General features: G+C 41.7%; 2 non-coding genes and 1 pseudogene across 3 annotated transcripts; 2 read left to right on the top strand and 1 right to left on the bottom strand.

The window, feature by feature from the left end:
- The first annotated feature begins 13,477 nt into the window (after window positions 1-13,477).
- Window positions 13,478-15,606, top strand: LOC147271045 (Ig kappa-b4 chain C region pseudogene; annotated as a pseudogene). The gene is made up of 3 exons (XR_015116338.1): window positions 13,478-13,584; window positions 14,250-14,353; window positions 15,216-15,606. The product of XR_015116338.1 is annotated as an Ig kappa-b4 chain C region pseudogene (transcript).
- Window positions 15,607-32,799: 17,193 nt separating this feature from the next.
- trnaa-agc (transfer RNA alanine (anticodon AGC)) lies at window positions 32,800-32,871 on the bottom strand. The gene has a single exon. It is a non-coding gene; the product is annotated as a tRNA-Ala (tRNA).
- A 6,129-nt stretch (window positions 32,872-39,000) lies between these two features.
- Window positions 39,001-39,082, top strand: trnal-uag (transfer RNA leucine (anticodon UAG)). Its single transcript has one exon. It is a non-coding gene; the product is annotated as a tRNA-Leu (tRNA).
- Window positions 39,083-72,089: the final 33,007 nt, after the last annotated feature.

Below are 72,089 nucleotides of genomic sequence, written 5' to 3' on the forward strand. Positions count from 1 at the left end.
AACTCTCATTACATCACGTTAGCGTGATTTTGAAATTACTATCAACTCTCACCACATCACTGTCAGCATCATTTTGAGATTAGGATCAACTCTCACTACATCACTGTAGCATCATTTTGAGAATCGTTGCAAATCTCACTACATCACTGTAGCATCATTTTGAGGTTCGTAGCAACTCTCACCACATCACTGTAGCATGATTTCTTAGGTAAGTAGCAACTCTAATTACATAACTGTAGCACCATTTCTTAGGTTTGTAGCAACTCTCATTACATCACTGGAGCATCATTTTGAGGTTCGTAGCAACTCTCACCACATCACTGGAGCATGATTTCTTAGGTAAGTAGCAACTCTAATTACATAACTGTAGCATCATTTCTTAGGTTTGTAGCAACTCTCATTACATCACTGGAGCATCATTTTGAGGTTCGTAGCAACTCTCACCACATCACTGTAGCATGATTTCTTAGGTAAGTAGCAACTCTAATTACATAACTGTAGCACCATTTCTTAGGTTTGTAGCAACTCTCATTACATCACTGGAGCATCATTTTGAGGTTCGTAGCAACTCTCACCACATCACTGTAGCATCATTTCTTAGGTAAGTAGCAACTCTCACCACATCACTGTAGCATCATTTCTTACGTAAGTAGCAACTCTCATTACATCACTGTCGCATCATTTTGTGGTTCGTAGCAACTCTCACGACATTACTGTCTTTACACTTTAGCATTATTTTGACTCTCCCTATATCACTTTAGCATCATTTCTTAGGTTAGTACCAACTCTCATTACATTACTTTCGCATAATTTATTAGGTTTTTAGCAACTCTCATTACATCACTGTAGCATCATTTATTAGGTTTTTAGCAACTCTCATTACATCACTGTAGCATCAATTTTAGTTTTTAAGCAACTCTCACTAGATTACTGTCAGCATCATTTTGAGCATCATAGCAACTCTCACCACATCAGTGTAGCATCATTTTGAGATTCGTATCAACTCTCACTATATCACTGTAGCATCATTTCTTAGGTTAGAAGCAACTCTCATTACATCACTTTAGCATCATTTATTAGGTTTTTTGCAACTGTCAATACATCACTGTAGCATCATTTTGAGCATCATAGCAACTCTCACCACATCACTGTAAGCATCATTTTGAGATTCGTATCAACTCTCACTACATCACTGCCACCTCATTTTGAGGATAGTAGCAACTCTCACTACATCACTGTAGCACCATTTTGAGGTTAGTCGCAGCTCTCACTACATCACTGTCGCATCATTTTGAGGTTTTAAGCAACTCTCACTACATCACTGGAGCACCATTTTGAGGTTAGTCGCAGCTCTCACTACATCACTATCGCATCATTTTGAGGTTTTAAGCAACTCACCACATTACTGTCAGCATCATTTCTTAGGTTAGTACCAACTCTCATTACATCACTTTCGCATAATTTATTAGGTTTGTAGCAACTCTCATTACATCACTGTAGCATCATTTATTAGGTTTGTTGCAACTGTCATTACGTCACTGTCAGCATCATTTTGAGGTTAGTAGCAACTCTCACCACATCACTGTAGCATCATTTTGAGGTTAGTAGCAACTCTCACTACATCACTGTAGCACCATTTCCTTGGTTAGAAGCAACTATCATTACATCACTTTAGCATCATTTCTTAGGTTCGTTGCAACTCTCACCACATCACTGTAGCACCATTTCCTAGGTTAGTAGCAACTCTCATTACATCACTTTAGCATAATTTCTTGGGTTTTTTGCAACTCTCATTACATCACTTCAGCATCATTTTGAGGTGAGTAGCAACTCTCACGACATCACTGTAGCATCATTTCTTAGGTTATTAGCAACTATCATTACATCACTTTAGCATCATTTCTTAGGTTAGTAGCAACTCTTACTACATCAATGGACCATCATTTTTTTTTTTTTGGAACATTTATTAGAACAGGTTCCTTGACAGAGTCACACACATCATTCCAAAACCCTATGACAAGGTACTCAATACACAATATTCTTTGCAGGTCTAATTATGTCCACAATAGTAAGAGGGAGAAAAATAAAATAAAATAACATAAAATAAAACAAGGAATAAAAATACCATCCAGCCCAGTTAAATAGAGACAATATTCTCATCTCTCCAAATACATTATAACGGGTGCCCATTTTTCAAGATATAAGTCAGTCTGAAGTCGTAGGGTTGCTGTTATGCGTTCCATGCAGTTTACATCCTTAAGCCTTTGGTACCACTGGTCCAGGGTGGGTGGGTGGTGTTTGAGCCAATTTACTGTGATCATTTTATGTGCAATTAACAGAAGAACCCTTTGCAAAAACACCTGGTTTTTCCCTAAATCAATTATTGATGCTGTACCCAAAGTCAGTTGCTGTGGTTCAATTGGTCTATTTATTTTTAAAATCTCACTTATTTGTCGTTTCATCTCTTCCCAGAATTTTACCAATTTAGGACAGTCCCAGAAGATGTGGGAAAAGTCCCCTGTTATGCCACAACCTCTCCAGCACAGGGGGGAACACTTGCTGTCGTAACTAGCTATTATCAAAGGAGTTTTAAAATATCTTACTCTTAACTTCCAGCTGAATTCCCTCCAGGCTGGGCTGCTGTGGACCATCATTTTGAGGTTAGTAGAAACTCTCACTACATTACTGTCTGCATCATTTTTAGGTTCGTAGCAACTCTCACTACATCACTGTAGCATCATTTTGAGGTTTTAAGCAACTCTTTTCCCAACTCAACCAGACCAAGAGATGAATTCAGAGATGTGGCAGTTAGTCCAGCTGAAGAAAGGCTTTCGGCCTGTGAGGCCTAACACCCCTTTTCAAAGCCTGAATTCAAATGGCCACATGTTCTTGAACAAAGGGTTGTAAAAAGGGGTGATGATTCTGGCCACGGCCCCCACCCTCCAAGAACCTGTGAGTCAGTCTGACCGGAAGTTGCCTGTCAAAATGCTATTGGCTGAGAGCCAGTACCATCCCACGGGAAGTGACATCATCTGTCTCACACATAAAAAATTCAGTGCGGAGAAGATTCTTTCTCTTCTGTGATTTTCTTCTCTTTGGTGGTTTTCAGCGTCTTCAGAAGGTTCAACCTCTCCAGTGGTCTTCAACCTCTCCGGTTCTCCACTTGGACCTCAAGTGGGCAGTGCAGTGATGACAGAGACTCCACAAGGACACCTCTCTCCCTCCTGTCACAGCGTCCAGAGAAGCCACCGTCGAGCCACGCAATCCACGTGAACTGGTCCCTGGTGAAAGAAAGCTCATCCCAGCTTCTTCATCCTTCCCACCAGTAACTCCAGCAGACCCTGCAGGCTGCCCCGCCGCCGCTCTGCTGCCCTCCGAGTCGAGCTGAACCGCGCTCCGGAACATGGAAATCGAATCCCTTACCGCTCCACCGGGTCAAGTAAGGATTCCCTTAACTAGGCATTTTCTGGGCAGAGAAATAGCTCAGTGTGTTCTATAATGTCTATGAATGCTCTGTTGATGAGACGAAGTCCTGTAATTAGCAGAAATTACATAGAATTATATATTATTTATTGATGTTAGTTATTAATAACTGTGACCTCTCAAGAAGGTGTTACCGGTTATTAATACTGCACAAGTGTGTTAACACGTTTTTGGGTTTACCTTTGTCCTCTCTCTCTTTCTCTCTCTCTCTCTCTCTCTCTCTCTCTCTTGCTAAGCGCTACGCTGAGTTATTAACATTCCATAAGTTCTACCTCCACGGTGCTAACTAGCGGCTAGCTGGCCTCAGCTAACTAGCCTAGCTGTTAGCCTCGCTGTGACGCGACGTGGTTGCTAGGCAACCAGACTCCCCCCCCTCCCCTTCCTTACTCCCTCACACACATGTTTACACACACACACACACACACACACACACACACACATATTATCACTTGTTTCTTTTGGTTAGATAACCGTTATACCAACGTGTTGCTGATTGATGGATGCACTGTTAATAAATATATTTTTATGATAAGAGAGGAGTCGTAGTGTCTTTTGTGTACCAACTTGTGGTCACGTGTCTCAGCAATAGCAGTGCTCTGATCTCATCCTCCAACATCAGAGCTGTCCCTTGGTCGTTAATGTTACAGAATATTGACTGTTAGTAGATAAACTCTGTTAGAGACTGGTAACTGTTACAAGTTTGGTCGTATGTTAGTTTCCCTGAACTCTTCAGGGTGGTGCCCCGAATAATTAATATTAATATTATTTATTAATTTATTTATTAATTGATAATTATATTCATAATTATCAATTATCATTATTTTTGACCAATTCGCTCTTCAGCGCACAACAGAGGTCACCGTGACTCAGCCTGCAGCAGTGAGATCTGCTCCAGGAGCCTCCGTCTCCCTCCCATGTTCAACCAGTCAGGATGTTTATAGTGGGAACCGTTTATCCTGGTACCAGCAGAGAGAAGGAGAACCTCCTAAACTTCTCATTTACCTGGCAACCTCGAGAGCATCAGGGATTCCAGCTCGTTTTTCAGGCAGTGGATCAAACTCTGGCTTCACTCTGACCATCAGTGGAGTTCAGGCTGAAGATGCAGCCGTTTATCACTGTCAGAGTCTTCACAGCATCAACAGTCAGTGGGTGTTCACACTGTGAAAAACCATCGAACAAAAACCTCCCTCAGTCACACTGAAGTGAAACTGAACTGACTGCTGCAGCTGGGAGCTGCTGACACACACACACACACACACACACACACACACACACACACACACACACACACACACACAGGCTTGATTAGAAGAACTAGAACTAGAAGAACTAGGATTCAGATTTTCTGCTGATGACGTTGTGATCTTCATCCCCAATTCTTCATCCTGATTGTGGTCCTTCATCAGATTAGCAGCTTCTCTCTGATGATGTCACTCACATCAACTTTGCTTCTGCTTGGATTTTCAATGAACTTCAAGAAAAACCAGCAGCAGCAGCAGGGAGGGACAACTGGACCCTGCAGAGAGAGACTGATCAGCTCTAAAAGGGGACAGGAGGCTGAGACTTCTGCTGCTCGTCCTCACACGACTCTGCTGAGGAGACTTTTGGAGGAAACTCGTCTTCGGTCTCTCATTTCTCTCTGAGCTCAGTAACCATAGCAACCGAGAGGCATCGCTGCTGGACCGTGACAACAGACGGTTTCAGAACTAAAGATAAGAAGAAGAGAGAACTCTCCGTTACTAAGTTTCAACAGCCAAAATAAAAGCAGCTTTGGAAAGTTTGAAAAACCACCAGAATGAACACTTGTTGGTTCATCTGGTTTGGTTTCACTGAAGCCAAACACAAGATCCAGATTCTCATGATCTTTGTGTCTGCCTTGACCAACGGTGTGAGAGAGAGAGAGATTTTTAATTTTTTAAAATCCGTTTTATTTGCTGCTCTTACATATTAAAGCATTTCACTGTGTACTTGGAATGATCACATTCTCAACAAAATCACCCTTCCTTTCAATCAAAAGATCAGTTTATAGACACTCATGCTGAACGATACACACATGGACCTACACAGACATGAACGTATGTACACACACACACACACACACACACACACACACACATTTATCTTCAGCAGGTTCACCAACAACAGCTTGTCGTCTTCCACAGGACTCAGGACTCAGGACTCTCTGGTGGCACCACACATTTCTAAATGAGTCCAAATCTCCTGATATTTGATGAAAGCTGAAGTCCAGCTGGATCCTGGATCCTGGATCTGATGAGTTCCACACACAGGAACAGAACCCACCCTCCTCCTTCAGCTCACATACACCACCATCTTGGCCTGGACCAGCACAAAGAATACTTTTTACTTTTGAGAGTGAGGTTCCCATACATGGAAATCTAATATTTATTATACTGCAGTATATTTTCCAATATACTTTGATGTCTGTCTCTGACTCTGATGTCATTGGTGCTGACTGAATTCTACCCCCTGACAGACTGAAGGCTCCTATTGGTGATGTCATCATAAATACATGAAGGTCTTGTTTCAGTGTCAGGAACCAAGCAGAGCAGCCTCCTCCTGACTAAACAGCTCTACTCATCAAGCCCCTGACCCCAGACTCTTCTTGGTGAACTGATCAGAGATCAGATTAGTAGAGAAGCAGTGACACAAAGGGAAACTTCCTCATTCCCTGAACGCAGCTTCATCAAACAGAGCAATGCTAACTGTTCACCTGCAGTAGTGATGTCATCAGGACAGGAAGTTGATCAGACATGGGAACTTTGACTCAGATCAACCAGGGAGGGAGGAGTTATCAGAGTTTGATTGTGATGATGAATCATCAGAACTCTCCATCACGCCGTGGTCTCAGCGTTGACCTGAAGTCCCAGGCTTCAAGGGTTCTCCCCAAACTCTCAGGGTGGGTCTGACCACATCTGAGCAGGACACCATGAACAGGCTACATGAGGACATCTCAGTGTCAAATCTGTCATTTCCTGTTGCCAGTAGGTGGCGCTGTGGTCACTGCTGACCTGTAGATGTGTTCAGACTGGGATGTTGATCAAACCTGGAAGTTTCAAACAGATCTGACAGGTGGAGAGGATTCAGAAGAGTTGAAGCTTCATTTTAGTTGGAGCCTGAAAATGAGGTGAGACTGAGGGCTCACAGGAGTTGCAGGTAGGTGCTGCCCCCTAGTGACCCAGTGGAGAACAACATGTAATGACATGAACGTTCTCCATTTTTCCAGTTCTTGACTTCATTCATCCTCAAACTTCTTCAAGCTGGAAGAGAGTGAGATCATTTAAAGTAGAGAGTCAATAATCAGCATCTCATCACTCATTTGTTCTCTGGTGGTGACCTCACGACTCAGCAGTGTGACATCACACATTTCGCTGATGTCATCCTCAAGTGTGTCACTCAGTTCATGCAGCCTTCATTGTTTTATTTTATTATTTCCTTTCACTTTGATCTTCACAAAGACAAAGTGCGTCTGATGGAGGCACCACTGACAGAGTGGAATGTTTCCATGTTGCCATGACAACGTGAGGCCCCTCACCTCCTCTGTTCCTTCTGCCGGTCGGCGTCAGAAGAGCAAGATGGCTGCTTCTCCATCTGGGTGGATGAGCAGCTCCTCCCATCTCAGGCAGACGCTCCCTGGCTGCATGTCAGCAGCTCCTCAAAGCTCCTTCTGGTTTCTTTGCTCTCCTGATGCTGCGCTGGTGGATTTGTCCACCTCTCATTCTCCAGGGTTCTCAGCCTCATGTTCTCTCCCTCCTGTTCCAGCTCCTCCAAGTTTCCAGTGGAAGTTTGGCTTTTGTTTGCTACTTTGTCTTTTCTCCTCTGTTGGTGCTTTGAGTTCCTTTGTTGTTCTTTGTCTTTTCATCATTCAAGCCTCCTTTTGTTGAACGCTCCTCTCCCCCGTCTGTATTTGGGTCCTGTTCTCCTCCACTTTGGCCAAGAAGGCGGCCCAACAAGAGTCACCAGTGATGTCACAGCTCCTGGATGCCCCGCCCCTTCATCTGGTGCAGGTCGTGTGATGTCACTGAATCCCACTCAGACCAAACCAGTCAGAGATCAGTGTGTTTGTGTCAGTGATGTCATCGCCGCTGACATCACAGCCCTCCATCCAGACACGCCAGACTGAGGTGGAGGAGGTGATGTTGGGGTTTTCAAGGTCTTCATCATGAGTGGGAGGGGCTGAGCTGGTGAATGATCAGCTGACCAGGTCTGGGCTCAGTTCAGATGTTGAGCCACTGCTGACTGCCGTTTGCCTGAGGAAGACCCAACGTTCCCCTCAAGAAATGGAGGGCAGTTTTTAGTGCAGCGTTCATTCTGGTTGGAGTTTTCCTTTCCTTTGCCCTGCACCTCTCTGGTGGGGAGGTGCTCCCTGTTGACCAGGACTCAGTGGAGAAGACTGGACCAGGACCTTCACTGGTTCAAGGAGCACCGAGGCAAAGGGAGGCCCAGACCAGCAGCCAGGTTGACCAGTTTGAAAAGCTGCTCCTCTTCCATGCTGACTTGTTGGTGTCTCCTCTTTTATTCCTGAGTGATTTTAATCTCAGCTCTCTGAACCTGAATGGAGCAGAACCAGGAAATCATTGCAGGAAATCATGGAGGAGAAATGAATGAATGAGACTTCCAGTCAAACTGAGACAAACGTCCAGGTTTGGTCATCAAAGATATCTGACATTCATCAGTAGACTGACAAAGATGCTCATTATTATTGCAGCAGATTAAACTAGAGAATATTTTATATATATATATATAATATATATATATATATATACTCAATATTTTTTTCCAAAGTGAGACCCTCTTTATTCTCTAGTTTAATCTGCTCCTCCACCTCAGTCTGGCGTGTGTGGATGGAGGGCTGTGATGTCAGCGGCGATGACATCACTGACACAAACACACTGATCTCTGACTGGTTTGGTCTGAGTGGGATTCAGTGACATCACACCACCTGCACCAGATGAAGGGGCGGGGCATCCAGGAGCTGTGACATCACTGGTGACTCTTGTTGGGCCGCCTTCTCGGCCAAAGTGGAGGAGAACAGGACCCGAATACAGACGGGGGAGAGGAGCGTTCAACAAAAGGAGGCTTGAATGATGAAAAGACAAAGAACAACAAAGGAACTCAAAGCACCAACAGAGGAGAAAAGACAAAGTAGCAAACAAAAGCCAAACTTCCACTGGAAACTTGGAGGAGCTGGAACAGGAGGGAGAGAACATGAGGCTGAGAACCCTGGAGAATGAGAGGTGGACAAATCCACCAGCGCAGCATCAGGAGAGCAAAGAAACCAGAAGGAGCTTTGAGGAGCTGCTGACATGCAGCCAGGGAGCGTCTGCCTGAGATGGGAGGAGCTGCTCATCCACCCAGATGGAGAAGCAGCCATCTTGCTCTTCTGACGCCGACCGGCAGAAGGAACAGAGGAGGTGAGGGGCCTCACGTTGTCATGGCAACATGGAAACATTCCACTCTATCAGTCGTGCCTCCATCAGACGCACTTTGTCTTTGTGAAGATCAAAGTGAAAGGAAATAATAAAATAAAACAATGAAGGCTGCATGAACTGAGTGACACACTTGAGGATGACATCAGCGAAATGTGTGATGTCACACTGCTGAGTCGTGAGGTCACCACCAGAGAACAAATGAGTGATGAGATGCTGATTATTGACTCTCTACTTTAAATGATCTCACTCTCTTCCAGCTTGAAGAAGTTTGAGGATGAATGAAGTCAAGAACTGGAAAAATGGAGAACGTTCATGTCATTACATGTCATTCTCCACTGGGTCACTAGGGGGCAGCACCTACCTGCAACTCCTGTGAGCCCTCAGTCTCACCTCATTTTCAGGCTCCAACTAAAATGAAGCTTCAACTCTTCTGAATCCTCTCCACCTGTCAGGTCTGTTTGAAACTTCCAGGTTTGATCAACATCCCAGTCTGAACACATCTACAGGTCAGTAGCGACCACAGCGCCACCTACTGGCAGCAGGAAATGACAGATTTGACACTGAGATGTCCTCGTCACGGCGTGATGGAGAGTTCTGATGATTCATCAGCACAATCAAACTCTGAGAACTCCTCCCTGCATGGTTGATGAGGGTCAAAGTTCCCATGTGTCTCACTTCAGGTGGAGGACCAGAGATTTTAGGCTCATGTGAGTGGTTGATTCTAATGCAAGAATAACAGACCACAGACTAGTCAGTGAATAAAACTGCCGACTTCTTTATAGACAGAAAATGTCAGAAAAACAAAAACTAGTGGTACCAAACCCTTTACATCCACACACATTCAATAAAGGAGTCTCCCTCCAACCAACAGACAGAAACCAGACCTCAGGAGAATCAGGTTATTGACCTCTTTTGAGTCTTATTTGAAGTTAACCCGACTTATTTGAGTTGAGATTTAATTTGGTGGCTGGATTTCTATGATTGTTTGTTTACTTCACGGTGTCTGTTTGAGTTTCCTCAGTCTAGGTTCTCATTTGATCTTGGTTCAGCCTATTGATGAGTTTTAGTTCTACGTTCCCTCTTCCTGTTGGGTTGTTTCACCGGCTCTATCCAAGCTTGAACTCCCTTTCAACAACCCACTCATGTAACACCGATTTGGCACACAATCAGGAAACGTGAACAAAACGAAGTTATAAAAATAAAACTCAGGGCCAAAGTATTTCAATTTACAACTCAATCTCACAAATCAATAATCAGAGTCTCTCCCTTTCAGCACCAGTCTTTTCGTTCAGTCCGTTATCAGTCCAAAAGAAATTCAAGGTGTCTCTGTGAAACCTGTCAGTTCTGTCCTACCACAATCCCACCGTCAGGGTCAGTGTCACCTGGGTGGGTGAGGTTTGCAGCGCCATTTTCCACTCCGACTCTCTCTCTCCTGTGGGTGGCTCGCCATCTTTTCTCCACAGCGTCAGGTGTGTTCGCACACCAGTGATCCCGCCTACAAAACCTGGCCAAATCCTCGTTCACAACGCAATCAACACAATCCAGAATCATGGACAGCAGTTGAGTCCAGTGTCTTCTCAAAAAATGAAGGGACCAAGGAGAAAACCTCAAAAGAGTCTGCTTTGTTTACTCTTTCCTCTCTCATTCTCGAGTCGTCCGTCTGCTGTCTGTAGCGTGCTGCTCTTGCTTTCGTTATTCTCCCTCTCTACTGCAGGGGCCGCTGTAGTCACCTGACCGGCACTTATTAAAGGAGCAGTAACACAATTAATGATATGTCTCTCATCGAGGTTACACGTTTGATCAACTTCCTGTCCTGATGACATCACGACTGCAGGTGAACAGTTAGCATTGCTCTGTTTGATGAAGCTGCGTTCAGGGAATGAGGAAGTTTCCCTTTGTGTCACTGCTTCTCTACTAATCTGATCTCTGATCAGTTCACCAAGAAGAGTCTGGGGTCAGGGGCTTGATGAGTAGAGCTGTTTAGTCAGGAGGAGGCTGCTCTGATTGGTTCCTGACACTGAAACAAGGCCTTCATATATTTATGATGACATCAAAGGCACAGATTAAAGCCTCTTGTATCAAACAAGAATATAGTGGAATATATTGGAAACTACTGCAGTACATTAAATGTTATTTGTCATGAATAAAAATCAAAAACATTCTGGCAGTCATTGACCAGGTTTGTGTAGAATTACTTGCATACTAATTGATACCTCAGTGTTGAGGATCCCTTGCATCATAAATCTGGCCCATGGGGAGTGAGCGGCTTGGGCCTGCTCCTTCAAAGTAGTGACTCCCCCAAACGCCAGTTCAGAGCCACACAGTGCTGCTCTGGCCTCTTTCAGATCAGGGAGTCTAGATTTCAGTGCGGCCGTGGCAGCCTCTCAGCTCCTGAACTTCACAGGTTCATCACTGATCCAGACACAGAGGGTGCCTGGGTCCAGGACTTTGGTCTTGATATTTCTGACATGAAGCACATTGAAATCTTAACGGTTCCCCAGCTGGACGTATGAAGGGACTTTTTTAATGGACAAGAGTTCTGTGAGTTCTGGCTGCAGACCTGAACGTGCTGGGTGTTCCAAATGCTGAGTGAAGGCCTTCAACAAGGGAGAGCTGGGAGGGAGAAGGGACACTGTGTGTTGAGACAGACTAAAGGTAGAGGACGGCTGCAAGCTGGTGTGGAGGCTGTTGTATCAAGCACCTTGAAATCAGAGGTCTGCAGGTTTGCAGTGGTGAATCCTTCATGGAACTTTAGTGGTCAACACCTCTGCTTCAAATGGACCCTGGTGTCTCTGCCCAGTGTCCCTTCTGCCAAGAGCCTGAAACCATCTAACACTGATATTTGGACTGTCCCAGACTCAGGGGTTTGTTTGGTTGGTAGGATTTTATCTCTGCATGATGCAATGGGATCTGGGCTCAGACTGCTTTTATTTTAGTGAAGGTCCAAAGGAGAACAATGGGCAGAAACCTGGCAAATATTCAAGTTTGTTGCGGGAGAAGCCAAGTTGTCCATTGACAAAAGAAGAACAAACAAATGGAGAAGGTTTGGATAAAGAGCTGCTGCCAATGTTTGTGTCCGTGGTGAAGCCAGAATCAGGCTAGATTTTAGTTCTGATTCACCAGTGAACAATGTGGAAGAGTTTTTGGCTCAGTGGGGCTCACAGACGCTCTGAGAACCTCAGTGTTCTGTGGGTTCTCACTGCGTCTGTTGAAGATGGGTTCTTGTGTCATGTTGACCTCCATCTTTTCCTGTTGCAATACAAAGATGGTTTCAATTCAAAATTCTCTCCATGCTCTGTAAAATCAACTTGTCCTGACAAACAGTTTTGTTTGGTGTAGTTTAGTCCAGTCAGGGACGCCTGCTAGCAGGAGGACCAGGAAAATCTGGATCTTGTGTTTGGCTTCAGTGAAACCAAACCAGATGAACCAACAAGTGTTCATTCTGGTGGTTTTTCAAACTTTCCAAAGCTGCTTTTATTTTGGCTGTTGAAACTTAGGAACGGTGAGTTCTCTCTTCTTTTTATCTTTAGTTCTGAAACCGTCTGTTGTCACGGTCCAGCAGCGATGCCTCTCGGTTGCTATGGTTACTGAGCTCAGAGAGAAATGAGCGACCGAAGACGAGTTTCCTCCAAAAGTCTCCTCAGCAGAGTCGTGTGAGGACGAGCAGCAGAAGTCTCAGCCTCCTGTCCCTTTTAGAGCTGATCAGTCTCTCTCTGCAGGGTCCAGTCGTCCCTCCCTGCTGCTGCTGCTGGTTTTTCTTGAAGTTCATTGAAAATCCAAGCAGAAGCACAGTTGATGTGAGTGACATCATCAGAGAGAAGCTGCTAATCTGATGAAGGACCACAATCAGGATGAAGAATTGGGGATGAAGATCACAACGTCATCAGCAGAAAATCTGAATCCTAGTTCTTCTAGTTCTAGTTCTTCTCATCAAGCCTGTGTGTGTGTGTGTGTGTGTGTGTGAGTGTGTGTGTGTGTGAGTGTGTGTGTGTGTGCGTGCGTGTGTGTGTGTGTGTGTGTGTGAGTGTGTGTGTGTGTGTGTGTGTGAGTGTGTGTGTGTGTGTGTGTGTGAGTGTGTGTGTGTGTGTGTCAGCAGCTCCCAGCTGCAGCAGTCAGTTCAGTTTCACTTCAGTGTGACTGAGGGAGGTTTTTGTACGATGGTTTTTCACAGTGTGAACACCCACTGACTGTTGATGCTGTGAACTCTGACAGTGATAAACGGCTGCATCTTCAGCCTGAACTCCACTGATGGTCAGAGTGAAGCCAGAGTTTGATCCACTGCCTGAAAAACGAGCTGGAATCCCTGATGCTCTCGAGGTTGCCAGGTAAATGAGAAGTTTAGGAGGTTCTCCTTCTCTCTGCTGGTACCAGGCTAAATAGTGGCCATAACTGTCAGAGTGCACATCCTGACTGGTTGAACATGGGAGGGAGACGGAGTCTCCTGGAGCAGATCTCACTGCTGCAGGCTGAGTCACGGTGACCTGACCTCTGGACTCTGAGGAGACACACACACAACCATCAAGCAGCTTCATCTCAGAGGACCCATGTTGATGGAGGACAGCAGCTGGACCCTCTGGACTTTACCTGTCAAGCAGCAGCAGAGGAGCGTCCAGACGACGGCGGAGGTCAACGCCATGTTTCTGATGAGCAGGTTTCTGTGGCTTCTGTTGTGGTGACGGACAGCTGTCAGTCATCCAGGGTTCAAGTCTCAGGACTATAAAGTGTCCCGGAGCACTGGAGCATGGTGCTGCTCATGCAAAGTGTCTCTCTATGGAAATGTTCAGAGGGACTCAGCAGAGACGTGGACGCTCTGATGCTGCTGCTGCATCCGTCAATCAATCAATCACCTGATCAGAGTATTGATCAGGATGTGTCAGAGCTCCTTTTTTTAGCTGCTCTGACCTTCATGTGATGAGTACGGAGCCCTGGAGAGGCCAGAGAGACAGAAAACACATGTTGGAGCCAGATGTTGCTCCCACAATGGGATTCATTTGATTTTTTTGATTTTTTAATGATGAACCTCGTTCATTTGTGGTCATCAAATAGAGCCGGTTCCAAGTTCTGCATCAGAGGGAACAGGTTCTATCTCCTGGCCATGGATTGATGAACTGAGGGAACTTGTTCAAGTCTCTCTTTGGCCGCTCTGGGGCTCCGTAGCTTCCATGACTTCTCTTCATTTTCAGGTCTAATCTCTCGATTCATGACCATCTAGAATATGGAAGCAGACTTGTTGACCTGCTGCTGTGCTGGCAGGGTTCAAAGCAGCTCAGACGTTTGACTGCTGGCTTCTGACTCAAGTGGGTGTGTGTTTCCCAGTCAGAGAGTCGTGTCTCTACAGTCAGAGGTTTTTGTACGGCGCCTCAATGAGTTTGTGTCACTGTGGTGGACGTTCGGTGGAGGAACCAGACTGGATGTTGGACGTAAGTTTCTGCTCAAACTCTGAGGAAAATGTTGTCCAGTTTGGTTGGAAATTCCATCTGGGAACATTTGCAGCAGAGTTTTTGTGTGTTTTTAACAGTTTGTGTGTTGATGTGTTGAGTTCTCCTGCTTTAACGTGGAGAACAACTCCAAGAAGGTTTCTGTCCAAATTCCTGTCAGACTGAAATTGAACTCCTTGAAGTGTAGAAATGATCCAATGGGTTTCCCTTCAGTTTGAACTGTTTGATGAGTGAGGACTGAAGTCCACATCAAGAAGAACGGACGCTTCCATTTGAAAATGGCCCGGTTTTACATGGTGAATGGAACAGATTTCATTTCATTTCAATGTAATTTTCTAATTTGCCGTTTGCTTGTCACTCATTTGCAGTGTTTGATGAGTGCAGGTTGAAAATCCCCTGTAGAATCATTGGTGCTGGTTGCTTCACTCTGCTTGGAGACTGTCAGCCTCAGTGAGGTGAACCCCTCTGTTCAAGGACTCAATCTGCTACAAGTCCATTCTACCAGCAGCTGAATCAGGGAGATTGGAATGTGTGGGGTTTCTTTGTTCTTCATCTTCATGACTGAACAGAGAAGCTTCAGTTGATGGCAGTTTTCAAAGTGGAGCTGCTGCCAAAGGGGCTTTCCTCCATTGTCAGGGTCCTGCTTCTATTTGGGCGGTGAGGACTTTTTCTGAGCCGCTTCTTGAAGGGAAGTGAAACAATGTGTGAGTGAGTGACTGCTGGAGCAGAGAAACATCTGACAGAAACTCCTTCAAGAGGAAATCTGCTCTCACAGTCCTGGTGTCCAAGCAGCAGGGTTTGATTGACAGCTGCCCCGTCCTCTAATCTGAGCGGTGTCTTCTAGGTGATGTCCCTCCCTCCCTGACGGTGCTGCCCCCCTCCAGCCAGGAGCTGCAGCAGGAGAGGGTCACGCTGGTGTGTCTGGCCAACAAGGGCTTCCCTTCAGACTGGAGTCTGGCCTGGAAGGTGGACGGCAGCAGCGGCGGCGGGGAGGAGAGCAGGAGCCCCGGGGTGCTGGAGAAGGACGGCCTCTACAGCTGGAGCAGCACCCTGAGGCTCCCTGCAGACCAGTGGAGGAAGGTGGGCTCGGTGAGCTGTGAGGCCACCCAGGGCTCCCAGACTCCAGTGTCAGAGGTGCTGAGGAGAGACCAGTGTTCCCAGTCCTGACCTGACTCACTGGGACTCTGAACTCTGCAACAGTTTTCCTCTGTAAGCGTTGCCATCAGAATGTTTGCTGCTCCATTTTGATTGTTGCTCTCCTGCTTCAGCTCAATAAAAACCTCTTCATCACATCAGTCCCATGTGGAGCTGCGTTGTTCCAACAACACTGAGCTCTCAGCTCATAGCAGTTCTACAATAAAGGTTCCAACACAACGTTCCATTGATCCATGAACAAAGCAGGCAGTGAGACCATGATGATGTCACATCTGTCCACTGTCCAGATGTCAGAGCTGAAAATGATACGATGCCATGTTCCCTTCAACAACAGTCCAGCAGAAAGCCACCATGAAGACCTGAGGAGAAGCAAGGCAGCTCACCACAGTCAGGAACTCCCAGTCACCTCAACAAGGTTTCTGTCCACTCACGTTCAACCAGACCAGCAGATCACCTGCATCCCCACTGCCTCACCACCAGAGGGCAGTAGACTATCAAATCTAGAGGTTCGGTCCATTGTGTCACGATGACATCAAAGACAAAATTCTGAAATCAAAGAGTAAAAAAATATCCTGGGTTCAAAGATTTCTGAAGTCAAGTTTTGGAAGTCGATCATGAACATGAACCTCCAAGTCTGAAGCTTAAACTGGTAGCTGTGGTTTGACTGGTTTGTTGTTTAAGTTACCAGGTTTGTAAATACTTTCCCATTCAGGGCCTTGAATTTCAGGGGAATCCTTCAACCAAGTCATGTCCAAATAAGGGCATTTCTGGTTCCTTGAAGCTGCCTTCGATGCTCAGCCACAGGTAAATCCCTCCTCCTAGTAACAGGACAAAGTAAACATTGTCCCCATGGTAACAGCCTCTCCTCACTGGTCACTACACAGTAGGAACATTCCTAAAACATGGCTGCAGCTGATTTATGCTCATTGTTCACGGGGAAAGGAAAGTTTGTTTGAAGGTGAAAAGAACATTTAGATTATTTTTGATGGTAAAACCAGATTTTACCAGGAGTTTCTCCATTAAAACAGAAATGTTTGAGTTTCAGCTGATTTGACTTCCTCAACAACATTGGATTCCATTCTTCTTTCACTCACAAACCAAAAGCTTGAGACCAAATGAGGGCTGGACTGTAAACTGACTGGTCTCTGGCTCGCGCTAAGGAAGTTAGCATGTTTGTGTTCACCACCCCTTCCTAATAAGATGTTTGGAGTGTGCAGTCAACGCTGGTCTGACCTGTTCAGATTAGCCACACCCTCACTGGGACTCAGTAAAGTGAGACAGGAAGGTTCCACTTCTAATGGAACATTTGAACGTTTGGAAGGAAGCAAGAGAGCAAACTGGCTTGCAGTGTGGTTCTGGTTCCAGTGACGTGTTCCTAGTCCTCTACCATCAATCCTCTCCAGTTCAGCTCCAACCCACCACAGAGCTCCAGGCCCCCGGAAGACTTCTCTACTTTCCTCTGAACCTCCAGCTGAAACCCAGTTTGCAGTGCTGTTTGTTCCATGCAACTTACTTGACACAAACATCAGCCACACTGCACTGTCATGTCAAAGGTTGGTTTCTATTTAATCACTGAGCAAACGGAGAGCAAACCAAACCCTCCAGGACGCTGCCTCCCAAAAACAATTCCCTATGAATCATTCCATGACCTGGAAAACCACATCTGTCATGAACAGACTGGAATGTCCTGTGAGCAAAGAGTTCTGTGGAGGAAGAAGCAGACGAGGCTTCCAAGACAGACGACGGAACACAAACATGCAGTCCACCCAGGCAACATGGACTCTGAGCAGTTGGTGCAGGGCTGCCACGTTTCATTCACTAGCAAACATTCTATGATACCCAGCAGACTACAAACTACTGGGGTGTCACCATTGACTCTACTTTAAACAACTGGACTCACATCCAGTTTGAGGGTTTCTGACTTGGATCAACTTCATATTTTTATGTAACGGCCTCAAGAAATGGAAAATGTAGAACGTGCATGTCATTACATGTCGTTCTCCATTGGGTCACTAGGGGGCAGCACCTACCTGCATCACCAATATGAGCCTTCAGTCTGTCAGGTGGTAGAATTCAGTCAGGGAGCGTCTACTTGTTGTTTGTTCATTTGTGTTTGTGTCCGTGGTGAAGCCAGAATCAGGCTAGATTTTAGTTCTGATTCACCAGTGAACAATGTGGAAGAGTTTTTGGCTCAGTGGGGCTCACAGACGCTCTGAGAACCTCAGTGTTCTGTGGGTTCTCACTGCGTCTGTTGAAGATGGGTTCTTGTGTCATGTTGACCTCCATCTTTTCCTGTTGCAATAAAAAGATGGTTTCAATTCAAAATTCTCTCCACGCTCTGTAAAATCAACTTGTCCTGACAAACAGTTTTGTTTGGTGTAGTTTAGTCCAGTCAGGGACGCCTGCTAGCAGGAGGACCAGGAAAATCTGGATCTTGTGTTTGGCTTCAGTGAAACCAAACCAGATGAACCAACAAGTGTTCATTCTGGTGGTTTTTCAAACTTTCCAAAGCTGCTTTTATTTTGGCTGTTGAAACTTAGGAACGGTGAGTTCTCTCTTCTTTTTATCTTTAGTTCTGAAACCGTCTGTTGTCACGGTCCAGCAGCGATGCCTCTCGGTTGCTATGGTTACTGAGCTCAGAGAGAAATGAGCAACCGAAGACGAGTTTCCTCCAAAAGTCTCCTCAGCAGAGTCGTGTGAGGACGAGCAGCAGAAGTCTCAGCCTCCTGTCCCCTTTTAGAGCTGATCAGTCTCTCTCTGCAGGGTCCAGTCGTCCCTCCCTGCTGCTGCTGCTGGTTTTTCTTGAAGTTCATTGAAAATCCAAGCAGAAGCAAAGTTGATGTGAGTGACATCATCAGAGAGAAGCTGCTAATCTGATGAAGGACCACAATCAGGATGAAGAATTGGTGATGAAGATCACAACGTCATCAGCAGAAAATCTGAATCCTAGTTCTTCTAGTTCTAGTTCTTCTCATCAAGCCTGTGTGTGTGTGTGTGTGTGTGTGTGTGAGTGTGTGAGTGTGTGTGTGTGTGTGAGTGTGTGTGTGTGTGTGTGTGTGTGTGTGTGTGTGTGTGTGTCAGCAGCTCCCAGCTGCAGCAGTCAGTTCAGTTTCACTTCAGTGTGACTGAGGGAGGTTTTTGTACAATGGTTTTTCACAGTGTGAACACCCACTGACTGTTGATGCTGTGAAGACTCTGACAGTGATAAACGGCTGCATCTTCAGCCTGAACTCCACTGATGGTCAGAGTGAAGCCAGAGTTTGATCCACTGCCTGAAAAACGAGCTGGAGTCCCTGATGCTCTCGAGGTGGCCCAGTAAATGAGAGGTTTAGGAGGTTCTCCTTCTCTCTGCTGGTACCAGGATAAACGGTTCCCACTATAAACATCCTGACTGGTTGAACATGGGAGGGAGACGGAGGCTCCTGGAGCAGATCTCACTGCTGCAGGCTGAGTCACAGTGACCTATGTTGTGTGCTGAAGAGCGAATTGGTCAAAAATAATGATAATTGATAATTATGAATATAATTATCGATTATTAAATAAATTACTAATTAATATTAAAAATTAATTATTCGGGGCGCCACCCTGATGAGTTCAGGGAAACTAAAATACGACCAAACTTGTAACAGTTACCAGTCTCTAACAGAGTTTATCTACTAACAGTCAATATTCTGTAACATGAACAACCAAGGGACAGCTCTGATGTTGGAGGATGAGATCAAAGCACTGCTATTGATGAGACACGTGACCACAAGTTGGTACACAAAAGACACTACGACTTCTCTCTTATAATAAAAATATATTTATTAACAGTGCATCCATCAATCAGCAACACGTTGGTACAACTGTTATCTAACGAAAGACACAAGTGATAATATGTGTGTGTGTGTGTGTGTGTGTGTGTGTGTGTGTGTGTGTGTGTGTGTGTGTGTGTGTGTAAACGTGTGAGTGAGGGAGGAAGGAAGGGGAGGGGGGAGTCTGGTTGCCTCGCAACCACTTAGCGTCGCAGCAGTGCTAACAGCTAGGCTAACAGCTAGGATACCTAGCCGCTAGTTAGCACCGTGGAGGTAGAACTTATGGAATGTTAATAACTAATCGGAGCGCTTAGAGAGAGAGAGAGAGAGAGAGAGAGAGAGAGAGACAGACAGACAGACAGACAGACAGAGAGAGAGAGGACAAAGGTGAACCCAAAAATGTGTGTGTTAACACACTTGTGCAGTATTAATAACCGGTAACACCTTCTTGTGGTGTCACAGTTTTTAATAACTAACGTCAATAAATAACATATAATGCTATGTAATTTCTGCTAATTACAGGACTTCGTCACATAAACAGAGCATTCATAGACATTACACAACACACTGAGCTGTTTCTCTGCCCAGAAAAAATAGTTAAGGGAATCCTTACTTGACCCGGTGGAGCGGTAAGGGATTTAGGATTAGGGATTCAGTTTCCGTGTTCCTGAGCGCGGTTCGGCTCGACTCGGGGGGCAGCAGAGCGGCGGCGGGGCAGCCTGCAGGGTCTGCTGGAGTTACTGGTGGGAAGGCTGAAGAAGCTGGGATGAGCTTTCTTTCTTTCTTTCTAGTAAGAGTTGCGACTAACTTCAAAATAACGCAACAGTGATGTCGTAAGGACTGCTAATGAACTCAAAATGATGCTAACAGTAATGTAGTGATAGTTGCTAATAAACTCAGTGATGCTTACAGTAATGTAGTAAGAGTTGCTACTAACCTCAATAAAATTTGACAGTGATGTCGGAAGAATTGCTAATGAACTCAAAATGATTCTAACAGTAATGTAGTAAGAGTTGCTAATAACCTCAAAATAATGCTACAGTGATGTCGTGAAAATTGCTCATGATCTCCAATTGATGGAACAGTGATGCAGTAAGAATTGCTAATAAACTCAAAATGATGCTAACAGTAATGTAGTGAAAGTTTCGAATAACCTCAAAGTGATGCTGACAGTCATGTAGGATGAGTTGCTACGAACCTCAAAATAATGCGACAGTGATGGAGTAAGAATTGCTAATGAACTCAAAATGATGCTAACAGTTATGTAGTGATAGTTGCTAATAAACTCAGTGATGCTTACAGTAATGTAGTAAGAGTTTCGAACAACCTCAAAGTGATGCTGACAGTCATGTAGTAAGAGTTGCTACGAACCTCAAAATAATGCGACAGTGATGTCAGAAGAATTGCTAAAGATCTCAAAATGATGCGACAGTGATTTAGTAAGAATTGCTAATGATCTCAAAATGATGCGACAGTGATTTAGTAAGAATTGCTAATGATCTCAAAATGATGCGACAGTGATTTAGTAAGAATTGCTCATGTGCTCCTCCTGTGTCCCCTCAGGCTCTTGTTAGAACGGTTCTGATCCACCTTCCCTCCCCCTGTAGCTCCTCCTGTGTCCCCTCAGCGCTCTTGTTAGAACGGTTCTGATCCACCTTCCCTCCCCCTGTAGCTCCTCCTGTGTCCCCTCAGCGCTCTTGTTAGAACGGTTCTGATCCACCTTCCCTCCCCCTGTAGCTCCTCCTGTGTCCCCTCACATTTCCAAACTCCCTCCCACTGGCTGGTGCTGAAGGAGGGCCAGAGCTCCTCCTACAGGAGCCCATCCTGGCCTCCCCCGCTGCAGCTCCTCCACTGCCCTCCCACCAGAGAGATGAGCCCCCTGGTTCAGAGGTGACAGACCACCTCTGGGAGCAGACAACAGAGACCACATCAGGCTGGACTCCTTGCAGGTAAGGAGGCTGACGGCTGCTGAGTGAGTGAGTTTACGACGCTCCCACCACTGCTGCTGGATTGATTTAACACATCTGGAATATTTAGATTTATTCTGGGTCAACATCTGCATCTGTTGAAGTCCTCAGTCTCCATGCAGGTGGTGTTGTTCCAGATAAAAGGTCTCAATAACAGCATCACTCCAGGTGAAACCATTCCAAAGAAGGCTAAGTGGAGCTGGCATATCAGCCCCAATGGAAGCCTGCTGCTGCTGCCAAGCTCTCCATGTCATCATGGAAAAGTTGATTGTTCAACTCAATGTTTTCCCATTGGGAGGAGATTTGTTGTTCCACCATGAAGTCTTTTCTTGTGATGAGTTTGTGTGTTGTAGTAGCATGAAGATATCTTGTTATCATGATCAACTCATCTGGCCTGGTGGAAGAACGCTGCTGTGTTTGGATTCAGACGAGTCAAATCTGAACCAGGGACTTGTAGTTTTATCCTCGGTCTCCGGACTCATAAAATGGAGACCGGCCCAGTTTGACACTTTTGAACTCCTCCATGATGTTCAAATCTCATGACTGAGATTCGTGATTGGAAACATCGGCGGTTCAGGAAAGAAAACATGTACCATTGAACATCGCTCTCATCCTTCTACTCAGAACGCTGCGGTGGACTCCACCGTGTCCAGGCTTTGGGCAGATACGTCTTCATCCTCCACCACCACCAGCCGCTCCACCCCACCCACCCTGTGCAGGTCTACATTACCAGGGTCGGATCTGGCAGGGTGGAGGATCTTTGATTCATCTTAACTTTCCTGCTCCGGCTGTTTGAGAAACATTAAAATGGAGATGGTTGTTTGTGTCTTTCAGGCCACGCCAACGCCTCCTTCTGTCCCCACGCTTACGGCTGCCGAAACGTGCCGGTGTCTGAAAACCAGATCATTCTGGATGTGCCGGACCACCAGGTCCTCCTCACCTGCAGGTTCCTGCAGGCAGAGCCCTGTGGTGGTAGGTTTCCTGCTCCTCTGCTGGACTGATACCCTCTCCCTTTCCCGACACTTATCTGCTGTTTCTACTCTGTGCCTCCTTCTCCTCTGTCAGGCCTGGACTTCTTCCTTCTGTCTCTCCAGGATTACGTCCTGGTGGTGCCTGAGAGCAGCTCCAGCTCCAGCTCCCTGAACCAAGAACCACTGGAGAAATCTGACCACTTCATCAGCAACTGTGGCCTCAACAGCTTTCATGTCAAGTCGGTGTCTCCAAGCCTGAGTTGGTCCATGTTCTGTATCCCTGAATGTTCTAGAGGAACTAAACTGGGCCTGACTGGGACGCTTCTGTCTGCTCAGATTTGGGTTGTGAATGCATTCAGATGTCATTTACAAGCATTGGAACTAAAGACCTGAGCCTCAAGAATATTTAGTTCTTGATTTACTTTCTCTTGCAGGGTTTCATTTTGTGCAAATTTTCGTTTGAAGATCTTTGTTTTTTTGTTGTCCTTCCATTTAGCAAGTTTGGCTCAGAACCTTTTCCCCACTAAACTAATTTTCCTAAAATGTCTCGCTAACGTTTCCTTTTTCTCTGTTGTCCCTCCTGTCCTTCGTCTCCATTCTGTCTCAGCTCAGCTGTGTCTCTTGGGCTCTCTTCACCAACGGCGCCCTGCCTTGTGCCTGCCATGAGGTTGGAGCTGAGAGTGACACCTGCGAGCCATTTGGTGGTCGGTGCCGCTGCAGGCCCCACGTGATTGGCCGAGACTGCTCCATGTGGGCCGCGGGCTGCTGGGGATTCCCCACTGCAGACGTGAGTGTCAGATTGGATGAATGTCTGTGTAGGTTCTCATTCATCCAGGTCATCGTAGATCGAAGCGAAGTAAAATCTGGTCAACTGGACGTAAGTTTATCTTGAAGACGTTTCACCTCTCATCCGAGAGGCTTCTTCAGTTCTAGTGAAGAGTGTGGAAACTCCAGCTTATAAACCTATGTGGGAGTGGTCAGTGCTATTGTGGTGGAAACGACCCTCCCGAGACTCACCTGGCCTCCCCAAACGACAGTCGTTGTGAGGTGTCAGGGAGTTTCAGGGGTGGTCGTTAGGGAGTTTCACCGACCACTCAGATGCTAATGGGCTGTGCTGGCATCAGCCGTTCCACATGGGTCTTTCAGCTGAGCTCTTTGGGGAAGTTTTGAAAGGACTTGGTTGTAAATAGGTGAAAGGAAATGTCGCAGTCCACCTCCTCTGTTCAAAGATGGTTTCTCTATCCTGACGTGGATGGCTTCTTTAACTCCTCTTTCAAACCATCTGTCCTCTCTGTCGAGTATTTGGACATGGTCGTCCTGGAAGGAGTGGCTTTCCTCCTTGAGGTGGAGGAAAACCGCTGAGTCCTGTCCTCCAGAGTTGGCTCTTCTATGTTGGGCCATGCGCTTGTTGAGGGGCTGTTTGGTTTCCCCTATGTAGAGATCCGTGCAGGCCTCACTGCATCTGACAGCGTATACCAGATTGCTTTTCTGGCTGTGAGGGGTGGGATCTTTGGGGTGAACCAGTCTTTGTCTCAGATTGTTGTCTGGTTTAAAAGACACAGGGATGCGGTGCTTATTATAGATTCTCCTTAATTTCTCAGAAACCCCTGCCACATAGGGGATCGCTATGTTTTTTCTCCTGCCTTCTTCATCTTCCCTCCTCCTGGAGCTCTCCTCCTTTCTGGACCTGGAAGAGGATTTTACAAAGGTCCAGTCTGGGAAGCCACAAGTTTTAAGTGCTCTTTTCAGATGCTGCTGTTCTTTTTTCCGGCCTTGGACGCTGGTGGGGATGGTCTCCGCTCGGTGTTGCAGCGTCCTGATGACACCTAACTTGTGCTCCAGAGGATGGTGAGAGTCAAAAAGCAAGTATTGGTCAGTGTGGGTGGGTTTCCTGTACACATCCACCCTCAGGCTCCTGTCCTCTTGAATGTAGACGTCGCAGTCCAAAAAGGGCAGATGGTTGTCTTTCACATCCTCTCTGGTGAACTTGATGTTGACGTCGACCGAGTTGATGTGTGCTGTAAACGGTTGTACCTCCTGAACCTTGATCTTCACCCAGGTGTCATCAACGTATCGGAACCAGTGGGTGGGGGAGGGTCCACTGAAGGAAGTCAGGGCCCTCTGTTCCACCTCTTCCATGTATAGGTTGGCCACGATAGGAGATACGGGAGAACCCATGGCATTCCATTGGATGAATGATGAGTAATAAGGGCTTTTAATGATGAGTGAGAGGACGGACCAAACCAACCTGTCCAACCATCAGAGGACAGCTTGGAGCTGAACATCAAAGGACATCCACCAAAATAGTCTTTAAAAAGGCGGGGTTCTCTGAAGCCAATTCAGTGAGCAAACTAAACTGTGTGTCATGTGACTGCTGGTCAACAGCACAACAATCCCAGGAAGAAACATCAATGTTGGGCTGAGCCAGTGTTTGTCTTTCACCAGATCATTTCATTCCTGTCTGTCTCTCTCTCTCCTTCAGCCTGGAACTGTGGTACCAGGTTATGTGAACCGCTGACCGGCGACTGGATCTGTCCTCCCAGGACCCTCCGTCCTGAGTGCACCCAGTGAGCCCCAGACGTTTTGCTGCCACCCAGTGGTTGGCTGTGAGGCCTGCAACTGCTCCTGTCCTGGAATCCCTTCCCCAGACGTCAGGTGTGACGCTGTCAGTGGACAGTGCAGGTGAGGGGTGACGACTCAGGAATAGTAGTCCAGGATCAGATTTGGCTCAAGCAGACCAAGAACCAGCCCTCCCACCATGACGGTAACCAGTACAACAATGATTTTAATGTCCTCACTGTCATGGTTAAAGCTAGAATTCCCCCAAACATGCATTTGCTCTTTCAAGTGTTTTTTTTTTTACCGAGCATCCAACTGGATCAAGAAGATATTTATTCTAGACGATGGAGGACCTGGAGAGTTTGTAAATCTCTTTTATTTTGAAAGTTTTGATGTTGTAAGGCATCGTTCTCCATTGGCCTCAAGCTAAAAACATGTGAAAACCCTGCAGCTTTGAGCGCTTGTTGTGAGTGGCCTGGGTCTTTATGAAGCTCACATTACTGTTAGCATCATTTTGATGTCATTAGCAACTCTTACGACATCACTGTAGCATTATTTTGAGGTTCGTAGCAACTCTTACTACATTACTGTGTCATTATTTTAAGTTTCGTAGCAACTCTTACTACATCACTGTAGCATTATTTTTAGGTTATTCGCAACTCTAACCACATGACTGTCAGCATCAGTTTGAGGTCATTAGCAACTCTTACGACATCACTGTAGCATTATTTTGAGGTTAGTAGCAACTCTTACTACGTGACTGTCAGCATCACTTTGAGGTTGTTCGAAACACTTCACAATTCTTCCTACATCACTGTAGCATTATTTTGAGGTTTTCGCAATTCTTACGACATCACTGTCGCATCATTTTGGGGTTATTAGCAATTCTTCCGACATCGTTGTCGCATTATTTTGAGGTTAGTAGCAGCTCTTCCTAGATTACCGTCAGCATCATTTTGAGTTCATTACCAATTCTTACTACATCACTGTCACATCATTTTGAGGTTAGTCGTAACTCTTACAACATTACTGTTGCATTATTTTAAGGTTCGGAGCAAATCTTCCTGCATGACTGTCAGCATCACTTTGAGGTTATTCGAAACTTTCACTACATTACTGTTAGCATCATTTTGAGTTCATTAGCAATTCTTACGACATCACTGTAGCATTATCTTGAGCTTACTAGCAACTCTTACTACATTACTGTCAGTATCATTTTTAGGTTACTCGCAACTCTAACCACATGACTGTCAGCATCACTTTATTTGCAATTCTTACTCCATTCTGTCGCATTATTTTGAGATCATTAGCAATTCTTCCGACATCACTGTCGCATTATTTTGAGGTTCGAAGCAACTCTTACTACAGGACTGTCAGCATCACTTTGAGATTATTCAAAATTTTCACTCCATTACAGTTAGCATCATTTTGAGTTCATTAGCAAGTCTTCCGACATCACTGTCGCATCATTTTCAGATCATTAGCAATTCTTCCGACATCACTGTAGCATTATTTTGAGGTTATTAGCAACTCTTACTACATGACTGTCAGCATCATTTTTAGGTTACTCGCAACTCTAACCACATGACTGTCAACATCACTTTGAGGTTATTCGAAACTTTCACTACATTACTGTCAGCATAATTTTGAGTTCATTAGCTATTCTTACGACATCACCGTGGAATCATTTTGAGATCATTAGCAATTCTTCTGACATCACTGTCGCATTGTTTTGAGGTTCGTAGCAACTCTTACTACACGAGTGTCAGCATCACTTTGAGGTTGTTCGAAACACTTACTACATTACTGTTAGCATCATTTTGAGTTCATTAGCAACTATCACTACATTACTGTTAGCATCATTTTGAGTTTATTAGCAATTCTTCCGACATCACTGTCACATTATTTTGAGGTTATTAGCAACTCTTACTACATGACTGTCAGCATCATTTTTAGGTTACCCGCAACTCTAACCACATGACTGTCAGCATCACTTTGAGGTTATTCGAAACTTTCACTGAAGTTATTAGCAATTCTTACGACATCACTGTCGCATCATTTTGGGATTATTAGCAAGTCTTCCGACATCGCTGTCGCATTATTTTGAGGTCATTAGCAGCTCTTACTACATGACTGTCAGCATCATTTTTAGGTTATTCGAAACTTTCACGACATTACTGTTAGCATAATTTTGAGTTCATTAGCAATTCTTACGACATCACTGTCGCATTGTTTTGAGGTTCATAGCAACTCTTACTACATGAGTGTCAGCATCACTTTGAGGTTGTTCGAAACACTTACTACATTACTGTTAGCATCACTTTGAGTTTATTAGCAACTTTCAGTACATTACTGTTAGCATCATTTTGAGTTCATTAGCAACTATCACTACATTACTGTTGGCATGATTTTCAGTTTATTTGCAATTCTTACTCCATCACTCTCGCATCATTTTGAGATCATTCGCAATTCTTCCGACATCACTGTCGCATTATTTTGAGGTTATTAGCAACTCTTATTACATTACTGTCAGCATCACTTTGATTTTATTCGAAACTTTGACTACATTACTGTTCGCATCATTTTGAGTTCATTAGCAATTCTTCCTACATCACTGTCGCATTATTTTGAGGTTATTAGCAATTCTTCCGACATAACTTTCGTATTTTTTTGAGGTTCGTATCAACTCTTACTACATTACTGTTGCATTAGTTTGAGGTTACTCGCAACACTAGCATCACTTTCAGGTTGTTCGAAAGACTTACTACATTTCTGTAAGCATCACTGAGTTTATTAGCAACTATCACTACATTACTGTTGGAATCATTTTGAGTTTATTAGCAATTCTTCCGACATCACTGTCGCATTATTTCAAGGTTATTAGCAACTCTTTCTACATTACTGTCAGCATCACTTTGAGGTTATTCGAAACTTTCACTACATTCCTGTTAGCATCATTTTGAGTTCATTAGCAATTCTTCTGACATCCCTGTCGCATTATTTTGAGGTTATCAACATCTCTTACTACAATACTCTCAGCATCATTTTGAGTTCATTCGCAATTCTTACTACATCACTGTAGCATTATTTGGAGGTTCGTAGCAACTCTTACCACATGACTGTCAGCATCACTTTGAGGTTCGTAGTAACTCTTACTACATTACTGTCTGCATCATTTTTAGGTTACTCGCAACTCTAACCACATGACTGTCAGCATCACTTTGAGGTTATTCGAAACTTTCACTTTCACTGTTAGCATCATTTTGAGTTCATTAGAAATTCTTACGACATCACTGTCGCATTATTTTGAGGTTAGTAGCAACTCTTACTACATGACTGTCAGCATCACTTTGAGGTTGTTCGAAACACTTAACAATTCTTCCGACATCACTGTCGCATTATTTGGAGGTTCGTAGCAACTCTTACTACATTACTGTTGCATTATTTAAAGGTTCGTAGCAACTCTTACTACATGACTGTCAGTATCATTTTGAGGTTGTTCGAAACACTTCCTACATAACAGTCTGCATCACTTTGAGGTTATTCGAAACTTTCACTACATTACTGTTAGCATCATTTTGAGTTCATTAGCAATTCTTACAACATCACTGTAGCATTATTTTGAGTTATTAGCAACTCTTACTGCATTACTGTCTGCATCATTTTTAGGTTACTCGCAACTCTCACCACATTACTGTTGTATGATTTCTCATATATTTGTATGAGCATCATTTTGAGGTTTTTAGCAACTCTCACGACATCACTATAAGCATCATTTTGAGGTTAGTCGCAACTCTCACCACATTTCTGCTGTATGATTTCTTAAGTTAGTAGCAACTGTCATTGCATCACTGTAGCATCATTTTGAGGTTATTAGCAACTCTCACTACATCAATGTAGCATCATTTTGAGATTAGTAGCAACTCTCATTACATCACTGTAGCATCATTTTGAGGATAGTTGCAACTCTCACTACATCACTTTAGCATCATTTTGAGATAAGTAGCAACTCTCACCACATCACTGTAGCATCATTTCTTAGGTTTTTAGCAACTCTAACCACATCACTGTAGTATCATTTATTAGGTTAGTAGCAACTCTCACGACATCACTGTAGCCTATTTTGAGGTTTTTAGCAACGATCACTACATCAATGTAGCATCATTTTGAGATTAGTAGCAACTCTCATTACATCACTTTAGCATCATTTTGAGGTTAGTAGCAACTCTCACTACATCAATGTAGCATCATTTTGAGATTAGTAGCAACTCTCATTACATCACTGTAGCATCATTTTGAGGTTAGTAGCAACTCTCACTACATCACTGACAGCATCATTTTTAGGATCGTAGCAACTCTCACTACATCACTGTAGCATAATTTTGAGGTCTTTAGCAACTCTCACTACATCACTGTAGCATCATTTTGGGATTAGTAGCAACTCTCATTACATCACTTTAGCATCATTTTGAGGTCTTTAGCAACTCTCACCACATCACTGCGGCATCATTTTGAGATTCGTAGCAACTGTCATTTCATCAGTTTAGCATCATTTTGAGGTTAGTAGCAACTCTCACTACATCACTGTAGCATCATTTCTTAGTTGAGAAGAAACTCTCATTACATCACTTTAGCATCATTTTGATCTTAGTCGCAAGTCTTACTGTATTATTGACAGCATCATTTTGAGTTTTGTAGCAACTCTCACTACATCACTGGAGCATCATTTTATCCTTGAGATTGGGGACCAATAATTTTAATGTCCATTTTGGGGACATGTACTGTACACACACACACACAGATTTATGAAAGTCACTTTCAGGTGCCTGAAATTCCTTTGGGGACTAAAGTCTAGAAAAGTAATTTCAACATTTGTGTGTACTTTGTTTATTGATGATAAGATTTCCACCGACCAAGTCAGCCATATTGGCACCACAATCCAATTGGCATGTCAATAAACATCACCCAATAAACCAGGTCTTCTGTCTCAATGTATGTCACTGAAACATACTGTATTGTATTGCCTCACACTTACAGCATACAAGGATGCATGGCGTGCGTGGAACTGCCTGAATCTCTTCTGCAATGGAAGTTTGGTCAACCGTGTGGAACATTCCTGCACGATCCCCTTTGAGTGGGAAAGTAGCATCAACACAGCACCACGTGGTCCACCAGCAGCTTGGATTTCTGCTCCTTGTCTTGTAGTTCCACTTGACTTCTCCAAGGGAAGAGACTGCAAATAGTCAAGAACTCTGGGAAATTTGGTGGCTGTGGCCTCCTCAAATTCCACATTGATGTGGACACCAGTTCAAAGTTTGAAGTGCAGTTATCAACTCTGCACTGAAGTTGTTTCGTTAAAGGATAAATGATTTCCATTGTCCAATGATTATTTTACATTCCAATCCTCTAAAGTGATGGACTGATACTGTAAATATGTAGAAATTCTCTATTGTTCCAAGTACAGATTCTGTGTTTTTACATTGTTGTAGTTTTTATACTTGGAGAAACCAGAATCTAACAGGAAATCACTGTAGAAAGTTGGCTCAGTTTCATAAAGTAACAACTAAATAGCTTCAATTGACAGCGATTGACCTTAAACTTGGCTATTTTGATGGACTATGCTTGCTTTTCCACTGTCAAATGAACTTTTTAATGGGAAATTCCTGCTCATAGACTGGTTTGTTTCATAAATGAACCAGTTAGAGCCCTGAACTTAGAGAAGAACCTGAAAGGTCCTTGTTCTTCATGTGTTTTTCCATGATGGGCCTGTTTTCCTGCAGTTGAATGCACATTTATCAACACTAAATGGACTGTAATTTAATGAGTCCGGCCTGTGAAACCTGCTGTGTATTTTTACAGTTTCTTCCATGTAATTTTGTGGAACAGTTCATTACTGTAATTTGACGGTATTCGTCTGGAAACTCTGCTGCCAGACTTTTTACTGTTTTTTTTTATAGTTTTTTTTCTTGACAGTGTACACAGAGGTCTGGTGGTTGAGCCGGGGCATTTTTACAAGCTGCTACCCAAAATGAACGCATTTCTTCATTCAAAAGACAAAACGGTCCCAGAGCTGATCGACCCAGAATGGAAATGGCACCTCGCATTTTGTGTTTGTGCCCCACAACATTGTCTGGCAGACAGTTGACCTGTCAATCACACACAGAGTCCCGCCCCCACACAGCTGAGAAACGCAGCTCTGAGCAGCTGCCTCAGTCACACAGAAGATAGACGCGTTTCCTGGTTGGCGAGTGCAGACACAACTTCTCTGAGTGCAGGATTCACTTCTCTCATTGCTGTTTGTTCACTGTTGAGGTTTTATTCCTCCACCAACCTGCTTCTATCTGGAAAGAAACAAATAACTGGAGTGCTGTACATCAACAGACGTGGAGTTTGGACACGGACGAATGAAGTTTGGCTTTTTGTTTCTTCCATCAGATCAGAGCTGATAGGAAAAACAATCAGGTGGTTTTATTAAACCAGCAGTGAGCTGGACTTCAGCCCAGGTCCACAGTCCCACTGTCAGTTCACTTCAACATGAACGAACAAAATCCAACCCTCACCTGGCCTGGAAATAAATAACAATTACATAACAACTCCTTTATTTCTCTCCTGTTCAGGTCCAGTTGGACTCCATCCATCGTCATCTTCCGCTTATTCCTTACTATTAAGGGTCGCGGGGGGGGGCTGGAGCCTATCCCAGCATCTACGGGCAAGAGGCGGGGTTCACCCTGGACAGGTCGCCAGTCCCAGTTGGACTCATTCATCTCTATATGGTAGGATTTCACTTCATGAGTTCAGAAGCATCTTCACATGAGACGCTGGTTCCTCACATTGATTGATAGTTGAATTCTGTGTTTGATGTCTGAATTCTGTGTTTGATGTCAGAATTCTGTCTTTGATCTCTGAATTCTGTGTTTGATGTCTGAATTCTGTGTTTGATCTCTGAATTCTGTGTTTGATGTCTGAATTCTGTCTATGATCTCTGGGTTCTGAGCATTGATCTCCTGCTTCAGTCTTTGATCTTTGACTGATTCTAAACTCATCAAAAGATCACATCAGCATCTTGGTCCAGACTCCAGATGGTGGTTTTACCAAGTGCACCACAGTCCTTGTTGCTGTCTGCTGTTGGGTCACAGCAAAGTAAGGAAACAGCCTGACGGTCCTCAGGAGGAAATTCAACAGCCTCCAAAGATGGAGGTGAATCTAGACCCTCTCATGTTGGCCATCCTTGATGAACTTGGGCGGTACTCTGGTGCAGGGATGAGGTCATGGAGCTGATCTGGGAGCAGTCCTGATGTTAAATGCTGTGATGAAGGACAGTGTGGAGGCAAAATGGACAAAATGTGTTAACATAAAATAAAATTGTAAACCTGTTTGAAGTCTTATTTTGTGTCTGATGGCCATTTTTAAAATCACTAATGATTTTTTTGACTGAACGTCCTGGATCCTGTGGTGCCTGATGAGGAGACAACTTGAGTACAGAGTTGGAGAAGAGGGTTTTTGGAGGGGAGATGATTTTTGCAGTGCTACAAGTCAATAAAATGTCATCATGTTTCAAAATGTCCTCACTAAGATGGTTATTAATCCCTCATTCTCAGCTGCTACAGCCTTTAAAGAAAACCTTTGACTGGTGGATCTAACAAAGATCAGATGTTGTCTCCTCTAGAACATCAACAGCTTAACGTTGTGGGCAGGACTCCTACCTGAGCAGGGAGACCCCAATGGACTTCTAGTCCTGATAGGGAGAGGGAGCCTCCTGGGTCGCGGAGAGGGGAACCTGATAGGGAGTGGGACGATCCGCCCATTGTGGGTGATTGACAGGGCAGGTTTGATCTATGTTTTCATTTTCAAAAGTAATTTTGAACATTTGTGGAAAGTTCGCCCACCTTGAACATGTAGAAGATGTCCTCTGATAGTTAATCGACTGTTGTCACATTTAAGGATCACTTTAGCTGACAAGATGAAGGCTACAAAGGACCAGCTGGAGATGCCGGGGATTGAACCCAGGGCCTCATACATGCTCAGCATGCGCTCTACCACTGAGCTACACCCCCTCTGGTAGAGTCACTGTTTAACTGGTGAATGAATTTCCAGTTGATTTTAGGAAACCTAGAAGTTCCTCAGGTGCCATCAATCTTAAGTCACTCCTTCACTTTGTGTGTGGTTCAAAGTCAGTGGTTTCATCAGAGCTCAACAACAGAACAAGCTGAAGTCTTCTGGAGAATGAGGGCACCGATCCCACCACCTCTCACATGCTAAGCTAGCGCTCTACCATTGAGCTCCCTCCTCTGCTCAGCAACATAACAGATAATGCAGGTTGACCTTCAGGCTGCTGGGAGGTCAACACCTGAAATATTTCCAGGATTCTGTTGTGTTGGTAGAAACAGTTTGAGGGAAGAAAACCCTCAAACATGATGATGTCATTATTGAAGGCTTTACTGCTCCAAACCTTTGCTTGTTCTTCTGGGGTTGTGAGAGGTTCTGAGTGATGAATGGAAACTGAAGGTTTAGGCATCAGTTCAAAGTAGCAGGAGCTTAAGGGGACATTTCAGATTTGTTGAAGTTGAGTCCGACTGCCTTCTTGTTCATGACGATGGTGATGTCAGAGTTCTTGCTCAGAACGATCCATGCTGTTCCTCCTATTAGTTCTGGAAAGTTGGAGCAAAACGTCATGCAGGGTCACAAGGTCACATGTTTTGTGTTATCAGCAGATTTAATCTATAGAGTGAGTGACGTGTGGTGTGTTTGTCAGCTTAAAGACCAAAGTTGTTGACGTACAAGAGAAGTAAACACGACAAAGCTGCTTCATTTTAATGAGTGAAACTGAAAATTAAGAGAAGAGTGACAACAAAAATGGAGTCAAGAAGTCGTCTTCAAAACACACACACACACACACACACACACACACACACACACACACTCACATAGTCATATACACTCTTCTCTTTATGTTGCCCCCTGCTGGACAATCGGTTTCAGGTTCATGTGGAAAAAAAGCAGACAATAAATACGACTGAACTATTATTGAAATGTCGGCGACTTCATTCGATCTGAAAGTTCATTGTTGACCAAACAGACACTGATACAACAGGCTTAAAGTCTACCTCCATCGGCTAAAGATGCCCCTGGATCATAAAGCACAGCTCGACTGCTGGCTAACATGCAGGCGTGGGCCCATCACTGAAATCAGCAGTCATGAAAAACTGTGCTAGGCCTCCAGACCCAAGCTTGAAGAGGTTTGAAAACTGGACCCAGGAGAATTTTAACTGAAAACCCCTGCTCTAGAGGATCTGAGGGATGCATGACTGCCCTCTGTTGACCCGTTTAATACAGGAATATCTGAGAAGTACTGAGGACGGCAAAGGGTGCTGATTGGCCAGCAGCCCCACACAGGTCAAAGGTCACCCCCACGGCAGACCAGTTTATTATGATAGTCACGACACCATCCGTTACAGTTGGGTTGGGTTCAGGCTCTTCAGCGCTTCTTATTTTTCCATGAGCTCCTCCAGCTGCTGGTCCGTCTCTCCTCTTTTCTTTCTCTTCTGCTTACTTTTTTGTTTCTTTGTTCTTTAACTTTAAACAGAACTTCTCCTCTCCCCCTTTTCACGGTCACAATACTGTTGACCTCCCATGGGTCTTGAATCTCCATCCTGACCAGCGGAGAGAAGCCCCCTTGTGCCTGAGAAGAGCATCGCGAATCCCAGTGGGAGCCACGGTCGTTGAGGTGGAGGCTTGGTAGGCCGTCCCCCCACCAGTTCGTTGGAGAGGTTCCGCACATTGATGAGAACAATCCAGCTGAGAACGTAAGCAGGTCCTGTTGGTTGTCGTGCTGTCACAGTAACAAAGACCAGTGCTGCATCTGTTCAGGCCTCAACTCCTGTCTCACTGCCAGCTCCACCTGACTCCTCAGACTCTGCTCAACCTCCATTCAGGAGTTTTCTTTGTTTGGAGGTCACTGACCCTTCATCCTGAACACCTTCTCACCTGCTACCTTTGCCGTCCACTTGAGTCTCAGATAAATCTTGTGATTCATGTCTGATCCTCCATGTGCCTTCATTGCTTTACTGGTATTATTACTCTGTCTTACGTGCTTCCTTGTTTGTATTCAATCCTCTTAAAATTCCAGGAAGTGTTTCAACTGGTTTTTATATTTGTATGTAAGCCTCTGACCCTCAAAGAACTCACTGACAAGCTGGAACCTGAGACTGAGCGTTTCTCATTGGACTCTAAATCACAACCAGCGGTGCCCTGAGTAACAACTGTGTTAGCATCCTAAAGCTACATCATCACCACCAGCTGATCAAGTCACTACTCTGTACACAAGTCACTGTAACCTAGCAAAGTTGAACCTAGAGGAAAAGTACAGTTGAAGCCAGATGCAAACAGATGTTGATGTTTACTCTGTAGTCCTGGCAGCAAGTGTCCTTGGAGACGTCATTCCAGACACTCGCAGAGCTGACAGAGATGGTTTGACACAACTCATGATGTTACTGCACTGCAACAGTAACGGACCATCGATGGCATCGTGGTGATGGAGGAGGACAAAGAATTCTGTCATCAAGTTTTGTTCATATTTTGTAAATGTTCTTCTTGATCTCAGAATTTAGTCTTTGATGTCACAGTGACAGAACGGACCAAACCTGCCTGTGTCAGAGGAAGCAGAATGACATCAGCATCAGGACATTCAGAGCCTTCAGAAACGTGGTGATGGTTTCACCAAAGAGGGACCAGTTCAGTAAATGTGGTCAGGCTGCTGAGAGTCTGGGTTCAAGATGGAGTTTGGGGTTTTAGCGACTCAGAAAAACTGTTTGTGGCTCAGAAAGCAGAGGAGGGCTGATGAAGAGACCTCACAATGAGTGTCATCAAGGAGGAGGAGGTAGTAGACATCACATGGGGGGGGTAGAGCAGCAAGAAGAGAGAGAGGAGGAACAACTTGATTGAATAAAACAAAGACAAACAATCAAAGAGAGTCAGAGCAGAGGGAGCGGCCCTGAGGAACAGTTAATGGTGGAGTTTGATGATCCATCATTCATCTCCTTTAAATGCTGTCAGGGAGGGAGAGCTGTCTGCTGCTGGTGGTGTTCATTCCTCAGAGGCAGCCTCTATGGTTGATGTTCTACTGCCCTCTGGTGGTGAGGCAGTGGGGATGCAGGTGATCTGCTGGTCTGGTTGAACATGAGTGGACAGAAACCTTGTTGAGGTGACTGGGAGTTCCTGACTGTGGTGAGCTGCATTGCTTCTCCTCAGGTCTTCATGGTGGCTTTCTGCTGGACTGTTGTTGAAGGGAACATGGCATCCTATCATTTTCAGCTCTGACATCTGGACAGTGGACAGATGTGACATCATCATGGTCTCACTGCCTGCTTTGTTCATGGATCAATGGAACGTTGTGTTGGAACCTTTATTGTAGAACTGCTATGAGCTGAGAGCTCAGTGTTGTTGGAACAACGCAGCTCCACGTGGGACTGATGTGATGAAGAGGTTTTTATTGAGCTGAAGCTGGAGAGCAACAATCAAAATGGAGCAGCAAACATAATGTCTGGTCTCTCTCTCTTCTCTTCCCCACCTCTCTGTCTCCTCTCCTCCCTCACCTCCATCTCTCTCCAGCCCTTTTTAGACAGAAAATGTGCCAAATTTGCCGTCTTGTCTGTGTGAAATGGAGGCGTAATATTCCTCTTTTTGAAAAGACACCCCTTGGTGGGCATCAACACTTGATGTGATGTGCAGCTCACACAACCTCAGTCATTGACAACGCAATGACTGAGGTTGGCAGAGCGGGGCAACAACAGACTCTTGAACTGAAACCCAAGATGGAAACCATCTCGGAGCAGTTGGCCTCTCTGCGAAGAGGAGAGTGATGTTGAAGACCAGAAATTTAACTTTACAATTTGGATTGGACTGAAAGAGAAGACAGATTGGAATGTGTGCTCCTCCGCCCAAACCCACAGCTTCCTTATCGGCTGCCCCATTGTTTATCCTCCAGGAGAACTCCTTCTGCCTTGGTGACGTAAATGGCGCGTACTATCCTCCCCTCCCCTTCCCCCGTGTGTTCCTGACCCCTGCCTCTGCCCTCTCCACCTCCCTTGGGGTGGCAGCGCCGACCTTGTAGTCTGGCTGCAGGCCTCACTCTCACTTGCCTCCATTGGGACAACGGACTGTTCAAGTTCAGCGTACATACACAACAAATGTATATGTGCTGTCGTTAATTCTGAAGTGTACCATTATTACGATTAAACTGTGCATTCAGGGAACATTAAAGTGGTTTCAATCGTATTCATCAGGTTGATTTCAGTTTGTAGACGTTCATGATAAATCTTCTATACAAACCAAAGTTAAACACGGTGTTCCTCAAGGTTCAGTGCTGGGGCCGATACTCTTCACTTTATGTATGCTTCCTTTAGGTCATATTATTGGGAAACAGTCCATAAATTTCCTTTGTTACACAGATGATACTCAGTTATATTTATCAATAAAGCTGGATGAAGGCCAGCAGTTGTCTAAAACTCCATGTATGAGTTCCATCTAGGCTGGACATTTGTAATTCTTTATTATCAGGCTGCACCAACAAGTGATTAAAGACTTGACAGCTGCACATGTATTGACAGGAACCAGGAAGAGAAACCATCGGAACAATAACATACACTCATGTAAGATAGTCTGAAGACACTCAAAGATAATTCAGTGTTTGATCAGTGATCAATACGTCAATATAAAGATCAGTAAGTGGTACCACGTGGATCTTTCCATGGTGACCTCAGAGAAAATAAGATCAGCCCTCTCACCGTCATATCCAATGATGGCTCCATTATGTCAGGTTAACTGAGTTCATTTCCTGCTGCATTATCTGAAAAACGCTTTCTTAAACCAGAACCTCCAAGTTGGGTCTGAACGACCATGATAAATTGCACTATCTACTCAGTTTGAGTCACACCAACACAGAATGGACAAAGGACATTTTTCTGTTGTGTTGTTTCATGTTTTCCTGATCTGGGAAGTTTTTGCAAGACAAATGTCTCTCAAGTGTGTGTTCTCCTCATGAGTGTGTTTACATGCAGGCTTCCTCTTGTGACAACTGATGTCATTGGAAACCATCTTGAGGACATTTGGAGAAAGTTCAATCTTTTAGCTGCAGGTACAGTGACTTACAACACTGCAACAACAACAAAAACACCCCTCCACAAACACTCTTGTCCAACATTTGTGCCCAAATTTTCTCCTCATGAGGCATCAAATCACTACAAAAACTGCCATTAAGTTGATCTGGTTGGCACTGGTATTTGTTCTTGCTGCATCATCGTCCAGCCTCCAACCAGAGGTCCCTCAGTTATCATGGAGCCACAGGTGGAGTCTGGATTCTTTTCTAGAATGAGACGGCAATGACAGTCCTGCAGAGTGACATCACTGACATGAATGGATGACTTCAGTCACATGACTGGATGACTTCAGTCACATGACTGGATGACAGTGTAGATGCCAATAAAGAGGTTGGGGAAATCGTCTCTGAGAATCCAGCTTGAACCCACGCCCTCCTTGTCCTTCAAAAACCCAAACAGCAACCATCAGTCTCCCTCCAATCCTGTACTTGGTTCAATGTTGCTGTTCCATTTTGCAGCAGTAGGTGTCGCTGTGATACCAGGTTCAGTTAAAGATTCCCAACTCCAGTTCATGCTGGTGACCTCAGTGGCAGGTAAAATGGTGCTTCAGTGGATCATGTGATCAACTCATGTGTGTCCTCACTGCTCCACAGGTCTGTCAAATGTTCTGTAAAATAGTTGGACCCAGCAGAGCTGCTAGATTAGGAGTTGATGGAGTCGTTGCAGATACCAGGGTCCAGTTCCATCCTCACTACCCCTGGTGACCATGTCAAAGTGTCCTTGAGTGAGAGACTGAACCCCTAAATACTTCTGATGAGTAGGTTGGCTCCTTGCATGGCAGCCTTCAGCATCAGTGTGTGAGTGTGTGTGAATGAGAGGACATTGTTCAGCTCCTTGAGTGCTGCTGAGGTAGAAAGGCTCTGTACAAACTGAGTCCTTTTACCATTTCTTTCCTGCTTCTAGCAGCGCTGTTGTCACTTCCTGTGACCGTGGAGGGAAGGGGTCCCCCTTCAGAATAAGTTTGATATCATGATGTTACTTCCTCTTCAACATGCCTTTAGCAGACCAACTCAGAGAACAGCTCAGTGAGGTAGTGTGGCCGAGCGGTCTAAGGCGCTGGATTTAGGCTCCAGTCTCTGAGGAGGCGTGGGTTCAAATCCCACCACTGCCATCATGTCCCAGGTCACTGGAGAGGTGTGGCAGGTTTCTCACAGCCTCTCCTCTCTCTTCCACTGATGTCTTCAAACCTGTGACCAGAAGAAGAATCCTCCTGTGAGTCCACAGACCTGAGCACTGCTGCTCTGACTACCAGGTTACTTCCTGGTTATCAGAGTGAAGTCATGGTGAGGTGGTCAGTTGTTCATTTTGTTTTATGACAGAGGCCTCATTGTGAATTAAATAATTTTAATTCTTTACTTGAAGTTTCACGCTGTTTCGATTGAAAAAGACCAGTTCCTGGAGAAGATCTTCCAGGGCGTCCAGGTTAAAGCGGTGCCCCAGCTGGCACTAGGCGCTGACCCAGGTCCTGCATGGGAGATACTGTCAGTTCTGTTCTGCCCTGCTCACAACCACAGGCTGGTGTTGAGGCCTGCAGCAACCAGGGCCCCAGTCACCAAGAGTATAAAGGCTGGACATTGTGGCAGTGGGAGGAGTCAAAATGAAGACAGACCAATGAGAGCAGGACGTTACTGGAGAAGTCATCCATCCACTTTCTATTCTTATCCTTTAAGGGTCATGGGGGGGGGGGGGTGATCCCAGGTGACATTGTTCAAGAGGCAGTGTTCACCCTGGACAGGTCACCAGTCCATCCGGAGAAATGAGGTGGTCGGTATCATGCAACCTAAACTAAAACATTAGTCAGATCAAATTCAGATTAAAGCAAGAGTCTCCAGATCAAAGTCAGAATTCCTGATGATGTCATCAGGGCTTTGACAGTAGCTAGAATTCTGTCTTTGATCTAAGGAGGACATGAAAGAAACCCAATTGAGGAACGTAGAGGAGAACATTCAGCTTCATTAGAAACACTTGAACTGTTGAACAGTAGAATTTGTTTGAAACAGTTTACAACACTGAGTGACAGGTTTGAAGAGGGAAGAGTTTTCTACTTTAAATTTAATTCTAACTTCAAAGTCGTCAAGTCAATTTTATTTATTTTGTGCCAAATCCCAACAGAAGTTATCTCATGACACTTTACAAGTTTATCGAATGAGACAGGTACCCTGGAAGGTATCACCTTGGCCCCCAGCACCACCCTAAGGAACCTAGGAGTTCTCTTTGATCAGGATCTGTCCTTTCATGCCCACATTCAGCAAATTTCTAGGACTGCTTTCTTTCATTTGTGAAACATTGCTGAGATCAGACACATCCTGTCTCAAAAAGATGCAGAAGAACTAGTCCATGCCTTTGTCACTTCCAGGCTGGATTACTGCAATTCCCTCCTATCAGGCTGCACCAGGAGGTCCCTAAAGACTCTCCAGCTGGTCCAAAATGCTGCTGCCTGACTAGAACTAGTAGAAGAGACCATGTCTCTCCTGTACTGGCCTCTCTGCATGTCTCCCTGTCAAATTTAGAAGAGAATTCAAAATTCTCCTTCTACCATCCAAGTCCTCAACAGTCAGGCTCCTTCATACCTGACAGAGCTCCTAGTCCCCTATTATCCAGCTAGAACCCTTCACTCCCAGGATGCGGGGTTACTGGTGGTTCCTAGAGTTCTAAAAGTAGAATGGAGCCAGAGCCTTCAGCTATCAGGCTCCCCTCCTGTGGAACCGTCTCACAGTTTCAGTCCAGGATGCAGACACCCTCTTGACCTATAAGAGCAGACGAAAGACCTTCCTTTTTGATCAGGCTTATAGTTGGGCTGCTTAGGCTGGCCCTTAGATATGCTGCTAAAGGCTTAGACTGCTGGGGGATCTCCCATGGTGCACTGGGCTTCTCTCTCCTCCTCTCTGTCCTCCTATATTTGTCATACATAAATCATACTCATATGTATTACTAACTCGTCTCCTTCTCCAGAGCCTTCAGGCTCCCCTCATCCCAGATGTGGGTGCTGCTGGAGGAGGCTGCAGACCTGAAGAGGCTCAAGCTGCCACCCGTAGCTCCACCTGCTCACCGTCTGTTCATCAGTCTCTTCACTTCTCTCTCTCTTTATCTCTGTCCCACTCTTTCCTTCTGCATATCTGTCTTCCTCCATTATCTGTCTTTGTCTCTGCCCCGCTCTCCTGCTCTCTTTCCCTCCAACCGGTCAAAGCAGAAGGCCGTCCCCACTGATCCTGGATCTGCTCGACGTTCCTGTCTGTTAAAAGGAAGTTTTTTGTCGCCGCTGTTGCAGGATGTGCTGCTGGTGGAGAATTGTTGGGTGGAGGTTCATTGAAGGAGTTTGGTTCTAGACCTGCTCTACTAGTAAAGAGTCATGAGAGAACTTTTGTTGTGATTTGGCGCAATACAAATAAAACTGACTTGACCAGTGTTATTTGTGGTCTTTTGTTAATTGCATGCCACATGAAATTATTGTTGGTCAGTTTCCTAGCAACAGTCTCACAGTGGCAAGACAAGAACACTTCTACTTTTGATGATGACAGTTTGTTCAACACTAAACTTCATCCAGTACCATGTTGTCAAACACTGAAACCTCCACAGCACCTGAACAGGGACTTGAACCCTGGACCCTCAGATTAAAAGTCTGATGCTCTACCGTCTGAGCTCCTCAGGCTCTTTCTACAGCATTGAGACAGGAACAGAAACACCTGTGAAGGTCAAACTGATGCTTTCTTGACTTGTTCAGTCCTCCATGTTAAAGTCCACCATGCTTTTGATTGGCTCTGATTCTCTGTGGCAAAATCCAACAAGAGGCTCCAAAAATGTCCTGAATGTCACAAGAATGCACAGGACAAGATGTTAGTTTCCTTCATGTCTGCAGTTCCTCCACTGGAAAGTAAAGTCAATGCTGCTCCTCTGCTGAAACCTGGGATCGGACCAGGGACCTTTAGATCTTCAGTCTAAGGCTCTCCCAACTGAGCTGGTTCAGTTCTGAGTGAGGGCCCTGCTTCTCTCATTTGTAATCTCTTCCACTCTCACTAGAACTTAGAGAGGATTGGAGCTTCTGAAGTCCTGACACAAATCAAACCAGGGACTTTAAACTACACAGTGAAGGAGTTGATCATCAAGGTTGATGGCAGCTTATTAAGTTCTATCTTTGATCAAATATAAGAAATGTAAATGAATTCAACATTGATTGCATTTCCCTCCTTTCTTTGGTGCCCTCAGACTTTCTGAGAACTGTAGGAGGAACTGCTCTCTGTTCTGTGTTTGTTCTGCTCAATGGAGGAAGGAACCAAGGACCGGAGCTCTAAGTTTTCCAGTTCCTACATCAGTGAATGGACTTTCTGTGCTGCAAGGAGCCAAAGCTACAAAGGAGGATTACAGAGTTTGTCCTTGCAGGAGTCAGTGACTTAATAGGGTCTAACAAAGGGTTGGACCTGAATGAGACAGTCACCCTTCAACATGGGGCCATGGCAGAGTGAACCAAGAACACTACAATGGGGGTGAGAGTGGAGCCATGATGGATTCACACTTCATCACCTCCACCATCATGTGGACCACCTGATCACCTCTCCCTCAACCTCTAAATAACTCATTCCCTGACCGGGAATCGAACTCAGGCCATGGCGGTGAGAGCGCCAAATCCTAGCCACTAGACCATCAGGGACCACACTGAGCTCTCCAACAACAGAGACTATAGACAATGACTCAAGAACACAGGACTCTGTGGTCTCAGCTTGAGATGCAGAGGGTCCACCAAGACCACCAGACACCTCAGCCCCCTAAAGACAGTCCACCCCCAGGATCAGCTTCTATCACTCAGTGGTCCAGAACCATTATGGAGCCTGATCAGGAATGTGAGCAAAGCTCTTGGAACAGGCCTGCTGCCACCACAACTAAGATCCTGCAGGTCACTAGAAACTCCAGTGTCCAGCTGACAAGTGGACTTTCCTCTGATCTGTGGTGGTGCTGAGTTTAGCAAACACCTCCAACAAGAAGATGAAGGAGGCCATCAACTCCTCCAAGCTCAACATCTATACTGGCTTTACTGGGAGATCAGGAGGTCAAAGCAGACCTTCCCCCTCCACCTCAGATGGTTTCTACTCACAGAGATGAGGGACCAGTTCAAACCAGCTCCCTGGAGCTCCCTTAAGCCATTGTCCCCCTCAGCTAACATCTGGATCTGGACCTGCACCGGTGCTGACTTGTGTCTTGAGTCCCCAGAGTTTGTTGAACCAGAGAAGCTTCAACTGGTGGCGGTCGTACAACCAAGCGTGAAGGTGAGCCTGCATTGTCTGATCTGGAGCTAACAGGAATTAGCAAGTTAGCGACTGTTCTAGAGTTGCTGCTGAGTTGAATTTGAATTTATTTGTTAAAAGGTTCCAGTTTCTATGAGGTCAGGGAAGATTGGTGTGGATCTAAAGGTCCCTGGTTGGATTCCCACCTCTCACAGAGGACCTGATGCTTCACATGAGCTGTGGGATTGGTCTTTACTGCTGAGACAGAAAGAATCCTCCCACATTGGCTTCTTTTAACTGTCAACATTGGTTTGGCTCATTTGAACATTTTCAAACCCTGGTTGCTCAGATTTTACATGAATTTGATCATGACTTTAGACAAATGTTCTGTTTATTAATTAAATAATCACTTCAGTTATGAATTTAGTGAGTCAACCAGACTTGGTCAAAGATAAAAGTTAGTCTGGTTATTATTCAGTTTCCAGTCAGTAGGGACACACACACACACACACACACACACACACACACACACACACACACACACACACAGCCTGTCTTCAGTATAAAATGGTCTGTCACGTTCTCTCACGTTGGAAGATTTCTCTGACTCCATTGTGAATACAGAGATTCTTCATCTGCCACCTGAGTCTTGATCCACTGATTCCTCTGATCCACCTCTTTCTGCTCCAACAAGGCTGACATGGATCAGGTGGGTCCATGTCAGCCAATCAGGAGGTTTCTCCTCTCAGTTAATTTTCTTCATCCCAGTTTAGATTGATTCTTCTCAGCCTGATGAAGGAGCATCTGATCAGGTGTTTGGCTGCTTGTTGGTTGTAATTCCATAGATTTTAATCTCAGATGTTATAGAATTAAGAATGCAATGGCAGTCCTGCCAAGTGACATCACTGACATGACAGGATGACCCAGTCATGTGACTGAAGGAGCTGAGAGCTTCTACACATCATTGTTGATGGTGTCTTCCACTGTAGTCAGCAGCCTCAACTCCTCTATCAACACCTGTCAGAGACCTGCTGGAGGCCCCACTGAGGTTTGAACTGGGATCACTGGATTCAGAGTCCAGAGTGCTCACCATTCCACCATGGAACCATCAAAGATGAAACAAGTGAGACAAACTATGGCACTAATCATGTACGAGGGACTGCAGTGGTTTTCTGGATCTAATTTCCACAAACAAATGATGATTTGGGGAAAGGTCTGACAAAGTCTGACAAACATACCCTGATTTTTTCACAAACAAATGATGATTTTTAGACAGTAACACAGGGCTCTTATTTTGGAGGGCCATCAGGATGTGAAATATCCCAGACCTCTGAGATCAGAGTGTTCACTTTGATCTCAGGGTCCTGAATTTGGAGGTTCTTCCTTTGGTCTCCAAGTTCTAACTCCCATCTGACTGAATCCTTTTTTTAATGAGCTCCTCAGACCCTGATGATGTCAGGAAGAAATCCAGACATTCAGTTCTCATCTCAGCTGTTCTGACTGAGACGTCAAGCAGTCAGGAAAAAAGTGTTACGACCCAAAGAGGGACCTTTACAGGAACTAACAAAGTGTCTTTTTTCCTAAACTACTTGAGGAACTGGTTCAACCAGTAAAATATGCATTTCTGTGTGCAGACCAGTGGGGAGCCTGGGTGAGTGGAAGGATGTTTACCACCAACACAGAACCCAGACTTTAGTCATGTGATGAGATGGAGACTCTGATGATGAAGTTAATGGACAAAATGTGAATTGAAGGATGAACACAAATGGGTTTTTGAACCAAACACATTTCTTCAGCAGACTTTGATCCAACATTGAAGTTAGAGTTTGGTGGCTGCTCCATGTTGGAGGAAACCAGGCGATGTTGGACCATCACAGGGAAGCTCCTTTGCCTCCTCTGCTGCCAGTTCAACCACTCACTCTCCTCAGTGGAGAGCAGCTTCAACTGGGTTTGGAATTTACCACTGTGGATGCATAGGAATGTGGAGAAAATGTCCTTTGTCAGAAGTGGGATTTGAACCCACGCCTCCAGGAGAGGCTGCAACCTGAACGCAGCGCCTTAGACCGCTCGGCCATCCTGACAGAAACTTAGAAGAAGACTGAATTAATTCACTGACAAAGTAGAATTTTTGTTAACATTAAACACACAGTCTGTGTTCATGGCAGGAAGAAATGAATGTGTGTGTGTGTGTGTGTGTGTGTGTGTGTGTGTGTGTGTGTGTGTGTGTGTGTGAAGTCACAACAAAAGTTCTCTCATGACACTTTACTAGTAGAGCAGGTCCAGCACCAAACTGCTTCAATGAATCTACACCCAACAATTCTCCACCAGCAGCACATCCTGCAACAGTGGTGATGAAAACCTTCCTTTTAACAGGCAGGAACGTGGAGCAGATCCAGGATCAGTGGGGACGGCCTTCTGCTTTGACCGGTTGGGGGGAAAGAGAGCAGGAGAGCAGGGCAGAGACAAAGACAGATAAGGCTCTCCTAAAACAAGGCCTGTTCAGTCAGTGGTAGAGCAGAGTGGAGCAGAGGAAGCGTGCTGGGCCCAGAACCCAGAGGTTAACCTAACTTTCGAAAAACCTCAAAGTGATGCTGAGAGTCATGTAGTAAGTGTTGCTACGAACCTCAAAATAATGTGACAGTAATGTAGTAAAAGTTGCTACGAACCTCAAAATATTGCGACAGTGATGTCGGAAGAAATGCTAATGAACTCAAAATGATGTTAACAGCAATGGAGTGATAGTTGCTAATCAACTCAGTGATGCTTACAGTAATGTAGTAAGAGTTTCGAACAACCTCAAAGTGATGCTTACAGTCATGTAGTAAGAGTTGCTATAAACCTCAAAATAATGCGAAAGTAATGTAGTAAAAGTTGCTACGAACCTCAAAATATTGTGACAGTGATGTCGGAAGAATTGCTAATGAACTCAAGATGATGCTAACAGTAATGTAGTGATAGTTGCTAAGAAACTCAGTGATGCTTACAGTAATGTAGGAAGAGTTTCGAACAACCTCAAAGTGATGCTGACAGTAATTTAGTAAGAGTTGCTAATGAACTCAACTTAATGCTACAGTGATGTCGTGAGAATTGCTCAACAACTCAAGATGATGCTAACAGTAATGTAGTGATAGTTGCTAATAAACTCAAAGTGATGCTGACAGTAATGTAGTAAGAGTTGCTACAAACCTTAAAATAATGCAACAATAATGTAGTAAGAGTTGCTACGAACATCAAAATATTGCGACAGTGATGTCGGAAGAATTGCTAATGATCTCAAAATGATGCGACAGTGATGTAGTAAGAATTGCTAATGAACTCAAAATGATGCGAACAGTAATGGAGTGAAACTTTCGAATAACCTCAAAGTGATGCTGACAGTCATGTAGTAAGAGTTGCTAGGAACCTCAAAATATTGCGACAGTGATGTCGGAGGAATTGCTAATGAACTCAAGATGATGCTAACAGTAATGTAGTGATAGTTGCTAATCAACTCAGTGATGCTTACAGTAATGTAGTAAGTGTTTCGAATAACCTCAAAGTGATGCTTACAGTCATGTCGTAAGAGTTGCTACAAACCTCAAAATAATGCGAAAGTAATGTAGTAAAACTTGCTACGAACCTCAAAATATTGCGACAGTGATGTCGGAAGAATTGCTAATGAACTCAAGATGATGCTAACAGTAATGTAGTGATAGTTGCTAAGAAACTCAGTGATGCTTACAATAATGTAGTAAGTGTTGCTACGAACCTCAAAATATTGCGACAGTGATGTCGGAAGAACTGCTAAAGATCTCAAAATGATGTGACAGTGATGTAGTAAGAATTGCTAATGAACTTAAAATGATGCTAACAGTCATGTAGTGATAGTTTCTAAGAAACTCAGTGATGCTTACAGTAATGTAGTAAGAGTTGCTACGAACCTTAAAATAATGCAACAATAATGTAGTAAGAGTTGCTACGAACCTCAAAATATTGCGACAGTGATGTCGGAAGAATTGCTTATGATGTCAAAATGATGCGACAGTGATGTCGTAAAAGTTGCTACGAACCTCGAAATATTGCGACAGTGATGTCGGAAGAATTGCTAATGAACTCAAGATGATGCTAACAGTAATGTAGTGATAGTTGCTAAGAAACTCAGTGATGCTTACAGTAATGTAGGAAGAGTTTCGAACAACCTCAAAGTGATGCTGACAGTCATTTAGTAAGTGTTGCTAATGAACTCAATTTAATGCTACAGTGATGTCGTGAGAATTGCTCAACAACTCAAAATGATGCTAACAGTAATGTAGTGATAGTTGCTAATAAACTCAAAATGATGCTAACAGTAATGGAGTGAAACTTTCGAATAACCTCAAAGTGATGCTGACAGTCATGTAGTAAGTGTTGCTACGAACCTCAAAATATTGCAACAGTGATGTCGGAAGAATTGCTAATGAACTCAATTTAATGCTACAGTGATGTCGTGAGAATTGCTCAACAACTCAAAATGATGCTAACAGTAATGTAGTGATAGTTGCTAATAAACTCAAAGTGATGCTGACAGTAATGGAGTAAGAGTTGCTACGAACCTTAAAATAATGCAACAATAATGTAGTAAGAGTTGCTACGAACCTCAAAATATTGCGACAGTGATGTCGGAAGAATTGCTAATGATCTCAAAATGATGCGACAGTGATGTAGTAAGAATTGCTAATGAACTCAAAATGATGCTAACAGTAATGGAGTGAAACTTTCGAATAACCTCAAAGTGATGCTGACAGTCATGTAGTAAGAGTTGCTACGAACCTCAAAATAATGTGACAGTAATGGAGTAAAAGTTGCTACGAACCTCAAAATAATGCGACAGTAATGTAGTAAAAGTTGCTACGAACCTCAAAATATTGCGACAGTGATGTCGGAAGAAATGCTAATGAACTCAAAATGATGCTAACAGTAATGTAGTGATAGTTGCTAATCAACTCAGTGATGCTTACAGCAATGTAGTAAGTGTTTCGAATAACCTTAAAGTGATGCTTACAGTCATGTAGTAAGTGTTGCTACGAACCTCAAAATGTTGCAACAGTGATGTCGGAAGAATTGCTAATGAACTCAAGATGATGCTAACAGTAATGTAGTGATAGTTGCTAAGAAACTCAGTGATGCTTACAGTAATGTAGTAAGTGTTTCGAACAACCTCAAAGTGATGCTGACAGTCATTTAGTAAGAGTTGCTAATGAACTCAGTTCAGTGCTACAGTGATTTTGTGAGAATTGCTCAACAACTCAAAATGATGCTAACAGTAATGTAGTGATAGTTGCTAATAAACTCAAAGTGATGCTGACAGTAATGTAGTAAGAGTTGCTAGGAACCTTAAAATAATGCAACAATAATGTAGTAAGAGTTGCTACGAACCTCAAAATAATGTGAGTGTGATGTCGGAAGAATTGCTAATGATCTCAAAATGATGCGACAGTGATGTAGTAAGAATTGCTAATGAACTCAAAATGATGATAACAGTAATGGAGTGAAACTTTCGAATAACCGCAAAGTGATGCTAACAGTCATGTAGTAAGTGTTGCTACGAACCTCAAAATATTGCGACAGTGATGTCGGAAGAATTGCTAATGAACTCAAGATGATGCTAACAGTAATGTAGTGATAGTTGCTAAGAAACTCAGTGATGCTTACAGTAATGTAGTAAGAGTTTCGAACAACCTTAAAGTGATGCTGACAGTCATTTAGTAAGAGTTGCTACGAACCTTAAAATAATGCAACAATAATGTAGTAAGAGTTGCTACGAACCTCAAAATAATGTGACAGTGATGTCAGAAGAATTGCTAATGATGTCAAAATGATGCGACAGTGATGTAGTAAGAGTTGCTACGAACCTCAAAATATTGCGACAGTGATGTTGGAAGAACTGCTAATGATCTCAAAATGATGCTAACAGTCATGTAGTGATAGTTGCTAAGAAACACAGTGATGCTTACAGTAATGTAGTAAGAGTTGCTACGAACCTTAAAATAATGCAACAATAATGTAGTAAGAGTTGCTACGAACCTCAAAATATTGCGACAGTGATGTCAGAAGAATTGCTAATGATGTCAAAATGATGCGACAGTGATGTAGTAAAAGTTGCTACGAACCTCAAAATATTGCGACAGTGATGTCGGAAGAATTGCTAATGAACTCAAGATGATGCTAACAGTAATGGAGTGAAACTTTCGAATAACCTCAAAGTGATGCTGACAGTCATGTAGTAAGAGTTGCTACGAAACTCAAAATAATGTGACAGTGATGTCGGAAGAATTGCTAATGATGTCAAAATGATGCGACAGTGATGTAGTAAAAGTTGCTACGTACCTCAAAATATTGCAACAGTGATGTCGGAAGAATTGCTAATGAACTCAAGATGATGCTAACAGTAATGTAGTGATAGTTGCTAAGAAACTCAGTGATGCTTACAGTAATGTAGTAAGAGTTTCGAACAACCTCAAAGTGATGCTCACAGTCATTTAGTAAGAGTTTCTAATGAACTCAATTTAATGCTACAGTGATGTCGTGAGAATTGCTCATAAACTCAAAATGATGCTAACAGTAATGTAGTGATAGTTGCTAATAAACTCAAAGTGATGCTGACAATAATGTAGTAAGTGTTGCTACGAACCTCAAAATATTGCGACAGTGATGTCGGAAGAACTGCTAAAGATCTCAAAATGATGTGACAGTGATGTAGTAAGAATTGCTAATGAACTTAAAATGATGCTAACAGTAATGTAGTGATAGTTTCTAAGAAACTCAGTGATGCTTACAGTAATGTAGTAAGAGTTGCTACGAACCTTAAAATAATGCAACAATAATGTAGTAAGAGTTGCTACGAACCTCAAAATATTGCGACAGTGATGTCGGAAGAATTGCTTATGATGTCAAAATGATGCGACAGTGATGTCGTAAAAGTTGCTACGAACCTCGAAATATTGCGACAGTGATGTCGGAAGAATTGCTAATGAACTCAAGATGATGCTAACAGTAATGTAGTGATAGTTGCTAAGAAACTCAGTGATGCTTACAGTAATGTAGGAAGAGTTTCGAACAACCTCAAAGTGATGCTGACAGTCATTTAGTAAGAGTTGCTAATGAACTCAATTTAATGCTACAGTGATGTCGTGAGAAGTGCTCAACAACTCAAAATGATGCTAACAGTAATGTAGTGATAGTTGCTAATAAACTCAAAGTGATGCTGACAGTAATGGAGTAAGAGTTGCTACGAATCTTAAAATAATGTAACAATAATGTAGTAAGAGTTGCTACGAACCTCAAAATATTGTGACAGTGATGTCGGAAGAATTGCTAATGATCTCAAAATGATGCGACAGTGATGGAGTAAGAATTGCTAATGAACTCAAAATGATGCTAACAGTAATGGAGTGAAACTTTCGAATAACCTCAAAGTGATGCTGACAGTCATGTAGTAAGAGTTGCTACGAACCTCAAAATAATGTGACAGTAATGTCGTAAAAGTTGCTACGAACCTCAAAATAATGCGACAGTAATGTAGTAAAAGTTGCTACGAACCTCAAAATATTGCGACAGTGATGTCGGAAGAAATGCTAATGAACTCAAAATGATGCTAACAGTAATGTAGTGATAGTTGCTAATCAACTCAGTGATGCTTACAGAAATGTAGTAAGTGTTGCTACGAACCTCAAAATGTTGCAACAGTGATGTCGGAAGAATTGCTAATGAACTCAAGATGATGCTAACAGTAATGTAGTGATAGTTGCTAAGAAACTCAGTGATGCTTACAGTAATGTAGTAAGAGTTTCGAACAACCTCAAAGTGATGCTGAAAGTCATTTAGTAAGAGTTGCTAATGAACTCAGTTCAGTGCTACAGTGATTTTGTGAGAATTGCTCAACAACTCAAAATGATGCTAACAGTAATGTAGTGATAGTTGCTAATAAACTCAAAGTGATGCTGACAGTAATGTAGAAAGAGTTGCTAGGACCCTTAAAATAATGCAACAATAATGTAGTCAGAGTTGCTACGAACCTCAAAATAATGTGAGTGTGATGTCGGAAGAATTGCTAATGATCTCAAAATGATGCGACAGTGATGTAGTAAGAATTGCTAATGAACTCAAAATGATGATAACAGTAATGGAGTGAAACTTTCGAATAACCTCAAAGTGATGCTAACAGTCATGTAGTAAGTGTTGCTACGAACCTCAAAATATTGCGACAGTGATGTCGGAAGAATTGCTAATGAACTCAAAGTGATGCTAACAGTAATGTAGTGATAGTTGCTTATCAACTCAGTGATGCTTACAGTAATGTAGTAAGTGTTTCGAATAACCTCAAAGTGATGCTTACAGTCATGTCGTAAGAGTTGCTACAAACCTCAAAATAATGCGAAAGTAATGTAGTAAAACTTGCTACGAACCTCAAAATATTGCGACAGTGATGTCGGAAGAATTGCTAATGAACTCAAGATGATGCTAACAAAAATGTAGTGATAGTTGCTAATAAACTCAAAGTGATGCTGACAGTAATGTAGTAAGAGTTGCTACGAACCTTAAAATAATGCAACAATAATGTAGTAAGAGTTGCTACGAACCTCAAAACATTGCGACAGTGATGTCGGAAGAATTGCTAATGATCTCAAAATGATGCGACAGTGATGTAGTAAGAATTGCTAATGAACTCAAAATGATGCTGCAGTGATTTAGTAAGAATTGCTAATGAACTTAAAATGATGATAACAGTAATGGAATGAAACTTTCGAATAACCTCAAAGTGATGCTAACAGTCATGTAGTAATTGTTGCTACGAACCTCAAAATATTGCGACAGTGATGTCGGAAGAATTGCTAATGAACTCAAGATGATGCTAACAGTAATGTAGTGATAGTTGCTAAGAAACTCAGTGATGCTTACAGTAATGTAGTAAGAGTTTCGAACAACCTCAAAGTGATGCTGACAGTCATTTAGTAAGAGTTGCTACGAACCTTAAAATAATGCAACAATAATGTAGTAAGAGTTGCTACGAACCTCAAAATATTGCGACAGTGATGTCGGAAGAATTGCTAATGATCTCAAAATGATGCGACAGTGATGTAGTAAGAATTGCTAATGAACTCAAAATGATGCTAACAGTAATGGAGTGAAACTTTCGAATAACCTCAAAGTGATGCTGACAGTCATGTAGTAAGAGTTGCTACGAACCTCAAAATAATGTGACAGTAATGTAGTAGAAGTTGCTACGAACCTCAAAATATTGCGACAGTGATGTCGGAAGAAATGCTAATGAACTCAAAATGATGCTAACAGTAATGTAGTGATAGTTGCTAATCAACTCAGTGATGCTTACAGCAATGTAGTAAGTGTTTCGAATAACCTCAAAGTGATGCTTACAGTCATGTAGTAAGTGTTGCTACGAACCTCAAAATATTGCAACAGTGATGTCGGAAGAATTGCTAATGAACTCAAGAGGATGCTAACAGTAATGTAGTGATAGTTGCTAAGAAACTCAGTGATGCTTACAGTTATGTAGTAAGAGTTTCGAACAACCTCAAAGTGATGCTGACAGTCATTTAGTAAGAGTTGCTAATGAACTCAGTTCAGTGCTACAGTGATTTTGTGAGAATTGCTCAACAACTCAAAATGATGCTAACAGTAATGTAGTGATAGTTGCTAATAAACTCAAAGTGATGCTGACAGTAATGTAGTAAGAGTTGCTAGGAACCTTAAAATAATGCAACAATAATGTAGTAAGAGTTGCTACGAACCTCAAAATAGTGTGAGTGTGATGTCGGAAGAATTGCTAATGATCTCAAAATGATGCGACAGTGATGTAGTAAGAATTGCTAATGAACTCAAAATGATGATAACAGTAATGGAATGAAACTTTCGAATAACCTCAAAGTGATGCTAACAGTCATGTAGTAAGTGTTGCTACGAACCTCAAAATATTGCGACAGTGATGTCGGAAGAATTGCTAATGAACTCAAGATGATGCTAACAGTAATGTAGTGATAGTTGCTAAGAAACTCAGTGATGCTTACAGTAATGTAGTAAGAGTTTCGAACAACCTCAAAGTGATGCTGACAGACATTTAGTAAGAGTTGCTAATGAACTCAATTTAATGCTACAGTGATGTCGTGAGAATTGCTCATGACCTCAAAATGATGCTAACAGTAATGTAGTGATAGTTGCAAATAAAGTCAAAGTGATGCTGACAGTAATGTAGTAAGAGTTGCTACGAACCTCAAAATATTGCGACAGTGATGTCGGAAGAACTGCTAATGATCTCAAAATGATGTGACAGTGATGTAGTAAGAATTGCTAATGAACTTAAAATGATGCTAACAGTCATGTAGTGATAGTTGCTAAGAAACACAGTGATGCTTACAGTAATGTAGTAAGATTTGCTACGAACTTTAAAATAATGCAACAATAATGTAGTAAGAGTTGCTACGAACCTCAAAATATTGCGACAGTGATGTCGGAAGAATTGCTAATGATGTCAAAATGATGCGACAGTGATGTAGTAAAAGTTGCTACGAACCTCAAAATATTGCGACAGTGATGTCGGAAGAATTGCTAATGATCTCAAAATGATGCGACAGTGATGTAGTAAGAATTGCTAATGAACTCAAAATGATGATAACAGTAATGGAGTGAAACTTTCGAATAACCTCAAAGTGATGCTAACAGTAATGTAGTAAGTGTTGCTACGAACCTCAAAATATTGCGACAGTGATGTCGGAAGAATTGCTAATGAACTCAAGATGATGCTAACAGTAATGTAGTGATAGTTGCTAAGAAACTCAGTGATGCTTACAGTAATGTAGTAAGAGTTTCGAACAACCTCAAAGTGATGCTGACAGTCATTTAGTAAGAGTTGCTACGAACCTTAAAATAATGCAACAATAATGTAGTAAGAGTTGCTACGAACCTCAAAATAATGTGACAGTGATGTCAGAAGAATTGCTAATGATGTCAAAATGATGCGACAGTGATGTAGTAAGAGTTGCTACGAACCTCAAAATATTGCGACAGTGATGTCGGAAGAACTGCTAATGATCTCAAAATGATGTGACAGTGATGTAGTAAGAATTGCTAATGAACTTAAAATGATGCTAACAGTCATGTAGTGATAGTTGCTAAAAAACACAGTGATGCTTACAGTAATGTAGTAAGAGTTGCTACGAACCTTAAAATAATGCAAAAATAATGTAGTAAGAGTTGCTACGAACCTCAAAATATTGCGACAGTGATGTCGGAAGAATAGCTAATGATGTCAAAATGATGCGACAGTGATGTAGTAAAAGTTGCTACGAACCTCAAAATATTGCGACAGTGATGTCGGAAGAATTGCTAATGAACTCAAGATGATGCTAACAGTAATGTAGTGATAGTTGCTAAGAAACTCAGTGATGCTTACAGTCATGTAGTAAGAGTTGCAACGAACCTTAAAATAATGCAACAATAATGTAGTAAGAGTTGCTACGAACCTCAAAATATTGCGACAGTGATGTCGGAAGAATTGCTAATGATGTCAAAATGATGTGACAGTGATGTAGTAAAAGTTGCTACGAACCTCAAAATATTGCGACAGTGATGTCGGAAGAATTGCTAATGAACTCAAGATGATGCTAACAGTAATGTAGTGATAGTTGCTAAGAAACTCAGTGATGCTTACAGTAATGTAGGAAGAGTTTCGAACAACCTCAAAGTGATGCTGACAGTCATTTAGTAAGAGTTGCTGATGAACTCAATTTAATGCTACAGTGATGTCGTGAGAATTGCTCAACAACTCAAAATGATGCTAACAGTAATGTTGTGATAGTTGCTAATAAACTCAAAGTGATGCTGACAGTAATGGAGTAAGAGTTGCTACGAACCTGAAAACAATGCAACAATAATGTAGTAAGAGTTGCTACGAACCTAAAAATATTGCGACAGTGATGTCGGAAGAATTGCTAATGATCTCAAAATGATGCGACAGTGATGTAGTAAGAATTGCTAATGAACTCAAAATGATGCTGACAGTAATGGAGTGAAACTTTCGAATAACCTCAAAGTGATGCTGACAGTCATGTAGTAAGAGTTGCTACGAACCTCAAAATAATGTGACAGTAATGTAGTAAAAGTTGCTACGAACCTCAAAATAATGCGACAGTAATGTAGTAAAAGTTCCTACGAAGCTCAAAATATTGCGACAGTGATGTCGGAAGAAATGCTAATGAACTCAAAATGATGCTAACAGTAATGTAGTGATAGTTGCTAATCAACTCAGTGATGCTTACAGCAATGTAGTAAGTGTTTCGAATAACCTCAAAGTGATGCTTACAGTCATGTAGTAAGTGTTGCTACGAACCTCAAAATATTGCAACAGTGATGTCGGAAGAATTGCTAATGAACTCAAGATGATGCTAACAGTAATGTAGTGATAGTTGCTAAGAAACTCAGTGATGCTTACAGTAATGTAGTAAGAGTTTCGAACAACCTCAAAGTGATGCTGACAGTCATTTAGTAAGAGTTGCTAATGAACTCAGTTCAGTGCTACAGTGATTTTGTGAGAATTGCTCAACAACTCAAAATGATGCTAACAGTAATGTAGTGATAGTTGCTAATAAACTCAAAGTGATGCTGACAGTAATGTAGGAAGAGTTGCTACGAACCTTAAAATAATGCAACAGTAATGTAGTAAGAGTTGCTAGGAACCTTAAAAAAATGCAACAATAATGTAGTAAGAGTTGCTACGAACCTCAAAATAATGTGAGTGTGATGTCGGAAGAATTGCTAATGATCTCAAAATGATGCGACAGTGATGTAGTAAGAATTGCTAATGAACTCAAAATGATGATAACAGTAATGGAGTGAAACTTTCGAATAACCTCAAGGTGATGCTAAAAGTCATGTAGTAAGTGTTGCTACGAACCTCAAAATATTGCTACAGTGATGTCGGAAGAATTGCTAATGAACTCAAGATGATGCTAACAGTAATGTAGTGATAGTTGCTAAGAAACACAGTGATGCTTACAGTAATGTAGTAAGAGTTTCGCACAACCTCAAAGTGATGCTGACAGTCATTTAGTAAGAGTTGCTATGAACCTTAAAATAATGCAACAATAATGTAGTAAGAGTTGCTACGAACCTCAAAATAATGTGACAGTGATGTCAGAAGAATTGCTAATGATGTCAAAATGATGCGACAGTGATTTAGTAAGAATTGCTAATGAACTCAAAATGATGCTAACTGTAATGGAGTGAAACTTTCGAATAACCTCAAAGTGATGCTGACAGTCATGTAGTAAGAGTTGCAACGAACCTCAAAATAATGTGACAGTAATGTAGTAAAAGTTGCTACGGACCTCAATATAAAGCGACAGTAATGTAGTAAAAGTCGCTACGAACCTCAAAATATTGCGACAGTGATGTCGGAAGAATTGCTAATGAACTCAAAATGATGCTAACAGTAATGGAGTGAAACTTTCGAATAACCTCAAAGTGATGCTGACAGTCATGTAGTAAGAGTTGCTACGAACCTCAAAATAATGTAACAGTAATGTAGTAAAAGTTGCTACGAACCTCAAAATAATGCGACAGTAATGTAGTAAAAGTTGCTATGAACCTCAAAATATTGCGACAGTGATGTCGGAAGAAATGCTAATGAACTCAAAATGATGCTAACAGTAATGTAGTGATAGTTGCTAATAAACTCAGTGATGCTTACAGCAATGTAGTAAGTGTTTCGAATAACCTTAAGGTGATGCTTACAGTCATGTAGTAAGTGTTGCTACGAACCTCAAAATATTGCAACAGTGATGTCGGAAGAATTGCTAATGAACTCAAGATGATGCTAACAGTAATGTAGTGATAGTTGCTAAGAAACTCAGTGATGCTTACAGTAATGTAGTAAGAGTTGCTACGAACCTTAGAATAATGCAACAATAATGTAGTAAGAGTTGCTACGAACCTCAAAATATTGCGACAGTGATGTCGGAAGAATTGCTAATGATGTCAAAATGATGCGACAGTGATGTAGTAAAAGTTGCTACGAACCTCAAAATATTGCGACAGTGATGTCGGAAGAATTGCTAATGAACTCAAGATGATGCTAACAGTAATGTAGTGATAGTTGCTAAGAAACTCAGTGATGCTTACAGTAATGTAGTAAGAGTTTCGAACAACCTCAAAGTGATGCTGACAGTCATTTAGTAAGAGTTGCTACGAACCTTAAAATAATGCAACAATAATGTAGTAAGAGTTGCTATGAACCTCAAAATAATGTGACAGTGATGTCAGAAGAATTGCTAATGATGTCAAAATGATGCGACAGTGATGTAGTAAGAATTGCTAATGAACTCAAAATGATGCTAACAGTAATGGAGTGAAACTTTCGAATAACCTCAAAGTGATGCTGACAGTCATGTAGTAAGAGTTGCTACGAACCTCAAAATAATGTGACAGTAATGTAGTAAAAGTTGCTACGAACCTCAAAATAATGTGACAGTGATGTCGGAAGAATTGTTAATGAACTCAAGATGATGCTAACAGTAATGTAGTGATAGTTGCTAAGAAACTCAGTGCTGCTTACAGTAATGTAGTAAGTGTTTGGAACAACCTCAAAGTGATGCTGACAGACATTTAGTAAGAGTTGCTAATGAATTCAATTTAATGCTACAGTGATGTCGTGAGAATTGCTCATAAACTCAAAATGATGCTAACAGTAATGTAGTGATAGTTGCAAATAAACTCAAAGTGATGCTGACAGTAATGTAGTAAGAGTTGCTACGAACCTCAAAATATTGCGACAGTGATGTCGGAAGAATTGCTAATGAACTCAAGATGATGCTAACAGTAATGTAGTGATAGTTGCTAAGAAACTCAGTGATGCTTACAGTAATGTAGTAAGAGTTTTGAACAACCTCAAAGTGATGCTGACAGTCATTTAGTAAGAGTTGCTACGAACCTTAAAATAATGCAACAATAATGTAGTAAGAGTTGCTACGAACCTCAAAATAATGTGACAGTGATGTCAGAAGAATTGCTAATGATGTCAAAATGATGCGACAGTGATGTAGTAAGAGTTGCTACGAACCTCAAAATATTGCGACAGTGATGTCGGAAGAATTTCTAATGAACTTAAAATGATGCTAACAGTCATGTAGTGATAGTTGCTAAGAAACACAGTGATGCTTACAGTAATGTAGTAAGAGTTGCTACGAACCTTAAAATAATGCAAAAATAATGTAGTAAGAGTTGCTACGAACCTCAAAATATTGCGACAGTGATGTCGTAAGAATTGCTAATGATCTCAAAATGATGCGACAGTGATGTCGTAAGAATTGCTAATGAACTCAAAATGATGCTAACAGTAATGGAGTGAAACTTTCGAATAACCTCAAAGTGATGCTGACAGTTATGTAGTAAGAGTTGCTACGAACCTCAAAATAATGTGACAGTAATGTAGTAGAAGTTGCTACGAACCTCAAAATATTGCGACAGTGATGTCGGAAGAAATGCTAATGAACTCAAAATGATGCTAACAGTAATGTAGTGATAGTTGCTAATCAACTCAGTGATGCTTACAGCAATGTAGTAAGAGTTTCGAACAACCTCAAAGTGATGCTTACAGTCATGTAGTAAGTGTTGCTACGAACCTCAAAATATTGCAACAGTGATGTCGGAAGAATTGCTAATGAACTCAAGATGATGCTTACAATAATGTAGTGATAGTTGCTAAGAAACTCAGTGATGCTTACAGAAATGTAGGAAGAGTTTCGAACAACCTCAAAGTGATGCTGACAGTCATTTAGTAAGAGTTGCTAATGAACTCAGTTCAATGCTACAGTGATTTCGTGAGAATTGCTTAACAACTCAAAATGATGCTGACAGTAATGTAGTGATAGTTGCTAATAAACTCAAAGTGATGCTGACAGTAATGTAGTAAGAGTTGCTAATGAACTTAAAATGATGCAACAATAATGTAGTAAGAGTTGCTACGAACCTCAAAATATTGCGACAGTGATGTCGGAAGAATTGCTAATGATCTCAAAATGATGCGACAGTGATGTAGTAAGAATTGCTAATGAACTCAAAATGATGCTAAAAGTAATGGAGTGAAACTTTCGAATAACCTCCAAGTGAAGCTGACAGTCATGTAGTAAGAGTTGCTACGAACCTCAAAATAATGTGACAGTGATGTCGGAAGAATTGCTAATGATGTCAAAATGATGCGACAGTGATGTAGTAAAAGTTGCTACTAACCTCAAAATATTGCGACAGTGATATCGGAAGAATTGCTAATGAACTCAAGATGATGCTAACAGTAATGTAGTGATAGTTGCTAAGAAACTCAGTGATGCTTACAGTAATGTAATAAGAGTTTCGAAAAACCTCAAAGTGATGCTGACAGTCATTTAGTAAGAGTTGCTAATGAACTCAATTTAATGCTACAGTGATGTCGTGAGAATTGCTCATAAACTCAAAATGATGCTAAAAGTAATGTAGTGATAGTTGCTAATAAACTCAAAGTGATGCTGACAGTAATGTAGTAAGAGTTGCTACGAACGTCAAAATATTGCGACAGTGATGTCGGAAGAACTGCTAATGATCTCAAAATGATGTGACAGTGATGTAGTAAGAATTGCTAATGAACTTAAAATGATGCTAACAGTCATGTAGTGATAGTTGCTAAGAAACTCAGTGATGCTTACAGTAATGTAGTAAGAGTTGCTACGAACCTTAAAATAATGCAACAATAATGTAGTAAGAGTTGCTATGAACCTCAAAATATTGCGACAGTGATGTCGGAAGAATTGCTAATGATGTCAAAATGATGCGACAGTGATGTAGTAAAAGTTGCTACGAACCTCAAAATATTGCGACAGTGATGTCGGAAGAATTGCTAATGAACTCAAGATGATGCTAACAGTAATGTAGTGATAGTTGCTAAGAAACTCAGTGATGCTTACAGTAATGTAGGAAGAGTTTCGAACAACCTCAAAGTGATGCTGACAGTCATTTAGTAAGAGTTGCTAATGAACTCAATTTAATGCTACAGTGATGTCGTGAGAATTGCTCAACAACTCAAAATGATGCTAACAGTAATGTAGTGATAGTTGCTAATAAACTCAAAGTGATGCTGACAGTAATGGAGTAAGAGTTGCTACGAACCTTAAAACAATGCAACAATAATGTAGTAAGAGTTGCTACGAACCTCAAAATATTGTGACAGTGATGTCGGAAGAATTGCTAATGATCTCAAAATGATGCGACAGTGATGTCGTAAGAATTGCTAATGAACTCAAAATGATGCTAAAAGTAATGGAGTGAAACTTTCGAATAACCTCAAAGTGATGCTGACAGTCATGTAGTAAGAGTTGCTACGAACCTCAAAATAATGTGAAGGTAATGTAGTAGAAGTTGCTACGAACCTCAAAATATTGCGACAGTGATGTCGGAAGAAATGCTAATGAACTCAAAATGATGCTAACAGTAATGTAGTGATAGTTGCTAATCAACTCAGTAATGCTTACAGAAATGTAGTAAGTGTTTCGAATAACCTCAAAGTGATGCTTACAGTCATGTAGTAAGAGTTGCTACGAACCTCAAAATAATGCGACAGTCATGTCGTAAAAGTTGCTACGAACCTCAAAATATTGCGACAGTGATGTCGGAAGAATTGCTAATGAACTCAAGATTATGCTAACAGTAATGTAGTGATAGTTGCTAATCAACTCAGTGATGCTTACAGTAATGTAGTAAGTGTTTCGGATAACCTCAAAGTGATGCTTACAGTCATGTAGTAAGAGTTGCTACAAACCTCAAAATAATGCGAAAGTAATGTAGTAAAAGTTGCTACGAACCTCAAAATATTGCGACAGTGATGTCGGAAGAATTGCTAATGAACTCAAGATGATGCTAACAATAATGTAGTGATAGTTGCTAAGAAACTCAGTGATGCTTACAGAAATGTAGGAAGAGTTTCGAACAACCTCAAAGTGATGCTGACAGTCATTTAGTAAGAGTTGCTAATGAACTCAGTTCAATGCCACAGTGATTTCGTGAGAATTGCTTAACAACTCAAAATGATGCTAACAGTAATGTAGTGATAGTTGCTAATAAACTCAAAGTGATGCTGACAGTAATGTAGTAAGAGTTGCTAATGAACTTAAAATGATGCAACAATAATGTAGTAAGAGTTGCTACGAACCTCAAAATATTGCGACAGTGATGTCGGAAGAATTGCTAATGATCTCAAAATGATGCGACAGTGATGTAGTAAGAATTGCTAATGAACTCAAAATGATGCTAAAAGTAATGGAGTGAAACTTTCGAATAACCTCAAAGTGATGCTGACAGTCATGTAGTAAGAGTTGCTACGAACCTCAAAATAATGTGACAGTGATGTCGGAAGAATTGCTAATGATGTCAAAATGATGCGACAGTGATGTAGTAAAAGTTGCTACTAACCTCAAAATATTGCGACAGTGATATCGGAAGAATTGCTAATGAACTCAAGATGATGCTAACAGTAATGTAGTAAGAGTTGCTAAGAAACTCAGTGATGCTTACAGTAATGTAGTAAGAGTTTCGAACAACCTCAAAGTGATGCTGACAGTCATTTAGTAAGAGTTGCTAATGAACTCAATTTAATGCTACAGTGATGTCGTGAGAATTGCTCATAAACTCAAAATGATGCTAACAGTAATGTAGTGATAGTTGCTAATAAACTCAAAGTGATGCTGACAGTAATGTAGTAAGAGTTGCTACGAACCTCAAAATATTGCGACAGTGATGTCGGAAGAACTGCTAATGATCTCAAAATGATGTGACAGTGATGTAGTAAGAATTGCTAATGAACTTAAAATGATGCTAACAGTCATGTAGTGATAGTTGCTAAGAAACTCAGTGATGCTTACAGTAATGTAGTAAGAGTTGCTACGAACCTTAAAATTATGCAACAATAATGTAGTAAGAGTTGCTACGAACCTCAAAATATTGAAACAGTGATGTCGGAAGAATTGCTAATGATGTCAAAATGATGCGACAGTGATGTAGTAAAAGTTGCTACGAACCTCAAAATATTGCGACAGTGATGTCGGAAGAATTGCTAATGAACTCAAGATGATGCTAACAGTAATGTAGTGATAGTTGCTAAGAAACTCAGTGATGCTTACAGTAATGTAGGAAGAGTTTCGAACAACCTCAAAGTGATGCTGACAGTCATTTAGTAAGAGTTGGCCATGAACTCCATTTAATGCTACAGTGATGTCGTGAGAATTGCTCAACAACTCAAAATGATGCTAACAGTAATGTAGTGATAGTTGCTAATAAACTCAAAGTGATGCTGACAGTAATGGAGTAAGAGTTGTTACGAACCTTAAAATAATGCAACAATAATGTAATCAAAGTTGCCACGGACCTCAAAATATTGCGACAGTGATGTCGGAAGAATTGCTAATGATCTCAAAATGATGCGACAGTGATGTAGTAAGTATTGCTAATGAACTCAAAATGATGCTAAAAGTAATGGAGTGAAACTTTCGAATAACCTCAAAGTGATGCTGACAGTCAAGTAGTAAGAGTTGCTAAGAACCTCAAAATAATGTGACAGTAATGTAGTAAAAGTTGCTACGAACCTCAAAATAATGCGACAGTAATGTAGTAAAAGTTGCTACGAACCTCAAAATATTGCGACAGTGATGTCGGAAGAAATGCTAATGAACTCAAAATGATGCTAACAGTAATGTAGTGATAGTTGCTAATAAACTCAAAGTGATGCTGACAGTAATGTAGTAAGAGTTGCTACGAACCTCAAAATATTGCGACAGTGATGTCGGAAGAACTGCTAATGATCTCAAAATGATGTGACAGTGATGTAGTAAGAATTGCTAATGAACTTAAAATGATGCTAACAGTCATGTAGTTATAGTTGCTAAGAAACTCAGTGATGCTGACAGTAATGGAGTAAGAGTTGCTACGAACCTTAAAATAATGCAACAATAATGTAGTAAGAGTTGCTACGAACCTCAAAATATTGCGACAGTGATGTCGGAAGAATTGCTAATGATCTCAAAATGATGCGACAGTGATGTAGTAAGAATTGCTAATGAACTCAAAATGATGCTAACAGTAATGGAGTGAAACTTTCGAATAACCTCAAAGTGATGCTGACAGTCATGTAGTAAGAGTTGCTCTGAACCTCAAAATAATGTGACAGTAATGGAGTAAAAGTTGCTACGAACCTCAAAATAATGCGACAGTAATGTAGTAAAAGTTGCTACGAACCTCAAAATATTGCGACAGTGATGTCGGAAGAAATGCTAATGAACTCAAAATGATGCTAACAGTAATGTAGTGATAGTTGCTAATCAACTCAGTGATGCTTACAGCAATGTAGTAAGTGTTTCGAATAACCTCAAAGTGATGCTGACAGTCATGTAGTAAGTGTTGCTACAAACTTCAAAATATTGCAACAGTGATGTCGGAAGAATTGCTAATGAACTCAAGATGATGCTAACAGTAATGTAGTGATAGTTGCTAAGAAACTCAGTGATGCTTACAGTAATGTAGTAAGAATTTCGAACAACCTCAAAGTGATGCTGACAGTCATTTAGTAAGAGTTGCTAATGAACTCAGTTCAGTGCTACAATGATTTTGTGAGAATTGCTCAACAACTCAAAATGATGCTAACAGTAATGTAGTGATAGTTGCTAATAAACTCAAAGTGATGCTGACAGTAATGTAGTAAGAGTTGCTAGGAACCTTAAAATAATGCAACAATAATGTAGTAAGAGTTGCTACGAACCTCAAAATAATGTCAGTGTGATGTCGGAAGAATTGCTAATGATCTCAAATAGATGCGACAGTGATGTAGTAAGAATTGCTAATGAACTCAAAATGATGCTAACAGTAATGGAGTGAAACTTTCGAATAACCTCAAAATGATGCTAACAGTCATTTAGTAAGTGTTGCTACGAACCTCAAAATATTGCGACAGTGATGTCGGAAGAATTGCGAATGAACTCAAGATGATGCTAACAGTAATGTAGTGATAGTTGCTAAGAAACTCAGTGATGCTTACAGTAATGTAGTAAGAGTTTCGAACAACCTCAAAGTGATGCTGACAGTCATTTAGTAAGAGTTGCTACGAACCTTAAAATAATGCAACAATAATGTAGTAAGAGTTGCTACGAACCTCAAAATAATGTGACAGTGATGTCAGAAGAATTGCTAATGATGTCAAAATGATGCGACAGTGATGTAGTAAGAGTTGTTACGAACCTCAAAATATTGCGACAGTGATGTCGGAAGAACTGCTAATGATCTCAAAATGATGAGACAGTGATGTAGTAAGAATTGCTAATGAACTTAAAATGATGCTAACAGTCATGTAGTGATAGTTGCTAAGAAACTCAGTGATGCTTACAGTAATGTAGTAAGAGTTGCTACGAACCTTAAAATAATGCAACAATAATGTGGTAAGAGTTGCTACGAACCTCAAAATATTGCGACAGTGATGTCGGAAGAATTGCTAATGAACTCAAGATGATGCTAACAGTACTGTAGTGATAGTTGCTAAGAAACTCAGTGATGCTTACAGTAATGTAGGAAGAGTTTCGAACAACCTCAAAGTGATGCTGACAGTCATTTAGTAAGAGTTGCTAATGAACTCAATTTAATGCTACAGTGATGTCGTGAGAATTGCTCAACAACTCAAAATGATGCTAACAGTAATTTAGTGATAGTTGCTAATAAACTCAAAGTGATGCTGACAGTAATGGAGTAAGAGTTGCTACGAACCTTAAAATAATGCAACAATAATGTAATAAGAGTTGCTACGAACCTCAAAATATTGCGACAGTGATGTCGGAAGAATTGCTAATGATCTCAAAATGATGCGACAGTGATGTAGTAAGAATTGCTAATGAACTCAAAATGATGCTAACAGTAATGGAGTGAAACTTTCGAATAACCTCAAAGTGATGCTGACAGTCATGTAGTAAGAGTTGCTACGAACCTCAAAATAATGTGACAGTAATGGAGTAAAAGTTGCTACGAACCTCAAAATAATGCGACAGTAATGTAGTAAAAGTTGCTACGAACCTCAAAATATTGTGACAGTAATGGAGTAAAAGTTGCTACGAACCTCAAAATATTGCGACAGTGATGTCGGAAGAATTGCTAATGAACTCAAGATGATGCTAACAGTAATGTAGTGATAGTTGCTAAGAAACTCAGTGATGCTTACAGTAATGTAGGAAGAGTTTCGAACAACCTCAAAGTGATGCTGACAGTCATTTAGTAAGAGTTGCTAATGAACTCAATTTAATGCTACAGTGATGTCGTGAGAATTGCTCAACAACTCAAAATGATGCTAACAGTAATGTAGTGATAGTTGCTAATAAACTCAAAGTGATGCTGACAGTAATGGAGTAAGAGTTGCTACGAACCTTAAAACAATGCAACAATAATGTAGTAAGAGTTGCTACGAACCTGAAAATATTGTGACAGTGATGTCGGAAGAATTGCTAATGATCTCAAAATGATGCGACAGTGATGTCGTAAGAATTGCTAATGAACTCAAAATGATGCTAAAAGTAATGGAGTGAAACTTTCGAATAACCTCAAAGTGATGCTGACAGTCATGTAGTAAGAGTTGCTACGAACCTCAAAATAATGTGAAGGTAATGTAGTAGAAGTTGCTACGAACCTCAAAATATTGCGACAGTGATGTCGGAAGAAATGCTAATGAACTCAAAATGATGCTAACAGTAATGTAGTGATAGTTGCTAATCAACTCAGTAATGCTTACAGCAATGTAGTAAGTGTTTCGAATAACCTCAAAGTGATGCTTACAGTCATGTAGTAAGTGTTGCTACGAACCTCAAAATATTGCAACAGTGATGTCGGAAGAATTGCTAATGAACTCAAGATGATGCTAACAGTAATGTAGTGATAGTTGCTAAGAAACTCAGTGATGCTTACAGTAATGTAGTAAGAGTTTAGAACAACCTCAAAGTGATGCTGACAGTCATTTAGTAAGAGTTGCTAATGAACTCAGTTCAGTGCTACAGTGATTTTGTGAGAATTGCTCAACAACTCAAAATGATGCTTACAGTAATGTAGTGATAGTTGCTAATAAACTCGAAGTGATGCTGACAGTAATGTAGTAAGAGTTGCAAGGAACCTTAAAATAATGCAACAATAATGTAGTAAGAGTTGCTACGAACCTCAAAATAATGTGAGTGTGATGTCGGAAGAATTGCTAATGATCTCAAAATGATGCGACAGTGATGTAGGAAGAATTGCTAATGAACTCAAAATGATGCTAACAGTAATGGAGTGAAACTTTCGAATAACCTCAAAGTGATGCTGACAGTCATGTAGTAAGAGTTGCTACGAACCTCAAAATAATGCGACAGTCATGTCGTAAAAGTTGCTACGAACCTCAAAATATTGCGACAGTGATGTCGGAAGAATTGCTAATGAACTCAAGATTATGCTAACAGTAATGTAGTGATAGTTGCTAATCAACTCAGTGATGCTTACAGTAATGTAGTAAGTGTTTCGGATAACCTCAAAGTGATGCTTACAGTCATGTAGTAAGAGTTGCTACAAACCTCAAAATAATGCGAAAGTAATGTAGTAAAAGTTGCTACGAACCTCAAAATATTGCGACAGTGATGTCGGAAGAATTGCTAATGAACTCAAGATGATGCTAACAATAATGTAGTGATAGTTGCTAAGAAACTCAGTGATGCTTACAGAAATGTAGGAAGAGTTTCGAACAACCTCAAAGTGATGCTGACAGTCATTTAGTAAGAGTTGCTAATGAACTCAGTTCAATGCTACAGTGATTTCGTGAGAATTGCTTAACAACTCAAAATGATGCTAACAGTAATGTAGTGATAGTTGCTAATAAACTCAAAGTGATGCTGACAGTAATGTAGTAAGAGTTGCTAATGAACTTAAAATGATGCAACAATAATGTAGTAAGAGTTGCTACGAACCTCAAAATATTGCGACAGTGATGTCGGAAGAATTGCTAATGATCTCAAAATGATGCGACAGTGATGTAGTAAGAATTGCTAATGAACTCAAAATGATGCTAAAAGTAATGGAGTGAAACTTTCGAATAACCTCAAAGTGATGCTGACAGTCATGTAGTAAGAGTTGCTACGAACCTCAAAATAATGTGACAGTGATGTCGGAAGAATTGCTAATGATGTCAAAATGATGCGACAGTGATGTAGTAAAAGTTGCTACTAACCTCAAAATATTGCGACAGTGATATCGGAAGAATTGCTAATGAACTCAAGATGATGCTAACAGTAATGTAGTAAGAGTTGCTAAGAAACTCAGTGATGCTTACAGTAATGTAGTAAGAGTTTCGAACAACCTCAAAGTGATGCTGACAGTCATTTAGTAAGAGTTGCTAATGAACTCAATTTAATGCTACAGTGATGTCGTGAGAATTGCTCATAAACTCAAAATGATGCTAACAGTAATGTAGTGATAGTTGCTAATAAACTCAAAGTGATGCTGACAGTAATGTAGTAAGAGTTGCTACGAACCTCAAAATATTGCGACAGTGATGTCGGAAGAACTGCTAATGATCTCAAAATGATGTGACAGTGATGTAGTAAGAATTGCTAATGAACTTAAAATGATGCTAACAGTAATGTAGTGATAGTTGCTAAGAAACTCAGTGATGCTTACAGTAATGTAGTAAGAGTTGCTACGAACCTTAAAATTATGCAACAATAATGTAGTAAGAGTTGCTACGAACCTCAAAATATTGAAACAGTGATGTCGGAAGAATTGCTAATGATGTCAAAATGATGCGACAGTGATGTAGTAAAAGTTGCTACGAACCTCAAAATATTGCGACAGTGATGTCGGAAGAATTGCTAATGAACTCAAGATGATGCTAACAGTAATGTAGTGATAGTTGCTAAGAAACTCAGTGATGCTTACAGTAATGTAGGAAGAGTTTCGAACAACCTCAAAGTGATGCTGACAGTCATTTAGTAAGAGTTGGCCATGAACTCCATTTAATGCTACAGTGATGTCGTGAGAATTGCTCAACAACTCAAAATGATGCTAACAGTAATGTAGTGATAGTTGCTAATAAACTCAAAGTGATGCTGACAGTAATGGAGTAAGAGTTGTTACGAACCTTAAAATAATGCAACAATAATGTAATCAGAGTTGCCACGAACCTCAAAATATTGCGACAGTGATGTCGGAAGAATTGCTAATGATCTCAAAATGATGCGACAGTGATGTAGTAAGTATTGCTAATGAACTCAAAATGATGCTAAAAGTAATGGAGTGAAACTTTCGAATAACCTCAAAGTGATGCTGACAGTCAAGTAGTAAGAGTTGCTAAGAACCTCAAAATAATGTGACAGTAATGTAGTAAAAGTTGCTACGAACCTCAAAATAATGCGACAGTAATGTAGTAAAAGTTGCTACGAACCTCAAAATATTGCGACAGTGATGTCGGAAGAAATGCTAATGAACTCAAAATGATGCTAACAGTAATGTAGTGATAGTTGCTAATCAACTCAGTGATGCTTACAGCAATGTAGTAAGTGTTTCGAATAACCTCAAAGTGATGCTTACAGTCATGTAGTAAGTGTTGCTACAAACCTCAAAATATTGAAACAGTGATGTCGGAAGAATTGCTAATGAACTCAAGATGATGCTAACAGTAATGTAGTGATAGTTGCTTAGAAACTCAGTGATGCTTACAGTAATGTAGTAAGAGTTTCGAACAACCTCAAAGTGATGCTGACAGTCATTTAGTAAGAGTTGCTAATGAACTCAGTTCAGTGCTACAGTGATTTTGTGAGAATTGCTCAACAACTCAAAAAGATGCTAACAGTAATGTAGTGATAGTTGCTAATAAACTCAAAGTGATGCTGACTGTAATGTAGTAAGAGTTGCTAGGGAACCTTAAAATAATGCAACAATAATGTAGTAAGAGTTGCTACGAACCTCAAAATAATGTGAGTGTGATGTCGGAAGAATTGCTAATGATCTCAAAATGATGCGACAGTGTTGTCGGAAGAATTGCTAATGAACTCAAAATGATGATAACAGTAATAGAGTGAAACTTTCGAATGACCTCAAAGTGATGCTTACAGTCATGTAGTAAGTGTTGCTACGAACCTCAAAATATTGCGACAGTGATGTCGAAAGAATTGCTAATGAACTCAAGATGATGCTAACAGTAATGTAGTGATAGTTGCTAAGAAACTCAGTGATGCTTACAGTAATGTAGTAAGAGTTTCGAACAACCTCAAAGTGATGCTGACAGTCATTTAGTAAGAGTTGCTACGAACCTTAAAATAATGCAACAATAATGTAGTAAGAGTTGCTACGAACCTCAAAATAATGTGACAGTGATGTCAGAAGAATTGCTAATGATGTCAAAATGATGCGACAGTGATGTAGTAAGAGTTGCTACGAACCTCAAAATATTGCGACAGTGATGTCGGAAGAACTGCTAATGATCTCAAAATGATGTGACAGTGATGTAGTAAGAATTGCTAATGAACTTAAAATGATGCTAACAGTCATGTAGTGATAGTTGCTAAGAAACTCAGTGATGCTTACAGTAATGTAGTAAGAGTTGCTACGAACCTTAAAATAATGCAACAATAATGTGGTAAGAGTTGCTACGAACCTCAAAATATTGCGACAGTGATGTCGGAAGAATTGCTAATGATGTCAAAATGATGCGACAGTGATGTAGTAAAAGTTGCTACGAACCTCAAAATATTGCGACAGTGATGTCGGAAGAATTGCTAATGAACTCAAGATGATGCTAAAAGTAATGTAGTGATAGTTGCTAAGAAACTCAGTGATGCTTACAGTAATGTAGGAAGAGTTTCGAACAACCTCAAAGTGATGCTGACAGTCATTTAGTAAGAGTTGCTAATGAACTCAATTTAATGCTACAGTGATGTCGTGAGAATTGCTCAACAACTCAAAATGATGCTAACAGTAATGTAGTGATAGTTGCTAATAAACTCAAAGTGATGCTGACAGTAATGTAGTAAGAGTTGCTACGAACCTCAAAATATTGCGACAGTGATGTCGGAAGAACTGCTAATGATCTCAAAATGATGTGACAGTGATGTAGTAAGAATTGCTAATGAACTTAAAATGATGCTAACAGTCATGTAGTTATAGTTGCTAAGAAACTCAGTGATGCTGACAGTAATGGAGTAAGAGTTGCTACGAACCTTAAAATAATGCAACAATAATGTAGTAAGAGTTGCTACGAACCTCAAAATATTGCGACAGTGATGTCGGAAGAATTGCTAATGATCTCAAAATGATGCGACAGTGATGTAGTAAGAATTGCTAATGAACTCAAAATGATGCTAACAGTAATGGAGTGAAACTTTCGAATAACCTCAAAGTGATGCTGACAGTCATGTAGTAAGAGTTGCTCTGAACCTCAAAATAATGTGACAGTAATGGAGTAAAAGTTGCTACGAACCTCAAAATAATGCGACAGTAATGTAGTAAAAGTTGCTACGAACCTCAAAATATTGCGACAGTGATGTCGGAAGAAATGCTAATGAACTCAAAATGATGCTAACAGTAATGTAGTGATAGTTGCTAATCAACTCAGTGATGCTTACAGCAATGTAGTAAGTGTTTCGAATAACCTCAAAGTGATGCTTACAGTCATGTAGTAAGTGTTGCTACAAACTTCAAAATATTGCAACAGTGATGTCGGAAGAATTGCTAATGAACTCAAGATGATGCTAACAGTAATGTAGTGATAGTTGCTAAGAAACTCAGTGATGCTTACAGTAATGTAGTAAGAATTTCGAACAACCTCAAAGTGATGCTGACAGTCATTTAGTAAGAGTTGCTAATGAACTCAGTTCAGTGCTACAATGATTTTGTGAGAATTGCTCAACAACTCAAAATGATGCTAACAGTAATGTAGTGATAGTTGCTAATAAACTCAAAGTGATGCTGACAGTAATGTAGTAAGAGTTGCTAGGAACCTTAAAATAATGCAACAATAATGTAGTAAGAGTTGCTACGAACCTCAAAATAATGTCAGTGTGATGTCGGAAGAATTGCTAATGATCTCAAATAGATGCGACAGTGATGTAGTAAGAATTGCTAATGAACTCAAAATGATGCTAACAGTAATGGAGTGAAACTTTCGAATAACCTCAAAATGATGCTAACAGTCATTTAGTAAGTGTTGCTACGAACCTCAAAATATTGCGACAGTGATGTCGGAAGAATTGCGAATGAACTCAAGATGATGCTAACAGTAATGTAGTGATAGTTGCTAAGAAACTCAGTGATGCTTACAGTAATGTAGTAAGAGTTTCGAACAACCTCAAAGTGATGCTGACAGTCATTTAGTAAGAGTTGCTACGAACCTTAAAATAATGCAACAATAATGTAGTAAGAGTTGCTACGAACCTCAAAATAATGTGACAGTGATGTCAGAAGAATTGCTAATGATGTCAAAATGATGCGACAGTGATGTAGTAAGAGTTGTTACGAACCTCAAAATATTGCGACAGTGATGTCGGAAGAACTGCTAATGATCTCAAAATGATGAGACAGTGATGTAGTAAGAATTGCTAATGAACTTAAAATGATGCTAACAGTCATGTAGTGATAGTTGCTAAGAAACTCAGTGATGCTTACAGTAATGTAGTAAGAGTTGCTACGAACCTTAAAATAATGCAACAATAATGTGGTAAGAGTTGCTACGAACCTCAAAATATTGCGACAGTGATGTCGGAAGAATTGCTAATGAACTCAAGATGATGCTAACAGTACTGTAGTGATAGTTGCTAAGAAACTCAGTGATGCTTACAGTAATGTAGGAAGAGTTTCGAACAACCTCAA

Source organism: Aulostomus chinensis, chromosome 1, assembly GCF_037954235.1.
Source record: "Aulostomus chinensis isolate RoL2024-O1b breed Wild chromosome 1, RoL_Achi_v1.0, whole genome shotgun sequence".
Classification (NCBI taxonomy): domain Eukaryota; kingdom Metazoa; phylum Chordata; class Actinopteri; order Syngnathiformes; family Aulostomidae; genus Aulostomus; species Aulostomus chinensis.